The following is a 70,090-nucleotide window of genomic DNA, read 5'->3' as shown; positions in this document are numbered from 1 at the left end:
TTTTCTGGGAGACCTCCCTACTGCTCTGCCCACAGGCCTGGGAGATTCATGATACCTCTGTCCTCTGCACAGCACCCTCAGGTGTCCATGTTCAGAAGGACATGCACATGGCTTCTCCCAAATGGGTGAAAACTCAGCACAGAACAGCTATCTAGGGAACCAAATGAGCACAGGCATGAAGAGCTGGGAGATGGCCAAGGGTGAAAGGAAGCCAGGTAACAAATGACAGACATGAAGGGGGCACCATGCAGAGCCCTTCTGGCAGGACCTTTCTCTCCCCATAGGAGCTGTTGGGCCCTGCCCCTGGAGCTCAGCCCAGAGACAGGGAAGAGGAAGGAAGTAGAAATGGGCCCTGCCATTGTTGGTGTCCCTGGTGATGCTCCCCATTCTCATGCTGGGCAGGAAAAGACTATTAGATTGTCCCCCAAGCCAGTGTTTCTCTGAGGAAGAGGGTTCGTGGAGAGGCATGAGGAGAAGAGTATGCAGACGCTAGGCAGGGAAATCTGGAGGAAGAGGTGCAGACTGCGGCATTGTGCCACCCACTTGCATGCCAGACAGCGTCTGCCTTGCCCAACTGCTAGAGCATGAGCTGGAGAACCCATGAGCAGGCCTATGCCTCCCACTCCATGAAGGATTTCTCGGCTTCTGTCCCTGCTGGACCATGGAAACATACCTGGGCGTCAGCTCCCCTGGGGACTTTCAGTCTCTTCTGGTAGTCAGAAGGATGGCATGAGAGACAAAGATGAGGAGACGATTCAGAGCACCTCGGCTTTGTCCTAGACCTTTTCTTCATCCTCTCCCTCCTGCCATTCACTGCCCCTTTCTTCGGCTACATCAGTCATCGGCATCCCCTTGTTCCTGCCCTGTGCCCTGCCACCACCATCCTCTCCCTCCTCCCCCTATGAAGAAGCAGAGGGCCATGGGCTTGCCCTGGATTTAACTGTGGTCAGCTGCATGGTGTGCTTTGTGCCCTGCAACATCTCCCACTTGGTTAGGTTCATGCTGACATGGAGCACATCTGGCAGGTTTCCGTCCTGTGCTTTGCCCCTTTCAAGGCCTCCTTTTACCCCATCATCCTCTGCTTCTTCTCCAGCATCATCCAGAAAGCCTTGGACAGCTGCATTCCCATGCTGCAGAGCAAGTTCTAGGCCCTACATCCCGAGTGTTTCCCGGCCTGCATTCTCCATGCTGGCAGAAGTGATGAGGATAATGTGTCTTCAGTTTGATCTGCCTTGACCCTTTCCTCCATGTTCCAGGTGGTGACTTTCCTGAGACTTCAGGCATCTCCTCTTCCCCTGCTGCCCTTCTCCCAAGTCTCCTGGCACCTCCCGAATTGGGGAACAAGCCCATCCAGCCAGCAAGGGACTTCTTTGACAGCATTTTTAGCCCTCCCCCCCCCCCCCGCCCCAACAAGGGTTTAGCCCCCTGGGAGTTCCTATGCCACAAGACTCCATGCTTATTTCAAAGTCCTCAGCTTCCATGTTTCACATTCGTGGCAGAAGGGCGTGGGTTGGTGGGCCTGCTCAGGCCTGCCTTGGTGGAGAAGGCTGTGTCCCCACCTTCAGGGAACTTACACACACACACCTTGGGCAACTTCCACAGGGCTTTGCACAGCTCTGGGTCCAGTGTGCATGAATGTCCAAGCGGCTTTGGGTTCGACCTTCAGGAAGGTCAGCCAACTCTGAGTCTCAGCCCTTGGTCCAACCTCCAGTGAGGCTGCAGCCAGCATAGAGCCACAGTTTTGGGTTAAAGCTCCAGCCAACTTTGGGTCCAACTTTAAAGATACTCCAAGCAGCTCTTACCAGAAATTTCAGCCGACTTTGGGTTCCAGATTTGGGTCCAACTGCCACAAGACGCCAGCCAGTTTTCAAACCTGACTCTGGAGTCGCCCTGCCTGGGGATGTGCTTAAATCTGTGCCCAGCTTCCACGGGGCTCTGGCTAACCTGGGCTTACGTTCTTGGGATGAGGCTCCAACCAAATCAGTGTCCCACCTCTAGGTCCCACTTGGCCCCACGTGGCTCCAGACAACTCTTGGGTTGCCTCCTCCTCCAAGTTTGTGCCATCAGTGAGTCTGCATCCCAGATACCTGCACTGTGCTTTGCAAGGTTGTCACTCCCACAACGTTCCCAACCAGTTCAAACACAGAAATTGCAGAGCCGGTCTCCTCACCTCCTCCAGGCTGGCATGTTCTCTCTGGGCGCTATTTGTGGCTTTCATTTCCCGTCAGTGGTTCTCTGCAAACCCAGAGCCACATGGCTCCAGGCTGAAGCTAGTGGAGTGCTCCACATGTGCAGAGGAGGAGGAGGCCTGACTGTGCCGCAGGGAATGAGAACTGGGGAGGGACAGGCAGAGATGGGAAGTGTGCTGAGGAGCAAGAGTCCCTGCTTGAGCCATGGCTGTTTCAGGAGTGCGAAGGAAGACAACTCAGATGTGGATTACATCCACCCCGTCTTTGCACAGTGCCTGGCAGAAGTGCCGCCCCCCCCGCCCCCCCCGTCCTCCAGGCTTGAGATGTCTGCTTTGGATTGTGGTCAAGCAGTTATTCTTCTCCTTTTCTCAGAAGATTGTGTGGACTGGTGGGTGGGAAGGGCAGGCGTGATGCTGGGATTCTTGCCCTAGCTCTGGGAGGGCAGGGGGTCTGTGGATCAGAGCGAGGGGTAGCAGCCTGGACAGCTTGTTTTCGTTGGAGGGCAGTGTGCTTGCAGAATTAGAGCAGGGCATGCCTGGATGTCTGGGTTGCCTGAGGAGGAGGGACAAGGCTTGCTGGAGGCAAGCTATGGCCTCCAGCAAGGTGGAGCAGCCTAGATGCTTAGGTTTTCTATGCAGACCTGGAAATCTGAGGGAGCCTAGAGGAAGCAACTGAAGGGCCTGCATGTCTGGGGGTCCTTCTCTGAGAGCCAGCTGAGGGAAAGGCCATTTTGGGGAAAGGGCTAGGTGGCTTTTGATTAACCACTGGTGCGGAGGTGGCAGGTGAACAAACAGCCCCCTGGGCTGAGGGGGTTATGTCAGGGGGAGTGTTGGGAACCAAGGGGGTAATAGGTAACCAGGGACAACTGCTGGAGAATGGCGTGGGGGAGGGCCATCGAACGTGGAGGGATTTCGGAGCATCCCAGTGGGGTGCCAGATGCCCCACAGCTGGGACTGCAATCCCCCCTCCTCACACTGCGGGGGAGCTGGGTGCAGATCCGAGATGTGAGGGGACTTGCGACACGGACACAGAATGGGGGAGAGTGGTGTTCTTGCCCCAAGTTCCATTCAGCAGTTCTGAGTGCCGCCTCGTGGCCGAAATCTTCATTGCACCGACTCAGTGGTGCATTCCCCCTTCGCAGGGTTTATCTGTGGGGCTGCACTCTCCTCCTGGCGCGTTACATGGGGATGCTGTCCACAGCCCGCCTCGAGTCAGGTGCATCTCTTCTCCCTAGGCAAAGGCGTATGGGGCTGGGCACGGAGGAAACAGCGTCTGCAACATCCAGATTCCCTCTGGCTCTGGGCATGGCGCAGACACTCTTGCAATACAGAAAGGGAGGGGGAACGCTGAGAAGCCAGATGCCTGGGACCTGTTCTTGGCTTGAATGCCAAGGAGGGATGCCATTCTTGGCTGTTCCTGACTCTCTCTTGTCCTTGGCACTACAGCTGATGGAGGGGGGTGACGGCCACCTGCAGGGGGCTCTGCCCGAGTGGGCATCTTGGAGGTCCTCAAAACACCCTGCACGCTTAGAAGACAGACATTACCACAGAAACAAGCCCTTTATTTTCTAACACATGGGGCTTTGGTCCCTCCCTCAGGACCCGGGCATCTGGGCTGCTCCCCCATTCCCTCACTTCAGTTCTGCTAAGGGCTGGGATCTCCCGAGTGGGAAGAGGACCCCAGCATTCAGGCATTCACTCCCCTCTGTACCCACAATGTCCCCCCCGCCCCTTCTCCCCCTCCCCCCGCCAGCCTGTTGGGTGTGCATCACACCCCAGACGCTGCCAGGCCTGGGACACATGCTCTCCCTATCCAGAGCTAGGCATGTTCTCCTCTGCCCGCCCCTAGTGAGGATGTTCCCAGTGAGAACGATTCTCTCGCCCTGTCCTTCCCCGCTGTCCCTTAGCTGGGGCCTCTGTGATTCCTGGTTTCCAGAAAAACGAATCTCGGTCCAAGCTGTTGCTGGTCTTTGGGTGCCCCGATGCACCCCCTGATGCAGACTCACCTGGGGGAAACAGTTTCAGGAAAATGGGGAGCAGGAGGCATGGACTATTCGACACATGCAGATGCACACACACACACGTGTATGCACACGCATTGCTGCACACATACACGCACAAACACCATTGCATTCACATCATTCTCAGTATTGCACACCCAGTTCTATGCGTACACCCACAAACGCCATTGCATACTCTTCCCATTGGCACTCTCTCCATTGTGCTTACACACACAATTGCTCACATGCACAACCCGCTGTGCACGTACTGCTGTGTGCACATATACACACACTCTCACACCACTTCTCTCACAGACACACACACAGAAATAGCCACACAACCCCATGCTCCCACACACACACATGCACACGCATGCATAGACCTTCTTGCTCACATGCACCCTCACCCCCACGCCTGCTGAGCCAATGCCAAGTGCCCTGAAAATCAGGCAAGGGCCTTGCTCAGGTCAGGCTGCTGCCTGTGGGCGGAGAGGAGGGGCCCAGCACAGCCACATGTCCAAAGCTGCACTTCCCATCAGCCCCACACTGAGCCAGCCATGGAGGGGAGACTCTGGGTCGTGTGCCTGCTCTTCCTCTACCTCCTCCTCCTCTTCTGGTCAGAGGGGACATCTCCTGATGTGGTAAGGGAACATGGGAGCCCCTGAGAATGATAGTGTGGACATGGGCAAGCCTCTGTCCCACTGGGTGGCCTCATGGGCTGCGGATCAAGTCATGGCCCTATGGGCATCTGGCCTCCTATTCCCACTCCACCTGCAACCAGCAGCAGGGGTGAGAACACAGGCACTCTGGCTCCCAGTCTCAGCCCAGCTCCCACTACTGTTCTCCCACCTTGGAGGGTCACCAGCATCTCCCTTTCACCTGCAGGGAGCCTGGAGGAGGCTCAGGAGCCGTCGGTTCTGCTGTTTCTGCTGCAAGAAGCACCGCTGGGGCTGTGGGCTCTGCTGTGAGAAGGGGGCCGCCTCCAATGCTTCACCATAGTTCCCCATCTGACATCCCCCCTATTCCCCCCCCCCCCCACCCATGGCTCTGGCCCAGATATGGTCCTGCCCTGGGAATCACAAGGGGGATTGAAGGTTTCTTCTCAGGACAATAAAGCTGACATTCTTACTAAGCTCCCAGGAGGGTGAATTTGTGGCTGGCTCTAACCACTAGCCCCTGCTGTCAAGGGGAGGGTCAGAATACCTGGATTCTCTCTCCAGGCTTGTGGAACTGGAAAGGTGCTGTGAGTTAAACCAGAGGAGGCTGGAGTGGCTGGTTTCTCTGCCACATCTGGGAGGAGAGGCGGTGGGTTTGGGAGCCTGGACAGCTGGGACAAGGTAGGGCTCAGCACTCTCACAGCTTCCCTAGCCCCATGCCTGACTGCCTGGGTGACTTCCATTTGGCTCTGGGATGGGGCAGTCCTCAGCATGGAACAGAAAGTCCTTCATGCTCTGGTGCTCCTTGGTTCATGGCTTGGCCAGGATCCCAGCAGCTCTATCCATGCCTGGCAGGGGCTGTAGCCCAGTACTACCAGGCCCTACACCCTGTCCTTTGGGAAGACCTTGCTCTGGTCTCACAAAGTTTCCCCATGTGCACAGGTTGGGACAGCAGAAATAGGAGAGAAATTCTTCCCAGGGGGACCCAGAGCAGGCCTCCTGGAGGAGCCTCACTGGAGAATGTGGAAGAAAAGGAAACAAGGTTGGGGCAAAAGGGAGCGGTGGAGAGAGATTAGGAGGCAGTGATAAGCCAAGGCGGGGACTGGCAGTACCAAGAAACCATGGACCTGGTAGGGATATGAGGGCTTGGCTTGGGTAGGGCTGAGGTGGCAGGATCTGGCAGTGCCCTATAAATCCATTGCCAAGCTCAGCAACCTGCACAGCCCCAGCCTGAAGGACAGAAGTACCCCAGTGTAAAGGGAGAGCAATGGAGGGACAGATCTGCATTACATTCCTGGCTGCTTGCCTCCTGGTGCTGGGATGCATCGCGGCACCCCCTCAGGTAAGAGAAGCTTTTCCTTAGGGCACCACAGAGCCTGGGCAGAGACACAGGGCAGGGAAGCGAGGAGGAGAGGGACGACTGGAGGCGGTGGCAGAGGCTGTCTCACACAATGTCTAAGCAGTGGGGAATGGGTTTTGAGGGAGACTCAGCCAAGGACTCTGGGGGACTGAGCCAAATGTGTCCTTTCACAATGCTGGCAGCTTTGACAACAGTGGTGCGGACCATGACAGCTTCAACAGCAATAGGGTGAGTAGCAGTGGGCTCCCTGCAGACATGGCTTCCAATAGCCTTGGCTCAAGGGGAAAGGAGGTCCCTGAAAAAAGGGGAAGCAGCGATTTCAGGGAGGGGAGGCTATAAGGGTAGGATGGGACCACTGGTGGGAACTTGAGAAGGTTCCCATTGGTGGAGGCAAATGTCACAGCTCCACAGCCATCAGGGAACTGAGCAAAAACCTGTGCCAAAAGAGATCAAAATCTACCTGAAAGCACTCTCGGACCAAGGCAGTTATGTGGGGAGACTGGAGCTATGAGTATCTCCTGGCTTTTCTGTGCCCTTTTGCAGAACAAGCTGCATAGCAGAGGGGGAAGTGCCAGCTCTTTTGTGCTCCAGGAGAGGCTGGCATCGGAGTAGTAGCATGTTGCTCAGGTCCTGGGCCAGGGCAGCTTGGAAAGTGTACCCGGATGCAGAACTGCCCCCTGGTCCCAGGCCCTGTCCCAGGGCTGCCTCACGCCTCTGGAAAAGGGTTTGTGCCCCTGCCCCAGCAGGATTTCCCCATCTCAACTTCTGCCCATCGCCTTTCAGTCCTCTTCTGGGCACTTCTGACAAGAGTCTGCCTCTAACCTCTCTCCAGCTCCCTTTGGGGAGGGGGAGGCTGCAGCTGACCCTCCTTTGCCTTCTTGTCTCCTGACTGGACAAGACCAGGACCCGCCACCGCTACCCACCTGCCCCATGCTCCAGCCCCCTGCATCTCCAAGGCCTCTGCTGGACATCTCCCTCTTCCTGGGGGCACCAACTGGCTCCAGTGCGCAGATGAGGCCTCCCCAGTGTAGGAATTGGTTGCATTGTCTGGTGCGTGCTGGAGGCAGGTCCCTTGTTTGCCTGGAGAAGTTTGTGCCATGCTGCTCCAGCTGTTGAGTCACTGTGTATCTTGCTTAGCACAGAAATATGTGCCTGAGTCATTGAACAGTGCATGATCTGTCTGCATAGATAAGCGGCTGCCTTTGGTTCCATTGCTCTGGAAGTGGTTTCCAAATGCCTTCTCAAACTCTGCCTTGCCACCTTCTATGGAATATACAACCAGCTGCAGCCCGGTATCCTTCTCCACAGGCAGCTTGTACCAGTACATGCTGGTGTATGAAGTCCCCTCTTGGGTACAGTTCAGAGTCAGAGAGTCCCCCACTCTGACAACCGCATCTGTGGACTGTTTAAGGGCCCATCCTAAAAGCAAGGAGGAGAAGATGTGAGAAGGGTGAAATGAAATGGTGTGACAGTATGGAGAAACATACTTGAAAAGTGGGAAAGAAGGGGATGGGATGATAGGACAGTCATCAAAAAAAAAAAAAAAGAAAAGAAAAAAAGAAAGAAAGGAAACACTCCTGTGTCTCTGAGAGAGACAATAAGAAAAAAGAAATCATATTTGAATGATGCAGTTGGTGCAAGTTGCAGAGAGCTCACTTACCCAGAGGGGCCAGGATGGCCACAAGGACCCAGTGAGGAAGCATGAGGAAAAGGCTGTGGCCTTCCAGGGACCTGCCTGTGGAAGCCTCACAAAGACTGCCAGGTTGCAGCTGAAGCTGCACCCTGAGTCCCTGGTGCAAGAGGGATGTGAGTGAGGATGGGAGTGTGAGAGAGGGAGAGAAAGGTGTCCTGTGGGGGTGGGGAGAGCAGCGGGGAGCATGAAGGAGGAGGAGGAGCGATTGGCTGGAGGGCAATGAGTGGAAAGTGACAGCGATGGGCAGTTGCAGAGGACATGATCCCGGTATGATGGCCCGTGCGTGCGGCTCTGTGTGTGTGTGTGTGTGTGTGTGTGTGTGTGAGTGTGCATGTGTGTGTGTGTGTGTGTGTGTGTGTGTGTGTGTGTGTGTTGCAGAGAGGCTGCCTGTCTGCAGCAGAGGGGAGAAGAGGCTCAGGCAAAGGTTCCTCTTCCCTGTCTTTGCTCCCACCCTCCCTTGCTCAGCATGGCAAGTCTTTGGATGGGCAAAAGGAGACAGGAGGCTGGCTGAGCCCAGATGCGAAGGGCAGCTTTGGTCATGGGGAAGAGAGAAGAGGAGGAGTTGTGTCTGGGGCAGGGTGCCATGGAGCCTGCAGCCCTGGGACACCCCTGCTCTCCAGGGGTAGGGAATGATGGTGGGAGAGAGGGAAGGAATGAGGGAGGGAGGGAGGAATGAAAGCAGGGAGAGAGGGATTATTTTGATGGGAGGGCAGAGGGAGGCTGTGGCAGCACTTTGAGGCAGGGACTTTGGATCTGCCATGTGGAGAGCTAGTCCTTGCCTGGAGACTGAACGGGATGTCATGTGTGCTGTGGCTGGGCCAGCTTTGTCAGGTGGGAATGCTGAAGGAGGACGAGACTCATCATGCTAGGGCAGTGAGAGAGAGCCCAAACGTGAGAAGGCAGTTGCCTGCCTGGGATCCAAGGCCCATTTGGAGTTAAATCTGGCAAGAGATGTCACGGAGAGCAAGCGGGTCTTCTTTAACAACATTAGCAACAGAAGGAAGACTAGGGAAAATGTGGGCCTGCTGCTGAAAGGGGAAAGGGCTCCTCGTGACAAAAGATACCAAAAAGGAAGAGATACTGCATGCCTTCTTTGTTTCAGTCTTTACTGCTAAGACCGGCCCTCAGGAATCTCAGACCCTGGAGACCAGGAAGTCTGGAGAAAGGAGGACTTTCCCTTGGTCGAGGAGGATCGGGCTAGAGATCATTTAGGGAAACCTGACACCCACAGATCCATGGGCCCTGATGGGGTGCACCCACGAGCACTGAGGGAGCCGGCCGATGTCATTGCTAGGCCACTCTCAGTCATCTTTGAAAGGTCATGGTGAACAAAAGAGGACTGGAAGAAAGCCATTGTCACTCCAGTCTTCAGAAAGGGCAAGAAGGAGGACCCAGGGAACTACGGGCCAGTCAGCCTCACCTTGAGCCCTGGAAAGGTGATGGAGCAGCTCATCCTGGGTGCCATCTCCAAGCATGTGAAAGATAAGGAGGTGATCAGGAGTAGTCAGCATGGATTCACCAGGGGGATATCATGCTCAACCAACCTGAGCGCCTTCTGTGCTGGAATGACTGGCTGGGAGACGAGAGCAGTGGATGTTGTCTACCTTGACTTCTGTAAGGCTTGCGGCACTGTTTCCCATAACATCCTCATAGGCAAGCTCAGGAAGTGTGGGCTAAATGAGCAGACAGTGAGGTGGACTGAAAGCTGGCTGAATGGCAGAGCTCAGAGGGTTGCGATCAGTGGTGCAAAGTCCAGTTGGAGGCCTGCAGCTAGCAGTGTGCCCCAGGAGTCAATACTGGGTCCAGTATTGTTCAGCTTATTCATCAGTGACCTGGATGAAGGGGCAGAGTGCACCCCCAGCAAGTTTGCTGATGATACAAAACTGGGAGGAATGGCTGATACACCAGAGGGCTGTGCTGCCATTCAGAGGGACCTCAACAGGCTGGAGAGATGGGCAGAGGGGAACCTCATGAAGTCCAATAAAGGCAAATGCAGCGTGCTGCACCTCGGGAGGAATAACCCCATGCACCAGTACAGGCTGGGGGCTGAGGTGCCGGAAAGCAGCTCTGCAGAGAAGGACCTGGGAGTCCTGGTGGACAACGAGTTGACCATGAGACAGCAATGTGCCCTCGTAGCCAAGAAGGCCAATGGTATCCTGCACTGCATTAGGAAGAGTGTTGCCAGCAGGTCGAGGGAGGTGATCCTCCCCCTCTCCTCAGCCCTGGGGAGGCTGCATCTGGAGTACCGCGTCCAGTTCTGGGCTCCCTAATACGAGAGAGATATGGAGCTACTGGAGCGAGTCCAGCAGAGGGCTGCTAAGATGATTAAGGGACTGGAGCATCTCTCATATGAGGAAAGGCTGAGGGAGCTAGAACTCTTCAGCCTGGAGAAGAGAAGACTGAGGGGGGATCTTATCAATGTATGTAAGTATCTGAAGGGAGGATGTAAAGAGGATGGAGCCAGACTCTTTTCAGTGGTGCCCAGTGATAGGACAAGAGGCAACGAGCACAAACTGAAACACAGGAAGTTCTGGCTGGGCTGTGAGGGTAACAGAGCACTGGAACAGGTTGTCCAGAGAGGCTGTGGAGTCTCCACCCCAAAGATACTCAAAAGCCATGATCCTGGGCAACATGCTGTAGGTGACCCTGCTTGAGCAGGGGGGTTGGACTAGATGATCTCCAGAGGTCCCTTGTAGCCTCAACCATTCTGCGATTCTGTTTCTGTGGACATTGCGGAATGACACCTGTGTGCAGGGTGACAGTTCCCCTTCTCCCTTCCATGTCTCTTGAGTGCTGAAGGAGAGAGGCACCAGCAGAAGGAAGGAGATATAGTGCTCTGGAATGCATTTTTGCCCCTCTGCTTCACGGCTGAGTCTCCTCTCCAGACACTCTTACACCCATAGGCTCGCAACCCTGCAAGTTGCAGTGTGGGGTCTCCTCTGCTCAGCCCAGTGCCGCCCATCATGTTGCCTGCTGACAAGCAATCCTGGTGTCCACTGTAGAGTGACAGAGAGGATTTTGGTAAATGTTACTGTCTCCTCCAAAGACAGATCTCAAGGAGAGAAAAAGCTGCCTGTGGCTCTGCAGTGGGATTGCATCCTGGGAGGCTGCGCCGTGGAGCAATTTCTGAGGCCGGTATTCACCATGGGATGTATCAGGACAGAATTACCTTCTCCATGCCAGAGAAGAGGGTTGAAGCTGATCCTCTCCTTTTTGTAGGGTCCTGCAAAGGAGCAGCAGGAGGTGGGTGGACAGAGCTGGAGAAAAAAATCTGTCTCCCTCTCTGCACGAGGCACGGCCTTGTTCACAAAGCCAGGGCTGTGGGAAATCACTGTGGGCAGGAAATGGGTCTCCCAGTTTGTGTGCATTGACACACTCCCTGCCCACGCCCTGAAGTCCCTGAGGAGAGAGACACCATCTCAGTCATCCCTGAGAGAGAAAGGAAGAGTGACAGATCACAGCGCACGGCACTGCAGCCTCGGATCTGTAGGACACAGGCACATTCCACTTGCCTGCACCCTCCCTGTCAGACTCTGACCTGGAGCAAATGGTGCCCAGAGCGTGGCTCCTTCCCCCACCTTGCTGGGTTTTCGCCGGCTCTGCCAGGCCTCTGTGCCTCTGTGCGGTGTGGTGGGCCCAGCAATGCATGGCAGTGGGAGGCAGGTCTGCAAAAGAGACCAAGGGCACAGGTGTTCTGTCCGCTCAAGGCTGCCATGGGCTTTGGAGTGGAGATGTTCTCCTGTGCTTTTAGCAGAAGAGCAGCACAGTGTCCCCTCCTCCACACCCCTCTGCTGCAGGTACAAGTGTATCCCATTGCTTTCATCTCCCCCTACATCTCCCCAGGAGATGAATCCCCCAGAAATGATCCTGGGTCCCTCAGAGGGGCTCGGGACACAGAGCAGGCCAGGTTTCCCCTTTTCAACAACAGGTGTCCCCTGCTCCGCCTCATGTGAAAAGTCTCCCTGGATTTCTCTGCCTGGAACCACAGATATCCTCTCAAGCAGAGAGGCCAAGCTGAACGCTCACGCCTTTCAGCACTGCCTGCCAGACCCTCAGCATCCTAAAAACAGAGTCTGCCAAGGGTTCCAGGCAGGATCCTCTTGAAAAATGCCTTCACTGGAATGTCAACTTCCCTTGGTTCCCAGAGAAGCTCTCCACCTCTGTGTGTGGGACCTCTGTTGTAGGGTGTCCCACAAAAAGACATTGGTGAGAGTTGTCCCAAACCTACCCGTGTTGAGCATGCTACTAGAGCCCTGGCCTGGACTGGCAGCTCTCTAGGCCTCAATGTTTAGGTGTGCTGAAGTTGCCTCTAATCTCTTCTCTTTCAAAAGTGTGTTCCTTGCAGAGAAAAGGATTTGCTGGCAGTGGTAGAGGTGAGAAATGCCTGGAGAAGGCCAGGATAACACTAAGGCCCGAGATTCTTTGGAAATACAGTGGTGCAGTAGAGTAAGAGCAGGATGTTCTCCGTGGGAGCAGCGGGGCATGCTCGGTAAGGCCAGCGGAGATTTCACGCCATATCGGAGCCCCCTTGAGGGAAGACAGGAGAGCTCTGGCCCCATCTCAGTCCCTCTGAACTCCCAGGAATTGTCTTGGGAAGGAGGGACAGGACAGCAGGGAGTTGGGTGGAGAGCACCAGGTGACAAGTGCAGGGCTCCTTGTGTCTCGTGTGTGTGCTTAGAAACAAAACCCAAGAACTAGTGAGGGAGCAGGGGGGAGCCGTTGTGCTCAGCCAGGAAGGCAAAGCAGGGCAGACACCACAGCCGGCAGCTGCCAGGCAACTGCCAGGCAGCTGCCCTGCATCTGTGAGAACTGCTGCCACGGAACTGCAAGAGTGAGCTTTGCGGTGCCATCCTCATGCTTTTGGTGGAGCCCACACGCGAGGTCTCAGGGGTGCAAACTGTGCTTTGCACCAGAGCTGTTTGTGTTCCCATTGCTACTGTGCCATGCCACCTGCTTCGGCTGGGATGTGCTTCTGCTCCCTCACCAAAGGCGTAGGCTATGAATGTGCCTTCGGGAGTGAGAGGCTCCCAAAGAGGAGAGGCTATGAACCTGCCTTCAGGAGTGATGAGGTGGTGAGAGTGCCCACTCCAGAGATGCACTCCAGGCTCTCTTCTTGTGGGACTGCGCTTTAGCCTAGAGGAAGACATCCTTTGTGGAGAGGGCCGCCTTCTCCCCTGGATCCTTTCCTTCCATGATGGCTGCTGCAATAGATTGTGGTCCATGCTCCTGTGGGGAGATGTTGCTGCAGTGGGGTGGGATGGCTGTGAGTGAGGGGTGAATGTCACTGTGTTCAGACAGGAAGAACAGGCTCTTCCGCACATGCTCCCCAGAGGCACTGCTGGTCATACTTGTCAGGAGCTCCCTGGATGGCTGACAGCAAACAGGTGAGCTGGAGGAAAGCACTGCTCTCACTGCTCACCTCCTTTGTCTCTGCTGGCAGAGCAAATGAGCCAAGGTGTAGGAAGCTTGGGAGCCCACGCACCTCCTGGCAGCCCACGCACCTCCTGGCAGAAAGCTGTGTCTTCACTGAACAGTGTCCCTGCCCCCTAGGCTCTATAAGTCCGTCTTGTTCCCTGCAGGATCTGTAGTATTCTGCAGCAAGAGTCAGTACGTTTGGAGGTAAGTGGTGTAGGAGGGGGTGGGAGAGGAGCGTGGTGAGAAGAGGAAAGAGCAAGGTTGGAGGCTTGTGTGAGATAGGTAGACAACAGTGCTGCAAGAAAGGCTGGAGAAGTGGAGTAAGAGGAATGGGAGAGAAGAACTTGGGTGGTGGTGGGAGCAATGAAAGGGACAAAAACAGGCATGGAGGAAGGATTAGGAAGAAAAAGGCAACGTGGCCATAAGGGGAAAGGATGTGTGAGACCGAGGGAAGGAAGAGAAGGGTCCAGAGTTGCAAACTCACAAAGAGGAAGGATGAGAGCAAGGCAAGGGGAGCTAGGGAGCGAATGAGAAGAGGGAGGTTTCCCTGCCTGCCTGCAGGCCTGGCTCGGAGGAGGTCAGTAGGTTCCCAATGGGAATGGGAAGACTGGTTTTGTGCTTGGTACTCTCAGCAGTTCAGTCACTGTGTATCTTGCTCAGCACAGTAGTAATTGAGTCATTGAGCAAGGCAGCATCTATTGACAGAGACAGACCCTCAGCTGGTATCCCACTGCTCTTGAAGCAGCCATCGCTGAAATTCTTCTCAAACTCCTCTTTGCCCATTTTCAATGCATAAACCACCAGTTGCAGCCTGCTGTCTGTCCCCTCTGCCTGCTTATACCAGTACATCGAGTAGTGATCCGTCTTCATGTGGGAACAGCTCAGGGTGACAGACTGCCCCACTCTGATGATTGTGCCAGGGCACTGTTTCAGGGTGCACCCTGGAAAGCAAAAGCAGAAGCGGTGAGGAGATGGTGGGAAAGGGGTTAAAGAGGGAGCTGAGGAAGCATACTTCCCAGCCTCATTCACGTCTGCCCAGGAAGGCTTGGGGAATGCAGCAGTGCCCACAGCTGGGTATGCAGCTGGTGCAGCTGCAGTGGAACTGCTCAAGGGGGAGGGAGGCTCACTTACCCAGGGGGGCCAGGATGGCCACAAGGACCCCGTGGGGAAGCATGAGGAAAAGGCTGTGGCCTTCCAGGGACCTGCCTGTGGAAGCCTCACAAAGACTGCCAGGTTGCAGTTGAAGCTGCACCCTGAGTCCCTGGTGCAAGAGGGATGTGAGTGAGGATGGGAGTGTGAGAGAGGGAGAGAAAGGTGTCCTGTGGGGGTGGGGAGAGCAGCGGGGAGTGTGAAAGGGGAGGAGAGTTCGGCTGGCTTGTCCTGTTAGCAGAAGAGCACCACAATGCCCCCTGCTCCGTGCCCCTCTGCTGCAGGTACAAGTGTATCCCATTGCTTTCCCAGGAGATGTAGGCATGATTCTGGATCCCTCAGAGGAAAAGGGGCAAAAGAGCAAAGAGGAGAGCCCCAACTGTGCCAGAAAGGGGAAGAACCCTCCTACCTCTGTTTCCCTACCAAGAGTGGGGTTGGGGCTCTCCTGTCCGATACCATCTCCCTCCCCTTCCTATCTCACAGCCCATGCTTGTGACCCCGGGGGACCAGGACACAGAGCCAGCCATGGTTCCCCGTTTTGGCAGGTGTCCCCTGCTCTGTCCAGTGCACATGGACTGCAGGCATGGGAAGTGCTCAGACAGAGCGCTGGTGGCTGGGGAGCAGGGCTCTTATGCAGCTAGGCTGGGCAATGCACGTTGCAGCTGAGAAGGGGCTGGGTTTGCCGTGGCCATTGAAAGGGTTCCCATCTCCCAGGATTTCCTTGGTGTGTGCAGGTGGCAGGGCAGTGTGGTGCCACTGTGCGCTTTGGGAGGGAGACTATGAAGCAGGTGAGTGAATCCTCAGTCTTTCCCCACTCCCGCCCAGGTGGTCACATGGTTCCCTGCAGGAAACGTCCCAGACCAGTGGAGTGGTCACTGCAGGAGAGTACTGTAGGGTGAGATATGCATGGCAGTATATGTGCACGGAGCTCCCTCCAGCCCTCAAGCAGTTGAGCTGGTGAGAGGTGCTGGAGTCCGCAAGAGGAAATGCCTAGAGAAGAGACCAAGTGCAGTCTGTGACCAACTTCCCGCTTCCACGGAAATGTCTGCACATGTATCTTCTGGATGCAAAGCACCATCTGGGTCAGCACATAGGATCTTGGTCTGTGGGTGTTGCTGTGCTGTGTGCCCATCACATCCTGCTGTTGTAGTTCAGCTGCTTCCCAGATCCCCCAGCATCACCTGTGAGCCACTCAGACACTTGGGATCAAGCTCCGGCTGCTTTAGCCATGAATACTGGGTCCCAACTTCAGGGCACCCTGAATGCTCTCCATGCTTAGTGAACCATTTTGAGTGCTGCCACAGGGCTCTAAGATAGCGGTCCGGTCTTGCTGCCACATGCTTTTTGGTGGCGCCAGTGCAGCACGGACCAGAGTGGGGAGCTGTAGCTGTGGAGGAGACTTCTGTGGCTGTGGAGGAGACGTCCTCTGTGGGGGAAAGACAGGAGTAGGCTGGGGCACGCAGGAGGGGCAGGGCTGTGTGGCCAAACTCCCAGACCCAAATGCCCCCTTTCTCTAGGGAGAGTATGGAGTGAATTAGGCCAGAAGGCAAAAGGTATGGGAAGGGAGGTGGCAAATACGGCAGGGAAGGTAGGGAGGGCTGGTGAAAGAAAGTCAAGAAAGAGGCTGGGAAAGCAAGAGGGATTGGAGTTAAGTGAGAGGACGTGTGTGGAGAAGCTGGAGGAGAGACAGAAGGAAAAAGGGGGAGGAGGAAGGGAGGCAGAGAGGTGGGGAAGGGTTGAGGAAAGGGAATATGATGTGACTGCGAGTAAAAGAAGAAGGAGGCAAGGAACAATGGCAAGGGAAGGAGAGAGGCTGGACATGTCAACTTGGAGAGACTGAGAAGAGGAGGAAGGGAAGGCTAGGAAGCAGAGGAGGTAACGAGTAGAAAGGGCCTGTCCTGCCTTGTGCAGTGTGGATGAGGAGAAAGACAGGAGCCTTCTGTGCAGAGAGAGGTTTGTGCTCAGCTCCCTCAGCAGCCTAGTCACTGTGTTTCACTCTCAGCACAATAATATGTGCCTGAGTCATTGAGAAAGGCATGATCTATCAAGAGGGTCAGCCTGTCTCCTTGTATCGCACTGCTCTTGAAATGGTTTTGGAGTTCCTCCTCAATAGTTGCTTTACTACCTACAACTGCAGAAACCACTAGGATCAGCCCGGAATCCTTCCCCGAAGGCAGCTTGTACCAGTACATTGCTGTGTTGGAGGATTTCTTCTCAGAGCAGCTCAGATTCACGGCTTGTCCTTGTCGTATGACAGTGTGTGGGGACTGTTGCAGAGCCCACCCTGGAAGGGAAAAGGAGAAGCGCTGAGGAGAAGGGGGAGAAATGTCTTGATGAGGAAACATACTCAAGCAGAAAGTGGAACAGGGCATGAGTTGGGACAAAATGGAAAAGCAAGGAGGAGACAGAGTGGGGTAGTAGGGAAGAGGGTGAGAAGGAACAAGGCAAGCTAGGCAGCACCAGAAGGGCTAGAAAGAGCTCTTCAGATCCGTCCATGACTATGCCACCTCTCTTTGACAGGCAAGACACATTCCTGGGCAGTTTGTGTCCTTTAAGGAAAGACTTCTGTGCTGTGCACGTGAGAAAAAAATCAACAGCCACTGCAGGCAACTGAGGGATTCCTGCCCACTTTGTTCATTGCCCATCCTCACACCAGAAAGCCTTGGGGAATGGAGCGCTGTCAACAACTGGGCATGCAGTTGGGACAGCAGCAGTGGAAATGATGCAGGAGCCGAGAGGCGCGTTGAGTTCACTTACCCACGGGGGCCAGCAAGGCCACAAAGAACCAGCAGGGAACCATGGGAAAAAAGACCTGTCCTTTCGGGGCCCTGCCTTCAGGAGCTGCACAGGCAGCTTAGGCACCCAGATACGTGAAAAAGAAATGCTGAGGGAGGAAGAGACACTCTGGGGATGGGCAGGGCAGTCAGGGAGCATGAAATGTGAGAACAGGTTGGCTGGCTGTGAACACTGGGGAACGACACACACAGTCACGGGAAGTAAATCCTGCACAGATGTGGGGGTGGAGGTTGCACGCACCGGAATATGCTGAGGTTGCACAGGAGCCTGAGTGTGTGCGAGGTGGAGGAATGCTGAGGGTTGCCCTTCTCTTTTCCAAATCTCTTGAGAGCTAGAGGAATGAGGAACTGTTACAAAGGACACACACAGGTCCCTTGCATTTTCCCATGCATTTTCCCTCTCTGTGCCACGGCTGTCTCCTTAGGTTTTTTCTGGCTGTGTAAGGTCTGCAGAGCAGAACAGCGCCTACAGCGTCCAGATGGTCTGCTGCAGGGAACAGTGAATCCCATTGCAGTTAGTTTCTCTCACTCTCTGCAGCAGAGTTAGGAGCATTCCTGAACCCCACAAAGAAAAGCAAGGCAGAGTCCAGACTGAGCCGTTTCTCTGAAGAGAGCGGGAGGGGCTCTGCCCTGCCCCACACTATCCCTGCCCATACCACCTCTCATCCTGTGACCAGGAGGGGTAGGATGCACAGCAGGCCAGGACCCCCTTTCCTGGCTCGTGTCCCCTGCCATGTCTGCTCTGCAGAGGTTGCAGGGACAGGAGATGCTCAGAGTCCTGAGCCTTTGCCCACTGCAGCAGGACTGGTCCCACTTTTGAGGGTTGGGAATGCTCCAGGCTGCTGCAGTGATCACTGTGATGGTGGGGAGGGCTGGGGAGGAGGGTACATGATGTGTTAGTGTGTGTGCACAGGGCTGCCTCCAGCCCTGGGTGGTGGGAGTGGTGGGTAATGCCTGTGGGAGAGGAGGGTAAATGCCTATGGAGAGGCCCAGGACAGCCTGTGTGCTGGCAGGGGAACGAAGGAAGGAAGACTCAAGAGCATGGACCAAGGGGGCAGGCATGAGGGAGAGGAGGTGTTGGGGGTCAAGGCCCAGCTGTCTCCTCCCTCTGCCTTTCTGCTGGCAGGCAGTAGCCCAGTTCCTTTAGAGATGTCTCCTCCCTGGGGCCTGGTGCTTTCCTGGGGGACCCTGGCTGTCTCAGCCTGGTGGTGCCTCTGGGCAAGGTCTTTTCCCAGGGACTAAGACCATCTGTGGTCTCATTGCTGCCTCTGCCCTGTGAAACCCCCCATCCAAGGTGGGTTTCCTTTCTGGCAGGACAGGGCCTGGCTGTCAGGGGGAAGAGCTGGGATGGAGCCTGTGAGACCATGGGGGTCTGAAAGCAGCTCTATGGTATAGTCCCTCCTGTTTTTCTGGGAGACCTCCCTACTGCTCTGCCCACAGGCCTGGGAGATTCATGATACCTCTGTCCTCTGCACAGCACCCTCAGGTGTCCATGTTCAGAAGGACATGCACATGGCTTCTCCCAAATGGGTGAAAACTCAGCACAGAACAGCTATCTAGGGAACCAAATGAGCACAGGCATGAAGAGCTGGGAGATGGCCAAGGGTGAAAGGAAGCCAGGTAACAAATGACAGACATGAAGGGGGCACCATGCAGAGCCCTTCTGGCAGGACCTTTCTCTCCCCATAGGAGCTGTTGGGCCCTGCCCCTGGAGCTCAGCCCAGAGACAGGGAAGAGGAAGGAAGTAGAAATGGGCCCTGCCATTGTTGGTGTCCCTGGTGATGCTCCCCATTCTCATGCTGGGCAGGAAAAGACTATTAGATTGTCCCCCAAGCCAGTGTTTCTCTGAGGAAGAGGGTTCGTGGAGAGGCATGAGGAGAAGAGTATGCAGACGCTAGGCAGGGAAATCTGGAGGAAGAGGTGCAGACTGCGGCATTGTGCCACCCACTTGCATGCCAGACAGCGTCTGCCTTGCCCAACTGCTAGAGCATGAGCTGGAGAACCCATGAGCAGGCCTATGCCTCCCACTCCATGAAGGATTTCTCGGCTTCTGTCCCTGCTGGACCATGGAAACATACCTGGGCGTCAGCTCCCCTGGGGACTTTCAGTCTCTTCTGGTAGTCAGAAGGATGGCATGAGAGACAAAGATGAGGAGACGATTCAGAGCACCTCGGCTTTGTCCTAGACCTTTTCTTCATCCTCTCCCTCCTGCCATTCACTGCCCCTTTCTTCGGCTACATCAGTCATCGGCATCCCCTTGTTCCTGCCCTGTGCCCTGCCACCACCATCCTCTCCCTCCTCCCCCTATGAAGAAGCAGAGGGCCATGGGCTTGCCCTGGATTTAACTGTGGTCAGCTGCATGGTGTGCTTTGTGCCCTGCAACATCTCCCACTTGGTTAGGTTCATGCTGACATGGAGCACATCTGGCAGGTTTCCGTCCTGTGCTTTGCCCCTTTCAAGGCCTCCTTTTACCCCATCATCCTCTGCTTCTTCTCCAGCATCATCCAGAAAGCCTTGGACAGCTGCATTCCCATGCTGCAGAGCAAGTTCTAGGCCCTACATCCCGAGTGTTTCCCGGCCTGCATTCTCCATGCTGGCAGAAGTGATGAGGATAATGTGTCTTCAGTTTGATCTGCCTTGACCCTTTCCTCCATGTTCCAGGTGGTGACTTTCCTGAGACTTCAGGCATCTCCTCTTCCCCTGCTGCCCTTCTCCCAAGTCTCCTGGCACCTCCCGAATTGGGGAACAAGCCCATCCAGCCAGCAAGGGACTTCTTTGACAGCATTTTTAGCCCTCCCCCCCCCCCCCGCCCCAACAAGGGTTTAGCCCCCTGGGAGTTCCTATGCCACAAGACTCCATGCTTATTTCAAAGTCCTCAGCTTCCATGTTTCACATTCGTGGCAGAAGGGCGTGGGTTGGTGGGCCTGCTCAGGCCTGCCTTGGTGGAGAAGGCTGTGTCCCCACCTTCAGGGAACTTACACACACACACCTTGGGCAACTTCCACAGGGCTTTGCACAGCTCTGGGTCCAGTGTGCATGAATGTCCAAGCGGCTTTGGGTTCGACCTTCAGGAAGGTCAGCCAACTCTGAGTCTCAGCCCTTGGTCCAACCTCCAGTGAGGCTGCAGCCAGCATAGAGCCACAGTTTTGGGTTAAAGCTCCAGCCAACTTTGGGTCCAACTTTAAAGATACTCCAAGCAGCTCTTACCAGAAATTTCAGCCGACTTTGGGTTCCAGATTTGGGTCCAACTGCCACAAGACGCCAGCCAGTTTTCAAACCTGACTCTGGAGTCGCCCTGCCTGGGGATGTGCTTAAATCTGTGCCCAGCTTCCACGGGGCTCTGGCTAACCTGGGCTTACGTTCTTGGGATGAGGCTCCAACCAAATCAGTGTCCCACCTCTAGGTCCCACTTGGCCCCACGTGGCTCCAGACAACTCTTGGGTTGCCTCCTCCTCCAAGTTTGTGCCATCAGTGAGTCTGCATCCCAGATACCTGCACTGTGCTTTGCAAGGTTGTCACTCCCACAACGTTCCCAACCAGTTCAAACACAGAAATTGCAGAGCCGGTCTCCTCACCTCCTCCAGGCTGGCATGTTCTCTCTGGGCGCTATTTGTGGCTTTCATTTCCCGTCAGTGGTTCTCTGCAAACCCAGAGCCACATGGCTCCAGGCTGAAGCTAGTGGAGTGCTCCACATGTGCAGAGGAGGAGGAGGCCTGACTGTGCCGCAGGGAATGAGAACTGGGGAGGGACAGGCAGAGATGGGAAGTGTGCTGAGGAGCAAGAGTCCCTGCTTGAGCCATGGCTGTTTCAGGAGTGCGAAGGAAGACAACTCAGATGTGGATTACATCCACCCCGTCTTTGCACAGTGCCTGGCAGAAGTGCCGCCCCCCCCGCCCCCCCCGTCCTCCAGGCTTGAGATGTCTGCTTTGGATTGTGGTCAAGCAGTTATTCTTCTCCTTTTCTCAGAAGATTGTGTGGACTGGTGGGTGGGAAGGGCAGGCGTGATGCTGGGATTCTTGCCCTAGCTCTGGGAGGGCAGGGGGTCTGTGGATCAGAGCGAGGGGTAGCAGCCTGGACAGCTTGTTTTCGTTGGAGGGCAGTGTGCTTGCAGAATTAGAGCAGGGCATGCCTGGATGTCTGGGTTGCCTGAGGAGGAGGGACAAGGCTTGCTGGAGGCAAGCTATGGCCTCCAGCAAGGTGGAGCAGCCTAGATGCTTAGGTTTTCTATGCAGACCTGGAAATCTGAGGGAGCCTAGAGGAAGCAACTGAAGGGCCTGCATGTCTGGGGGTCCTTCTCTGAGAGCCAGCTGAGGGAAAGGCCATTTTGGGGAAAGGGCTAGGTGGCTTTTGATTAACCACTGGTGCGGAGGTGGCAGGTGAACAAACAGCCCCCTGGGCTGAGGGGGTTATGTCAGGGGGAGTGTTGGGAACCAAGGGGGTAATAGGTAACCAGGGACAACTGCTGGAGAATGGCGTGGGGGAGGGCCATCGAACGTGGAGGGATTTCGGAGCATCCCAGTGGGGTGCCAGATGCCCCACAGCTGGGACTGCAATCCCCCCTCCTCACACTGCGGGGGAGCTGGGTGCAGATCCGAGATGTGAGGGGACTTGCGACACGGACACAGAATGGGGGAGAGTGGTGTTCTTGCCCCAAGTTCCATTCAGCAGTTCTGAGTGCCGCCTCGTGGCCGAAATCTTCATTGCACCGACTCAGTGGTGCATTCCCCCTTCGCAGGGTTTATCTGTGGGGCTGCACTCTCCTCCTGGCGCGTTACATGGGGATGCTGTCCACAGCCCGCCTCGAGTCAGGTGCATCTCTTCTCCCTAGGCAAAGGCGTATGGGGCTGGGCACGGAGGAAACAGCGTCTGCAACATCCAGATTCCCTCTGGCTCTGGGCATGGCGCAGACACTCTTGCAATACAGAAAGGGAGGGGGAACGCTGAGAAGCCAGATGCCTGGGACCTGTTCTTGGCTTGAATGCCAAGGAGGGATGCCATTCTTGGCTGTTCCTGACTCTCTCTTGTCCTTGGCACTACAGCTGATGGAGGGGGGTGACGGCCACCTGCAGGGGGCTCTGCCCGAGTGGGCATCTTGGAGGTCCTCAAAACACCCTGCACGCTTAGAAGACAGACATTACCACAGAAACAAGCCCTTTATTTTCTAACACATGGGGCTTTGGTCCCTCCCTCAGGACCCGGGCATCTGGGCTGCTCCCCCATTCCCTCACTTCAGTTCTGCTAAGGGCTGGGATCTCCCGAGTGGGAAGAGGACCCCAGCATTCAGGCATTCACTCCCCTCTGTACCCACAATGTCCCCCCCGCCCCTTCTCCCCCTCCCCCCGCCAGCCTGTTGGGTGTGCATCACACCCCAGACGCTGCCAGGCCTGGGACACATGCTCTCCCTATCCAGAGCTAGGCATGTTCTCCTCTGCCCGCCCCTAGTGAGGATGTTCCCAGTGAGAACGATTCTCTCGCCCTGTCCTTCCCCGCTGTCCCTTAGCTGGGGCCTCTGTGATTCCTGGTTTCCAGAAAAACGAATCTCGGTCCAAGCTGTTGCTGGTCTTTGGGTGCCCCGATGCACCCCCTGATGCAGACTCACCTGGGGGAAACAGTTTCAGGAAAATGGGGAGCAGGAGGCATGGACTATTCGACACATGCAGATGCACACACACACACGTGTATGCACACGCATTGCTGCACACATACACGCACAAACACCATTGCATTCACATCATTCTCAGTATTGCACACCCAGTTCTATGCGTACACCCACAAACGCCATTGCATACTCTTCCCATTGGCACTCTCTCCATTGTGCTTACACACACAATTGCTCACATGCACAACCCGCTGTGCACGTACTGCTGTGTGCACATATACACACACTCTCACACCACTTCTCTCACAGACACACACACAGAAATAGCCACACAACCCCATGCTCCCACACACACACATGCACACGCATGCATAGACCTTCTTGCTCACATGCACCCTCACCCCCACGCCTGCTGAGCCAATGCCAAGTGCCCTGAAAATCAGGCAAGGGTCTTGCTCAGGTCAGGCTGCTGCCTGTGGGCGGAGAGGAGGGGCCCAGCACAGCCACATGTCCAAAGCTGCACTTCCCATCAGCCCCACACTGAGCCAGCCATGGAGGGGAGACTCTGGGTCGTGTGCCTGCTCTTCCTCTACCTCCTCCTCCTCTTCTGGTCAGAGGGGACATCTCCTGATGTGGTAAGGGAACATGGGAGCCCCTGAGAATGATAGTGTGGACATGGGCAAGCCTCTGTCCCACTGGGTGGCCTCATGGGCTGCGGATCAAGTCATGGCCCTATGGGCATCTGGCCTCCTATTCCCACTCCACCTGCAACCAGCAGCAGGGGTGAGAACACAGGCACTCTGGCTCCCAGTCTCAGCCCAGCTCCCACTACTGTTCTCCCACCTTGGAGGGTCACCAGCATCTCCCTTTCACCTGCAGGGAGCCTGGAGGAGGCTCAGGAGCCGTCGGTTCTGCTGTTTCTGCTGCAAGAAGCACCGCTGGGGCTGTGGGCTCTGCTGTGAGAAGGGGGCCGCCTCCAATGCTTCACCATAGTTCCCCATCTGACATCCCCCCTATTCCCCCCCCCCCCCACCCATGGCTCTGGCCCAGATATGGTCCTGCCCTGGGAATCACAAGGGGGATTGAAGGTTTCTTCTCAGGACAATAAAGCTGACATTCTTACTAAGCTCCCAGGAGGGTGAATTTGTGGCTGGCTCTAACCACTAGCCCCTGCTGTCAAGGGGAGGGTCAGAATACCTGGATTCTCTCTCCAGGCTTGTGGAACTGGAAAGGTGCTGTGAGTTAAACCAGAGGAGGCTGGAGTGGCTGGTTTCTCTGCCACATCTGGGAGGAGAGGCGGTGGGTTTGGGAGCCTGGACAGCTGGGACAAGGTAGGGCTCAGCACTCTCACAGCTTCCCTAGCCCCATGCCTGACTGCCTGGGTGACTTCCATTTGGCTCTGGGATGGGGCAGTCCTCAGCATGGAACAGAAAGTCCTTCATGCTCTGGTGCTCCTTGGTTCATGGCTTGGCCAGGATCCCAGCAGCTCTATCCATGCCTGGCAGGGGCTGTAGCCCAGTACTACCAGGCCCTACACCCTGTCCTTTGGGAAGACCTTGCTCTGGTCTCACAAAGTTTCCCCATGTGCACAGGTTGGGACAGCAGAAATAGGAGAGAAATTCTTCCCAGGGGGACCCAGAGCAGGCCTCCTGGAGGAGCCTCACTGGAGAATGTGGAAGAAAAGGAAACAAGGTTGGGGCAAAAGGGAGCGGTGGAGAGAGATTAGGAGGCAGTGATAAGCCAAGGCGGGGACTGGCAGTACCAAGAAACCATGGACCTGGTAGGGATATGAGGGCTTGGCTTGGGTAGGGCTGAGGTGGCAGGATCTGGCAGTGCCCTATAAATCCATTGCCAAGCTCAGCAACCTGCACAGCCCCAGCCTGAAGGACAGAAGTACCCCAGTGTAAAGGGAGAGCAATGGAGGGACAGATCTGCATTACATTCCTGGCTGCTTGCCTCCTGGTGCTGGGATGCATCGCGGCACCCCCTCAGGTAAGAGAAGCTTTTCCTTAGGGCACCACAGAGCCTGGGCAGAGACACAGGGCAGGGAAGCGAGGAGGAGAGGGACGACTGGAGGCGGTGGCAGAGGCTGTCTCACACAATGTCTAAGCAGTGGGGAATGGGTTTTGAGGGAGACTCAGCCAAGGACTCTGGGGGACTGAGCCAAATGTGTCCTTTCACAATGCTGGCAGCTTTGACAACAGTGGTGCGGACCATGACAGCTTCAACAGCAATAGGGTGAGTAGCAGTGGGCTCCCTGCAGACATGGCTTCCAATAGCCTTGGCTCAAGGGGAAAGGAGGTCCCTGAAAAAAGGGGAAGCAGCGATTTCAGGGAGGGGAGGCTATAAGGGTAGGATGGGACCACTGGTGGGAACTTGAGAAGGTTCCCATTGGTGGAGGCAAATGTCACAGCTCCACAGCCATCAGGGAACTGAGCAAAAACCTGTGCCAAAAGAGATCAAAATCTACCTGAAAGCACTCTCGGACCAAGGCAGTTATGTGGGGAGACTGGAGCTATGAGTATCTCCTGGCTTTTCTGTGCCCTTTTGCAGAACAAGCTGCATAGCAGAGGGGGAAGTGCCAGCTCTTTTGTGCTCCAGGAGAGGCTGGCATCGGAGTAGTAGCATGTTGCTCAGGTCCTGGGCCAGGGCAGCTTGGAAAGTGTACCCGGATGCAGAACTGCCCCCTGGTCCCAGGCCCTGTCCCAGGGCTGCCTCACGCCTCTGGAAAAGGGTTTGTGCCCCTGCCCCAGCAGGATTTCCCCATCTCAACTTCTGCCCATCGCCTTTCAGTCCTCTTCTGGGCACTTCTGACAAGAGTCTGCCTCTAACCTCTCTCCAGCTCCCTTTGGGGAGGGGGAGGCTGCAGCTGACCCTCCTTTGCCTTCTTGTCTCCTGACTGGACAAGACCAGGACCCGCCACCGCTACCCACCTGCCCCATGCTCCAGCCCCCTGCATCTCCAAGGCCTCTGCTGGACATCTCCCTCTTCCTGGGGGCACCAACTGGCTCCAGTGCACAGACGTGGCCTCCCCAGTGTGGAGTAGGGGAAGAGTAATCCTTCTCCTGGCCATGGCAGATCCATTCTCTCTGGCAGGGCCCAAGTATAGGGTCATTGCTGCAGGGCACTTTGCTGACTTGGGGGGTAGCATGTTGCCCCCTGGACTCCTGTGTCCTTCTTTCCTGAGCTGGTCCCTGATTTACTCATTCTAGGCTTATCCGGTATGTGAGTTGGGTCCATCTGGTCCATTGGCCCTCTCGGGAGCAGATGGGGGCAGATCTTCCCCACCAGATTTAATGCTTCCTGGAGATTTTTGTTCCCCCCCTCCCAGCCTTATATTCTCCCCAGCAGGATGTCAATAGGTTCGATGTCAACATCTGGATCACTGGCATTTTCAACAGCAATAGCATTAGTTCAAACTGAGATTCTTTGTGAGTTGATACTAGCCAGAACCAGTACCTGTTTAGACTGTTCCCAAATGCAGAACCAAGCCCAGAAGTGTCCAAGCAGTGGGGAAGAATGCAGCATAGCTGGATCAAGTCAGCTCCAAAATGTCCGTCTCCCCAGTTCAAAGTCTCATGTAAATATTCCAGAGAATGATGGGAGGATGCAGCTGACTCCTGGGTATGGTGTGTGCTGTATCTTCTTGGAAAAAAAAATAGCCCCTGGAGTTGTTCTGTGAAGAACCTTGCCTGTTGGAAAGGGATGGGGTACATGGGACTCAGGGACAGGGAACCTGGGAGACACAATACTATAGGACAGGGGACTCTAGGGACATAAGGCTCATGGAGAAGGGACACAGAAACCAGAGAAAAAGGACATTGAATCCAGTTACCTGAAAACAGGAAATCTATGGATTGGCGACCTGGGTCCACATCATTCTCAAAAAAGTGGCCTAATAATCCCCATGATTTTTCATTCTCTCTATCCCATGGGCTCAGTACAGTAACACATCTTTCCTTTCCCTGGAATGGGTATTGAGAAGCCCAGTTGTCTGTGAGTTCCAGAGACCATCTGTCCTTCCATTGGGTTTCAGCCACTTCCATTCCCCCAGGAGTGGCTGGAGACCCCACCTCTGGCACTGAGAAAGAGCTGGGGGCTTACTGGATTCTGTTGGGGAGGGACTCTTGGTAGGTCTCAGTTTCAGAGTGTATCCCTGTTCTTTTTTTTCCAACCTTGTTCACGTGACATCCTACTTTTGCCTGGTGCCCCTTGCTCCATCAACCGGAATAACTCAGCTCACGTCTCCTGAGTCTTGGCTCCCCTTGGCCCCTCTGGGCTATGGTGACCCACCTCAACTTCCCCAAGCTCTTCCTGGAGACTGTTCTCAACCAACTCAAAACCTCCACCTCGCCCCTTTCTGTATTGTCCAGCCCCTCTCTGCCAACACTGGACAGGGTATCTTAGGTACCACAGCCTCCCCCAGCTGTGCTCCTCTCTAGATACCTGGTCTCTGTGCCTTGGACAAGAAAAAAATGTGGTCAGTAAAAAAAAAATCTATCAAGGCAATGGGAAAATTTCCAGGACCCAGTGAAGTTTCACTCAAAGACTGGAGAAGGAAATGTGCATCACAATTGGGTGCTCCCTGGATCAGAATTGGAGGGCTGTGATTTATCCAAGCAATATGGGGACCAGCTATAGAGGGAGGAAGGCAGAGATGTCCCTGTCCCTGGGGATCCCAGTCTTTGAACACAAGGGAAGTCACCTGGAGAGACATGTTCTGAGGAGCTTCTATGTTGCCCAGGAAAGCTGGGTATTTTTCTCCCCAGTGAATATATTTTCTTGTCCCTTCCATAACTAGGAACCATCATGACAAATGTCCCCATGATACAAACTCCATCCCCTCTCCCATCCCAGCCTGAACAAAAGTAATCCAGCAGAACTGTCAAATAAACCCACCTTCTCACATACATCTTTGTCTGGTGTTTTCATTCCTTTTCTCTCAGTGGCTATCAAAGCCTTGGAGTGTTGATCCTTGGATACCGGGACACACTAGACCCTGTGGGGCTGGGGGTACCCCACAGCCAGGATTGAGGCCCTGCAAAATGGGAGCTGCACAGCATTTTGGGAAACTGAGGGAAGGGGACTGAAATACTTGGACTCACATCATACACTAGATCAGACACAGGACTTGTCCTAGAGCCCTGGCCCTGACCTGGCCCCTCCCCTCCTGCTCAAAGGGGGCAGAGCAGTCCCCAGAACACTCCCTACTGCAGCAAATGAAGGGAATGTGGTTGGGTAACTCTCTGATCTTTCTTGCAGGACTTCGGCAGCCCTGACTATCCCTCTCTGGGTGATGGGAGACACCCCAGCAAACGGGTGAGAGTCTGGAGGGCTCTGTGCTTCTCTTTGGTCTCTTTTTGGGATATAGTAGCAGTGAACTGATGAATATTAGGCAGTTACTGGGAACAAAGGAGGATTTTTTTCACCGCTGGACCTAGACAAATGTCTCTCTCCTTCTCTAGCTGCCTGTGTGTGACTCCAACACATGCATAAAGGTGGCCTGTAGCCCACCAGGAGAGTTACCAAATATCAAAGTGACTTAGAACCTTGTGACTCAGTCCTGTGCCTGCAGGACATTTAAAGATTTCCCCCCCACACCCCAAGCAACAATCTGCCCCTTTCAGTGTGTGCTGCTGAGCCCAAAGTCCTTTTTAAAGTGATTTAGGAGTTTCCTCATTGATTTGGGAGCCTAAGGCTCAGGTCAAAACATCTCATGCTCCCAGGAAGTCACTTGGGAGGGGAGAGCTACCAGCCTGCACCCTAACAGAGGCTTCTCTGCTATTCAGAGATTTATCCAGTGAGCATCTGAGAACTGTACCACAGGAGGTGTCTGGCATCCCTACTGACCTCTAGAGTCCCTGGAGAGGGGTCCGGGGAGGCCTCACACACAGCATGAGGACACCAAGTCCTGGGGACAGTCAGGTCCTATCATCATGTGTCCCTGCAGACTGACTCTGTAATCTGGTGCATATCATGTGGACAGTGGGTCTGAGCAAAGGTCAAGATCCCCAAAGCCCAAAGGAGCATTGAACATCCCCCATTACCCTTTTCCTTGCAGGACAACAGCTTCATTGGGAATCATGGTGCATCAGACAGCTTTCAGAACAATGGAAGGACTGGAAAGGTGACTGGTCAGACAGAATGCATTTGTGGGGCCTTTCCTCTCCTTGGGTTGGTGGGTGCTTCTTTGCTCCCCTTGCTCTCTGTGTTCCTCTTCAGAGTTGCTGTGGGATTTGAACCCACATTGCACATTTTCTTCATGCTGATAAGCATACTTATCCCTTCATCCTACCAGGCCCAGAGGTCTGGAAAGGGGCATGAAGTGAAGCCCGTGCCTTTCCACCAAGCCCAGGTAAAAACACACATAGCCCAGGTCAGTGGTGGGGCAGGCTGGAGTGGGTGTCTCTGGGAAATGTTCAAAGAGTAATGAAGCTGTGCTGGAATACAGACCATAGACACAGACCAACCTGGGAGTTTGAGAGGAAGATCTCCACGTGGATCCCAGTCTTCTCTCTGCTTACCGCAAGGCTTGGCCAAAGCTGGGGACATGAGCTGAGACACGCAAAAAAATTCTAAATAGTATATCCTGATTCCAGAAATATCCAGTAAGCCAAATAAAAAGGCTATGCTCTGGGTCTGTGAGGGTGTCTGGGTGTGGAGATGTAGGGCATGAATGGGTGTGGGGGTGGTGACAGGAAGGGGTGAGGATACCCATACTGCTTCAAAACCACTAGTGCTCTTGGCTAGCTCCATACTGAGCCCACTCGGAACACCTCAGATGGGAGCCAAGGCATTTGGTGTCCATCTGGTCTGGCCTGTGGTCTAGGAGTCTGGATACCTGGGTTTCCTGAGAGGTGTCCTGTGTTTTAACTGGGGATGTGGGCAGAAAATCTTACCATTTGTATCTGCTGTGCAGAATTGCACAAAAAGGCTCAGGCATCCTGAAGCACTCCACAGGCAGCCCCGGTTATTTCCACAGAGAAAAATGTGGATGGTCTTCATCCTGGGATTATTTTCAGATCTCTTGGATTATTGTCTCTGGATTCTTTTCAGCTCCCTACCAAAAGAGGATTATGGGATTGTTCCCCACTGATATTATGGGATAAATAGAATTTGGATTATAGGTTTAATCCTATTGCCATTACCAGGTCAATTCCTATTGTAGTTTGGGGTTAATCCCAAATGATATTTCAAAATGCATCCCAAATTGTATTCTAGGATTAATCCTCACTGAGTTTATGGAAAAAAACCCAGGATGATTATGGTATTAATCCTCAAAGGGATTATATAATTATTCTCATCGGCATAATGGGATTGCTTCCAGAAGAATTATGGGATGATTCCCCAGAAGGATTATGGGATTAATCCCCAAGGGATTATGACCGCCCTCTCTCTGGTGGAAGCTCTCTGGGCTTTACAACCTAGAACAGTCAGTTCCCAGGCTGGACTTTTGTGGACAGAGGTTTGGCCTGATAGCTGAACATTTGCAGGGATAGAGAGTGTCCACTGCCTCACCCTGGGTGAGGGGTGACATCAGTTTGTCTTCCCAGGTCAAAAGCAGATTCAATGGCAGGATCGTGGGTAACAACGCTTTGAATGGCCAAGATGTAAGTGGCATTTTGGGGAGACTCAAGATCTTTGTTCCACCTCCTGACCCAAAGAAACCGAAAGGGCACATATCTCATCCTGATCCAGGGCCTATGGGAAGGAGAGGGGGAAGGCAGGCTGGGCTGATCTGTGCCTGAGTGCGGCTCCAATGGCTGAAAGGGACCTGAGCTCTTCTGTGAGATAAAGTAGGGAGCATTGGACACAAGACCAGGCTTGGGGATATTTAGATTGTACAAAGGGCCCTGAGCTGAGCCTGTGATTAGTCCCCACTAGCGTCTCTTTGAACTCACAGGTTTTTTTAAGAACCACAGAATTTGTTTCAGCAAGACTGAAATAACACCTGAGCCATGAAATGGTCTGACTAGGGAAAAGGGATAGAGAGTACCTTCTTTCCACAGACAGAGACTTTTTTTTCCCCTTTCCTCCCACCACCAGACATAATTAACACATCTTGGTCTTTCTTGGCAGAACTATAATGGATATGCAGCAGTCTATGTAAGTACCACAAAGAATTTCTCATCCAAACATCCCCCATTTTTCTTGAGTTGTTCTGCACTGCGAATAGTCTACAGACTCACAGAGACATTTGGAAAGAAGGACACTGAAGCATTTCCAGTCTTCCCTCAGCCCAGGGTAGGGCTGGATACAAAGCTGGAGCATGTTGCTCAGGTCCTGGGCCAGGGCAGCTTGGAAAGTGTACCCGGATGCAGAACTGCCCCCTGGTCCCAGGCCCTGTCCCAGGGCTGCCTCACGCCTCTGGAAAAGGGTTTGTGCCCCTGCCCCAGCAGGATTTCCCCATCTCAACTTCTGCCCATCGCCTTTCAGTCCTCTTCTGGGCACTTCCGACAAGAGTCTGCCTCTAACCTCTCTCCAGCTCCCTTTGGGGAGGGGGAGGCTGCAGCTGACCCTCCTTTGCCTTCTTGTCTCCTGACTGGACAAGACCAGGACCCGCCACCGCTACCCACCTGCCCCGTGCTCCAGCCCCCTGCATCTCCAAGGCCTCTGCTGGACATCTCCCTCTTCCTGGGGGCACCAACTGGCTCCAGTGCACAGACGTGGCCTCCCCAGTGTGGAGTAGGGGAAGAGTAATCCTTCTCCTGGCCATGGCAGATCCATTCTCTCTGGCAGGGCCCAAGTATAGGGTCATTGCTGCAGGGCACTTTGCTGACTTGGGGTAGCCTGTTGCCCCCTGGACACCTGTGTCCTTCTTCTGAGAAGCTCCCTGGAATGCTGGTCTTAGCCTGGCACAGTGCAGAGGATGGTGGGATAGAAAGCTGCAAACTTCTGAAACCAACTGACCCACTGCAGAAATGTTTCTATCACCACAAGGCCTCTAGACCATTCTGGGTGCAGTCTGCTCCCTGAATAGGCATCTTGTTCTGTGAAAGTTGGAAAATATTTATCAGAGAGATTTTTTTCTGCAAATATTTGCCAATCGTGGATGGGAGGAGGCCATGGGGCAGCCCCTGCTCCAGTTAACTGCCCAGGAACAATTGCCAGGTTCATTTTGTTATATCTGAGCTTCCTGCTCAGAAAGGTCAGGGAAAGACAGAACTGGCAATAACCTTTGCCAGAACCAAGGTTGTTTGAAAGTCATTCTCTGGCTTCCTCCCAGAAGAAGGATCCTTGGGAGACATATGGCACCAAGAAGACATTTCCCAGATGTGGAGGAAAGGGCTGAAGCTGGATGTGTGTGTTCATCTTAAGCCTGGGAAGAATTACTGAAACCAAGCAACCAGGGAACACTCCTGCAGACAGGTTCCAGGTGTCTGAGGGGCAACACACTACCCCAAGTCAGCAAAGTGCCCTGCAGCAATGACCCACCATACCTTGGGCTCTGCTAGACAGAATGGAGCTGGCAGGGCTGGGATAAGGATTATTCCTCTCTCGCAGTTCTGCATCTGGGGACACTTTCCAAACTGTCCTGGCCCAGAGCTTGAGCAAAGTGGTTTAATATTGAAGATAGATCTAAGATGGAAGTTTGACAGGAAACTCCTGAGGTCCCTCCCCAAAAACCAAAATGTAGCTCTGATCCCACAAAAGGGAGTGGTGGAGATAGATTAAGTTGCAGTGATAAGCCAAGGCGGAGACTTATGATACCAGAAAAGCCATGGGCCGGGTCAGGATATCAGGGTTGGCTCAGGCAGGGCTGATGTGGCAAAATCTGGCTGTGCCCTATAAATCCAGCCCCAGTCTTAGCATCGTGCGCAGCCCCAGTCCGAAGGACAGAGTACCCTGTTGCAAAGAAGAAGCCATGGAGAGACGGATCTGTGTTGCATTCCTGGCCATTTGTCTCTTGCTGCTGGGAGGCACTAAGGCAGCTCCCCTGGTAGGACAAATTGGAGGGTATGGGTGATTTAGGATGTACGGGGATCTTTAGTGTCCCTGCAAAGGGACCATGAGAGAGAAATGTGGACAGAGGAGTGGGACTATCCTGCATACAGCTGCTGCAGAGGGCCCCAGGACTAGGGGCACCAGAAGGACCCTCTTTTTCCTGCTACCAGCTTAGTGCCAGGTGGAGGGCAAATGGTGAACTGACACTCTTTCCCAGATATGTCTACCTCCCTCCCCCCACCCTCAGTCATGGCAAGTCTACAGTAAAAGTCTGTGTATGTTTTTTGCAGAACTCACACAGCTTTGATGGGAATATAGCCGGGGATGGCAGCTTCAACAACAATGGGGTGAGTCTGGATGGATCTGGGCCAGAATACAAAGGGCAGACAGGGCTTGTATCAGAGACCAGGGTGGATGAGGCAGGTAAGGTGGGGGGGTAAAAGGGTGGCTGAGCGGAGAAAACTTTGGGAGGAGGCAGGTTCCAAAAATATCCGCCGTCATGGACTCAGGAGGCTCTAAGGAAACGCTCTAAGCACTTACATGCCTCTCTCTCTCTCTCTCTCTCTCTCTCTCTCTCTCCCCCCCCCCCCCCCCCGCCCCGCAGAATGGCCTTGAGCCCCCAGTCATCTCTGTGAGTATTGCAAGAGACCTGCACCTCCATCACAACAGGAGCTAAGAGGCAGTCCCCCTTTCCCTGGGCTCCCAAGCAGGAAGAAAATCAGGAGCCATCCTTTCCCTGAGGAACCAGCCCTAGGCTTGAGCCATATCTGCTGCCTGGGCTGGAGAGGGTGTGGGAAAAGTGTGTGTGTGTGTGTGTGTGTGTGTGGCAGGGAGAGGGTGTGGGAAAAGTGTGTGTGTGTGTGTGTGTGTGTGTGTGTGTGTGTGTGTGTGTGTGTGGCAGGGAGAGGGTGTGGGAAAAGTGTGTGTGTGTGTGTGTGTGTGTGTGTGTGTGTGTGGCAGGGGGTGTCTCAGGAATATCCGTCTCTGTCCTGCTCCAGCCCTTGTCCCCAGGGTGTATCCTCTTCCTCCTCAAAATGGCTCCACCTGGAGATGAAACCTCACATGACCTGGGCTCCTTCCTCTGCTGCAAACTCAGGGCCCTGGACAATCTGGGAGAGGTTGAGGTGTAGTGGGGGGAAGATGTTGTGGTGAGAGCAGGGCAGGACCCTGGTAACCCTCATTCTCTCTGTTTTTCAGGACCCTCTGGGTGCCTCAGGGGTGAGTATTTCCACTCTTAAGCAGCCCTTCTCCCCTTCCCACTCCACACAGGGCTCCTGGGGTGCCCCCTCCATGTATCACTCAGAACCTCAGGACAAGGGGCACCAGGAGCCCCTAGGCAGCCCCGCTATAACAGCACTTTCATTGCAGAACCATGAGAGCTTTGACGGGAACACGGTCGGCCGGCACGGCTTCAATGACAATGGGGTAAGGATTGAGGCCCTCCCTGAGGTAACTGGGGAGGGGTTGGTGGGGGGAAGGGACCTCCCACCCCCCAGAATACCCAGTCTCCTCTCTGTTCAGGACAGGGCTTGCCCCAAACCTAGAGCAGGTTGCTCAGGGCCTGGGGCCAGGGCAGTTTGTAAAGTCTTGCTGGACTGAAAAAAACATATTCCCTGGACCCTGTGCTAGGTCTGCCCCACTCCACAGCTAAGGATTTGGCCTTCTTTCAGAGGGGGGTTTCCCTCACCCCCACCCCCACCCCCATCCCAGCTTATGCCTGTTGCCTGTTGGTGCTTTACTGAGCACTTCCAAGAATATGCTGTCTCTGTGCCCTCCTCAGTCCCCTCTGGGGACTGGAATGCTGAGATTGACCCCACTCCCCTTTCACCTTGAGGACTCCGAGGACACTGGAAATTGGGATGAAGCAGGAGTTAGGTGGAACTGAGAGGCAACAGGCAATCCCATGGATGTCCAAGGTGTGGGTACTCCTGGGTTCAGTGAAAGATGGGGTATCCAGGAGATGGGAAACACCATGAGATGCCAGGAGTTTGTTGGTGGTATGAGATGCAGGACATTGGAGTCCAAGACATGGAGAACACTGGAGACTTAAGGGGGCATTGGGAATTGGAAGGCAGTGGGATATGGGGGACACTGAGGAACACTGGGAAATGGGGAATCAGGATATGAGTACCGTGGGAAACTAGGAATTAGTGGGCAAGTGAAGGTGGGAGAAGTAGACAAGCTAAAATTGGGGGCAGCACGACAACTTCAAAATTGGAGAGCACAGGACTAAAGAGGTAGGAAACATGAAAAAAAGGAGGTCATTGTGGAGAAATTGACAGAAGGAGATGGGAGGCAGTATAGGTGATGGGATGTTGTGGAACACTGGGTAGCACTAGGGCATGGGGGAGGGGGATGCAGCTTTGGGAGGACTTTGTGAGTCAGGTCTTGGATCAAGACCCCACTGCATCCATGCCAGACTGGTGACAACCCCCTTGTCCTGCAAGCCCAGACTGGTCACGGTCTCAAGCTCCAACCTCCTCAGCACTGAACAGAGGGGAACAATCTTTTCCCTAGCCCCATCAACTCTACTCCTGCTGATGCAGCCCACAGTGGAGTGGGTCACTGCTGCAGGGGACACTGCTGCCTGCAAGAGTGTTGAGGTTCTGGAAAGGGCCTCATCTGCCTTGGCTTGGGGCTGGGTATTACTCACTGCATGGCTGGACCCCCGTGCTTCCAGGGGTTCCTGCCCCCTCTGAGATCTCCAAGCACTCATACACCTCTCTCTCCCCCACAGAATGGCCTTGAGCCCCCAGTCATCTTTGTGAGTATTGCAAGAGACCTGCACCTCCATCACAACAGGAGCTAAGAGGCAGTCCCCCTCTCCCCGGGCTCCCAAGCAGGAAGAAAATCAGGAGCCATCCTTTCCCTGAGGAACCAGCCCTAGGCTTGAGCCATATCTGCTGCCTGGGCTGGAGAGGGTGTGGGAAAAGTGTGTGTGTGTGTGTGTGTGTGTGTGTCTGTGTGTGTGTCTGTGTGTGTGTGTGTGTGTGTGTGTGTGTGCGTGTGTGTGTGGCAGGGGGTGTCTCAGGAATATCCGTCTCTGTCCTGCTCCAGCCCTTGTCCCCAGGGTGTATCCTCTTCCTCCTCAAAATGGCTCCACCTGGAGATGAAACCCCACATGACCTGGGCTCCTTCCTCTGCTGCAAACTCAGGGCCCTGGACAATCTGGGAGAGGTTGAGGTGTAGTGGGGGGAAGATGTGGTGGGAGCAGGGCAGGACCCTGGTAACCCTCATTCTCTCTGTTTTTCAGGACCCTCTGGGTGCCTCAGGGGTGAGTATTTCCACTCTTAAGCAGCCCTTCTCCCCTTCCCACTCCACACAGGGCTCCTGGGGTGCCCCCTCCATGTATCACTCAGAACCTCAGGACAAGGGGCACCAGGAGCCCCTAGGCAGCCCCGCTATAACAGCACTTTCATTGCAGAACCATGAGAGCTTTGACGGGAACACGGTCGGCCGGCACGGCTTCAATGACAATGGGGTAAGGATTGAGGCCCTCCCTGAGGTAACTGGGGAGGGGTTGGTGGGGGGAAGGGACCTCCCACCCCCCAGAATACCCAGTCTCCTCTCTGTTCAGGACAGGGCTTGCCCCAAACCTAGAGCAGGTTGCTCAGGGCCTGGGGCCAGGGCAGTTTGTAAAGTCTTGCTGGACTGAAAAAAACATATTCCCTGGACCCTGTGCTAGGTCTGCCCCACTCCACAGCTAAGGATTTGGCCTTCTTTCAGAGGGGGGTTTCCCTCACCCCCACCCCCACCCCCATCCCAGCTTATGCCTGTTGCCTGTTGGTGCTTTACTGAGCACTTCCAAGAATATGCTGTCTCTGTGCCCTCCTCAGTCCCCTCTGGGGACTGGAATGCTGAGATTGACCCCACTCCCCTTTCACCTTGAGGACTCCGAGGACACTGGAAATTGGGATGAAGCAGGAGTTAGGTGGAACTGAGAGGCAACAGGCAATCCCATGGATGTCCAAGGTGTGGGTACTCCTGGGTTCAGTGAAAGATGGGGTATCCAGGAGATGGGAAACACCATGAGATGCCAGGAGTTTGTTGGTGGTATGAGATGCAGGACATTGGAGTCCAAGACATGGAGAACACTGGAGACTTAAGGGGGCATTGGGAATTGGAAGGCAGTGGGATATGGGGGACACTGAGGAACACTGGGAAATGGGGAATCAGGATATGAGTACCGTGGGAAACTAGGAATTAGTGGGCAAGTGAAGGTGGGAGAAGTAGACAAGCTAAAATTGGGGGCAGCACGACAACTTCAAAATTGGAGAGCACAGGACTAAAGAGGTAGGAAACATGAAAAAAAGGAGGTCATTGTGGAGAAATTGACAGAAGGAGATGGGAGGCAGTATAGGTGATGGGATGTTGTGGAACACTGGGTAGCACTAGGGCATGGGGGAGGGGGATGCAGCTTTGGGAGGACTTTGTGAGTCTTAGGTCTTGGATCAAGACCCCACTGCATCCATGCCAGACTGGTGACAACCCCCTTGTCCTGCAAGCCCAGACTGGTCACGGTCTCAAGCTCCAACCTCCTCAGCACTGAACAGAGGGGAACAATCTTTTCCCTAGCCCCATCAACTCTACTCCTGCTGATGCAGCCCACAGTGGAGTGGGTCACTGCTGCAGGGGACACTGCTGCCTGCAAGAGTGTTGAGGTTCTGGAAAGGGCCTCATCTGCCTTGGCTTGGGGCTGGGTATTACTCACTGCATGGCTGGACCCCCGTGCTTCCAGGGGTTCCTGCCCCCTCTGAGATCTCCAAGCACTCATACACCTCTCTCTCCCCTACAGAATGGCCTTGAGCCCCCAGTCATCTTTGTGAGTATTGCAAGAGACCTGCACCTCCATCACAACAGGAGCTAAGAGGCAGTCCCCCTTTCCCTGGGCTCCCAAGCAGGAAGAAAATCAGGAGCCATCCTTTCCCTGAGGAACCAGCCCTAGGCTTGAGCCATATCTGCTGCCTGGGCTGGAGAGGGTGTGGGAAAAGTGTGTGTGTGTGTGTGTGTGTGTGGCAGGGAGAGGGTGTGGGAAAAGTGTGTGTGTGTGTGTGTGTGTGTGTGTGTGCGTGTGTGTGTGGCAGGGGGTGTCTCAGGAATATCCGTCTCTGTCCTGCTCCAGCCCTTGTCCCCAGGGTGTATCCTCTTCCTCCTCAAAATGGCTCCACCTGGAGATGAAACCCCACATGACCTGGGCTCCTTCCTCTGCTGCAAACTCAGGGCCCTGGACAATCTGGGAGAGGTTGAGGTGTAGTGGGGGGAAGATGTGGTGGGAGCAGGGCAGGACCCTGGTAACCCTCATTCTCTCTGTTTTTCAGGACCCTCTGGGTGCCTCAGGGGTGAGTATTTCCACTCTTAAGCAGCCCTTCTCCCCTTCCCACTCCACACAGGGCTCCTGGAGTGCCCCCTCCATGTATCACTCAGAACCTCAGGACAAGGGGCACCAGGAGCCCCTAGGCAGCCCCGCTATAACAGCACTTTCATTGCAGAACCATGAGAGCTTTGACGGGAACACGGTCGGCCGGCACAGCTTCAATGACAATGGGGTAAGGATTGAGGCCCTCCCTGAGGTAACTGGGGAGGGGTTGGTGGGGGGAAGGGACCTCCCACCCCCCAGAATACCCAGTCTCCTCTCTGTTCAGGACAGGGCTTGCCCCAAACCTAGAGCAGGTTGCTCAGGGCCTGGGGCCAGGGCAGTTTGTAAAGTCTTGCTGGACTGAAAAAAACATATTCCCTGGACCCTGTGCTAGGTCTGCCCCACTCCACAGCTAAGGATTTGGCCTTCTTTCAGAGGGGGGTTTCCCTCACCCCCACCCCCATCCCAGCTTATGCCTGTTGCCTGTTGGTGCTTTACTGAGCACTTCCAAGAATATGCTGTCTCTGTGCCCTCCTCAGTCCCCTCTGGGGACTGGAATGCTGAGATTGACCCCACTCCCCTTTCACCTTGAGGACTCCGAGGACACTGGAAATTGGGATGAAGCAGGAGTTAGGTGGAACTGAGAGGCAACAGGCAATCCCATGGATGTCCAAGGTGTGGGTACTCCTGGGTTCAGTGAAAGATGGGGTATCCAGGAGATGGGAAACACCATGAGATGCCAGGAGTTTGTTGGTGGTATGAGATGCAGGACATTGGAGTCCAAGACATGGAGAACACTGGAGACTTAAGGGGGCATTGGGAATTGGAAGGCAGTGGGATATGGGGGACACTGAGGAACACTGGGAAATGGGGAATCAGGATATGAGTACCGTGGGAAACTAGGAATTAGTGGGCAAGTGAAGGTGGGAGAAGTAGACAAGCTAAAATTGGGGGCAGCACGACAACTTCAAAATTGGAGAGCACAGGACTAAAGAGGTAGGAAACATGAAAAAAAGGAGGTCATTGTGGAGAAATTGACAGAAGGAGATGGGAGGCAGTATAGGTGATGGGATGTTGTGGAACACTGGGTAGCACTAGGGCATGGGGGAGGGGGATGCAGCTTTGGGAGGACTTTGTGAGTCTTAGGTCTTGGATCAAGACCCCACTGCATCCATGCCAGACTGGTGACAACCCCCTTGTCCTGCAAGCCCAGACTGGTCACGGTCTCAAGCTCCAACCTCCTCAGCACTGAACAGAGGGGAACAATCTTTTCCCTAGCCCCATCAACTCTACTCCTGCTGATGCAGCCCACAGTGGAGTGGGTCACTGCTGCAGGGGACACTGCTGCCTGCAAGAGTGTTGAGGTTCTGGAAAGGGCCTCATCTGCCTTGGCTTGGGGCTGGGTATTACTCACTGCATGGCTGGACCCCCGTGCTTCCAGGGGTTCCTGCCCCCTCTGAGATCTCCAAGCACTCATACACCTCTCTCTCCCCTACAGAATGGCCTTGAGCCCCCAGTCATCTTTGTGAGTATTGCAAGAGACCTGCACCTCCATCACAACAGGAGCTAAGAGGCAGTCCCCCTCTCCCCGGGCTCCCAAGCAGGAAGAAAATCAGGAGCCATCCTTTCCCTGAGGAACCAGCCCTAGGCTTGAGCCATATCTGCTGCCTGGGCTGGAGAGGGTGTGGGAAAAGTGTGTGTGTGTGTGTGTGTGTGTGTGTGTGTGTGTGTGTGTGTGTGTGTGGCAGGGGGTGTCTCAGGAATATCCGTCTCTGTCCTGCTCCAGCCCTTGTCCCCAGGGTGTATCCTCTCCCTCCTCAAAATGGCTCCACCTGGAGATGAAACCCCACATGACCTGGGCTCCTTCCTCTGCTGCAAACTCAGGGCCCTGGACAATCTGGGAGAGGTTGAGGTGTAGTGGGGGGAAGATGTTGTGGTGGGAGCAGGGCAGGACCCTGGTAACCCTCATTCTCTCTGTTTTTCAGGACCCTCTGGGTGCCTCAGGGGTGAGTATTTCCACTCTTAAGCAGCCCTTCTCCCCTTCCCACTCCACACAGGGCTCCTGGGGTGCCCCCTCCATGTATCACTCAGAACCTCAGGACAAGGGGCACCAGGAGCCCCTAGGCAGCCCCGCTATAACAGCACTTTCATTGCAGAACCATGAGAGCTTTGACGGGAACACGGTCGGCCGGCACGGCTTCAATGACAATGGGGTAAGGATTGAGGCCCTCCCTGAGGTAACTGGGGAGGGGTTGGTGGGGGGAAGGGACCTCCCACCCCCCAGAATACCCAGTCTCCTCTCTGTTCAGGACAGGGCTTGCCCCAAACCTAGAGCAGGTTGCTCAGGGCCTGGGGCCAGGGCAGTTTGTAAAGTCTTGCTGGACTGAAAAAAACATATTCCCTGGACCCTGTGCTAGGTCTGCCCCACTCCACAGCTAAGGATTTGGCCTTCTTTCACAGTATAATTTGCCCTGCATCCCAGTCTTTTCCTGTTGGTGCTTTACTGAGCACCTCCTGTGTTTTTTCTCTTTCCTGTCCCCTTTGGGGATTTGGGGAATGGGGGTGACCTCATTCATTACCAGGTAACTGACCTCATTCACCTTGAGGGCTCTGAGGACACTGGGAACTGGGAGGCAATTTGCAATGAAGGCAGGAGTTCAGAGATGCACGACATCAAAATCTTGGAGAACTGGTAATAATGTGGCCAGTTGGGATTAGGTGTAATGTGAGGTATTCCATACCAAGAGTACAGGAAAAAAAGGTGGCCAGGTAAAGGTAGCACTTTAAAATGAGGTGATGTGGCTTTAGGGGATATTTGTTAGGCTGGGGAGAGTGAAGGGTCCCAACCCTAGGCTCATGACTCCACCATTTCCATGGCCTCTGCTAGGCTTTCCTTAGTTTGGTGACATCTTCCTTGTCCTGGGGACTCAGGGTTATCACAGGCTCTAACTATTGCTTCTCTAGTGAAGAGGGAAATAATCCCTCCCTTGGCCCTGTCAGCTCTGCTCTTGCTAATGAAGCTGTTGTTGTAGAGTGCCCGGAGGTTCTGGAAAGGACATCATCTCTCTGGGCTCAGGGAGGGGTGAGGAGAGTTATTTCTGCCACAGTCAGACAGGATTTGCCCTGAAGACTTCCCCTCACCCAGTGTTTTCAACACTTACACATTTTTCTCTCCCCTGCAGAATGGCTTCTAGTCATCTATGTGAGTATTACAACAGGTCAGCAGCTCCATTACAATGGGAGCTGAGAGGCTATTGACCCCTTCCTGGGATCCCAGGGTGGGGAGAAAAGCAAGAGCTGTCCAAGCCCTAGGCCTGAGCTGTCTCTATTGCCTGGTGCAGGGGAGGGTTTGGGAGAAGGGGAGTCCTCATGTATCACTATTCTTTTTTTCCTCCTCCTCCCTCATTAATAGGACTCTTGATAAGTTTCACACCTGCTGATTTCCCCCATCATCCTGAATCTGCCCGGTCATTGAAGAATTTTGCTTAAAGCACGCAAAGACCCCATGTCTTCTCCCTGGTGCACTGCATATAAACCTGGATCTTACACCACTGTGTCCTGTTTTTCCTGTGGCTTTTGAAGACATATATCCTCCCACAGTGTCCCCAATGTCATCTCTTCTTGGGGCAGGCTGGTCTCAAACTATTGCAGGTCACTCAGGTGCCTGGGCCTGGTCAGTTTGTAAATTCACATCAGTTGGGGACTGTGGCATATGACGACATGGACCTGAGGTAGGTAGTGCAAAGATCCTTTATTGAAAACACAATGGCTGGTTATTTAGCAATCAAGCCCAGCCACTCCTCCAAGTATCTCCTAAGCATTGTGGCATCTTGTGATAGGTAGGAAGACATTTCCTGATCCCTGGCAGGCAGGCAGGCAGGCCAGCAGGACAGGTCCCCCGTAGCTGCTGACACATAGGCAGGAAGGCACACCATGACTGCTGGTACGCAGGGAAGAAGGCACATCATGGCTGCTGGTACATAGGGAGGAAGGCACATCATGATCACTGGCAACTCACATGCACACATTCTGGCCACAAATCATAGTTACCACATCATTACTTTCTGCTTTAAAGATTCTCTGCTGTCTTGCACAGCGTCATTCTATCTTGGTCCCCAGCAGGGGACCACCACACAATCACACAAAATGTCCTAGGGCTGCTCTGCTTCTCTGAGTAAGGATTTCGCTCTCTGCCCTGGCTGGATTTCCCATGTCACAGCTTGTGCCTTTTATCCATGCCGGGGGGGGGGGGGGTGGATTGGTAACAAGTAGGAGGGGTGGGTCTCCACCAAGCCTTACGCTCTCCTGAGGATCTCAGGACAAGGATACACCCTGCCTGCCCCAGCCTTGCAAACTCTAGAGTTAAATGAACATCCTCATGTAGAGCACAGCTTTGTGCCTTATTGTCTTGTGCCAGATGACTGGTGCACCAGTAGGAGACCCAATGCCATGGGAAATGGCTCCAGGGATCTCCAGCCCAAGCAGGGTGATCAGAGATTTCCCATGCGTGGTTTAAAATAGTGACCCCCAGCCCCAAGGATGTGGGGAGGGAGAGGAGGAGTAACTTGTGCTTGCTCTTTTCACTCCAGTCTGATGACATCTCCCTTGTCATGGACAAAGTGGTTCTAGTCTCTAGTTACACCCTTCTCAGTGCTGAACAGAAGGGAATAATCCCTCACTTGACACTACCGGCTCCATTCTAAATAATGCAGCCTCAGGTGTGGTACTGACTCAAGGACACTGTGTCCTCCCCATGCTGCCCCCTCCCCCCAGAACCCCAATATCTGGATCCTTTTCTGAAGACATGCTCCCTGGTCAATTGGTCATAGAATCCCAGAAATGTTGAGACTACAAGGAACATCTGGAGATCATCAAGTTCAAATCCCCTGCTCAAGTAGGGTCACCTAGAGCGCATTGCATAGGATCGTGTCCAGATAGATTTTGAATATCTTCAGGGCTGGAGACTCCACAGCTTCCCTGGGCAATCTGTCCCAGTGTCCAGAGTTTGGCCACACAGCCCTGCCCCTCCTGCGTGCCCCAGCCTACTCCTGTCTTTCCCCCACAGAGGACGTCTCCTCCACAGCCACAGAAGTCTCCTCCACAGCTACAGCTCCCCACTCTGGTCCGTGCTGCACTGGCGCCACCAAAAAGCATGTGGCAGCAAGACCGGACCTCTATCTTAGAGCCCTGTGGCAGCACTCAAAATGGTTCACTAAGCATGGAGAGCATTCAGGGTGCCCTGAAGTTGGGACCCAGTATTCATGGCTAAAGCAGCCGGAGCTTGATCCCAAGTGTCTGAGTGGCTCACAGGTGATGCTGGGGGATCTGGGAAGCAGCTGAACTACAACAGCAGGATGTGATGGGCACACAGCACAGCAACACCCACAGACCAAGATCCTATGTGCTGACCCAGATGGTGCTTTGCATCCAGAAGATACATGTGCAGACATTTCCGTGGAAGCGGGAAGTTGGTCACAGACTGCACTTGGTCTCTTCTCTAGGCATTTCCTCTTGCGGACTCCAGCACCTCTCACCAGCTCAACTGCTTGAGGGCTGGAGGGAGCTCCGTGCACATATACTGCCATGCATATCTCACCCTACAGTACTCTCCTGCAGTGACCACTCCACTGGTCTGGGACGTTTCCTGCAGGGAACCATGTGACCACCTGGGCGGGAGTGGGGAAAGACTGAGGATTCACTCACCTGCTTCATAGTCTCCCTCCCAAAGCGCACAGTGGCACCACACTGCCCTGCCACCTGCACACACCAAGGAAATCCTGGGAGATGGGAACCCTTTCAATGGCCACGGCAAACCCAGCCCCTTCTCAGCTGCAACGTGCATTGCCCAGCCTAGCTGCATAAGAGCCCTGCTCCCCAGCCACCAGCGCTCTGTCTGAGCACTTCCCATGCCTGCAGTCCATGTGCACTGGACAGAGCAGGGGACACCTGCCAAAACGGGGAACCATGGCTGGCTCTGTGTCCTGGTCCCCCGGGGTCACAAGCATGGGCTGTGAGATAGGAAGGGGAGGGAGATGGTATCGGACAGGAGAGCCCCAACCCCACTCTTGGTAGGGAAACAGAGGTAGGAGGGTTCTTCCCCTTTCTGGCACAGTTGGGGCTCTCCTCTTTGCTCTTTTGCCCCTTTTCCTCTGAGGGATCCAGAATCATGCCTACATCTCCTGGGAAAGCAATGGGATACACTTGTACCTGCAGCAGAGGGGCACGGAGCAGGGGGCATTGTGGTGCTCTTCTGCTAACAGGACAAGCCAGCCGAACTCTCCTCCCCTTTCACACTCCCCGCTGCTCTCCCCACCCCCACAGGACACCTTTCTCTCCCTCTCTCACACTCCCATCCTCACTCACATCCCTCTTGCACCAGGGACTCAGGGTGCAGCTTCAACTGCAACCTGGCAGTCTTTGTGAGGCTTCCACAGGCAGGTCCCTGGAAGGCCACAGCCTTTTCCTCATGCTTCCCCACGGGGTCCTTGTGGCCATCCTGGCCCCCCTGGGTAAGTGAGCCTCCCTCCCCCTTGAGCAGTTCCACTGCAGCTGCACCAGCTGCATACCCAGCTGTGGGCACTGCTGCATTCCCCAAGCCTTCCTGGGCAGACGTGAATGAGGCTGGGAAGTATGCTTCCTCAGCTCCCTCTTTAACCCCTTTCCCACCATCTCCTCACCGCTTCTGCTTTTGCTTTCCAGGGTGCACCCTGAAACAGTGCCCTGGCACAATCATCAGAGTGGGGCAGTCTGTCACCCTGAGCTGTTCCCACATGAAGACGGATCACTACTCGATGTACTGGTATAAGCAGGCAGAGGGGACAGACAGCAGGCTGCAACTGGTGGTTTATGCATTGAAAATGGGCAAAGAGGAGTTTGAGAAGAATTTCAGCGATGGCTGCTTCAAGAGCAGTGGGATACCAGCTGAGGGTCTGTCTCTGTCAATAGATGCTGCCTTGCTCAATGACTCAATTACTACTGTGCTGAGCAAGATACACAGTGACTGAACTGCTGAGAGTACCAAGCACAAAACCAGTCTTCCCATTCCCATTGGGAACCTACTGACCTCCTCCGAGCCAGGCCTGCAGGCAGGCAGGGAAACCTCCCTCTTCTCATTCGCTCCCTAGCTCCCCTTGCCTTGCTCTCATCCTTCCTCTTTGTGAGTTTGCAACTCTGGACCCTTCTCTTCCTTCCCTCGGTCTCACACATCCTTTCCCCTTATGGCCACGTTGCCTTTTTCTTCCTAATCCTTCCTCCATGCCTGTTTTTGTCCCTTTCATTGCTCCCACCACCACCCAAGTTCTTCTCTCCCATTCCTCTTACTCCACTTCTCCAGCCTTTCTTGCAGCACTGTTGTCTACCTATCTCACACAAGCCTCCAACCTTGCTCTTTCCTCTTCTCACCACGCTCCTCTCCCACCCCCTCCTACACCACTTACCTCCAAACGTACTGACTCTTGCTGCAGAATACTACAGATCCTGCAGGGAACAAGACGGACTTATAGAGCCTAGGGGGCAGGGACACTGTTCAGTGAAGACACAGCTTTCTGCCAGGAGGTGCGTGGGCTGCCAGGAGGTGCGTGGGCTCCCAAGCTTCCTACACCTTGGCTCATTTGCTCTGCCAGCAGAGACAAAGGAGGTGAGCAGTGAGAGCAGTGCTTTCCTCCAGCTCACCTGTTTGCTGTCAGCCATCCAGGGAGCTCCTGACAAGTATGACCAGCAGTGCCTCTGGGGAGCATGTGCGGAAGAGCCTGTTCTTCCTGTCTGAACACAGTGACATTCACCCCTCACTCACAGCCATCCCACCCCACTGCAGCAACATCTCCCCACAGGAGCATGGACCACAATCTATTGCAGCAGCCATCATGGAAGGAAAGGATCCAGGGGAGAAGGCGGCCCTCTCCACAAAGGATGTCTTCCTCTAGGCTAAAGCGCAGTCCCACAAGAAGAGAGCCTGGAGTGCATCTCTGGAGTGGGCACTCTCACCACCTCATCACTCCTGAAGGCAGGTTCATAGCCTCTCCTCTTTGGGAGCCTCTCACTCCCGAAGGCACATTCATAGCCTACGCCTTTGGTGAGGGAGCAGAAGCACATCCCAGCCGAAGCAGGTGGCATGGCACAGTAGCAATGGGAACACAAACAGCTCTGGTGCAAAGCACAGTTTGCACCCCTGAGACCTCGCGTGTGGGCTCCACCAAAAGCATGAGGATGGCACCGCAAAGCTCACTCTTGCAGTTCCGTGGCAGCAGTTCTCACAGATGCAGGGCAGCTGCCTGGCAGTTGCCTGGCAGCTGCCGGCTGTGGTGTCTGCCCTGCTTTGCCTTCCTGGCTGAGCACAACGGCTCCCCCCTGCTCCCTCACTAGTTCTTGGGTTTTGTTTCTAAGCACACACACGAGACACAAGGAGCCCTGCACTTGTCACCTGGTGCTCTCCACCCAACTCCCTGCTGTCCTGTCCCTCCTTCCCAAGACAATTCCTGGGAGTTCAGAGGGACTGAGATGGGGCCAGAGCTCTCCTGTCTTCCCTCAAGGGGGCTCCGATATGGCGTGAAATCTCCGCTGGCCTTACCGAGCATGCCCCGCTGCTCCCACGGAGAACATCCTGCTCTTACTCTACTGCACCACTGTATTTCCAAAGAATCTCGGGCCTTAGTGTTATCCTGGCCTTCTCCAGGCATTTCTCACCTCTACCACTGCCAGCAAATCCTTTTCTCTGCAAGGAACACACTTTTGAAAGAGAAGAGATTAGAGGCAACTTCAGCACACCTAAACATTGAGGCCTAGAGAGCTGCCAGTCCAGGCCAGGGCTCTAGTAGCATGCTCAACACGGGTAGGTTTGGGACAACTCTCACCAATGTCTTTTTGTGGGACACCCTACAACAGAGGTCCCACACACAGAGGTGGAGAGCTTCTCTGGGAACCAAGGGAAGTTGACATTCCAGTGAAGGCATTTTTCAAGAGGATCCTGCCTGGAACCCTTGGCAGACTCTGTTTTTAGGATGCTGAGGGTCTGGCAGGCAGTGCTGAAAGGCGTGAGCGTTCAGCTTGGCCTCTCTGCTTGAGAGGATATCTGTGGTTCCAGGCAGAGAAATCCAGGGAGACTTTTCACATGAGGCGGAGCAGGGGACACCTGTTGTTGAAAAGGGGAAACCTGGCCTGCTCTGTGTCCCGAGCCCCTCTGAGGGACCCAGGATCATTTCTGGGGGATTCATCTCCTGGGGAGATGTAGGGGGAGATGAAAGCAATGGGATACACTTGTACCTGCAGCAGAGGGGTGTGGAGGAGGGGACACTGTGCTGCTCTTCTGCTAAAAGCACAGGAGAACATCTCCACTCCAAAGCCCATGGCAGCCTTGAGCGGACAGAACACCTGTGCCCTTGGTCTCTTTTGCAGACCTGCCTCCCACTGCCATGCATTGCTGGGCCCACCACACCGCACAGAGGCACAGAGGCCTGGCAGAGCCGGCGAAAACCCAGCAAGGTGGGGGAAGGAGCCACGCTCTGGGCACCATTTGCTCCAGGTCAGAGTCTGACAGGGAGGGTGCAGGCAAGTGGAATGTGCCTGTGTCCTACAGATCCGAGGCTGCAGTGCTGTGCGCTGTGATCTGTCACTCTTCCTTTCTCTCTCAGGGATGACTGAGATGGTGTCTCTCTCCTCAGGGACTTCAGGGCGTGGGCAGGGAGTGTGTCAACGCACACAAACTGGGAGACCCATTTCCTGCCCACAGTGATTTCCCACAGCCCTGGCTTTGTGAACAAGGCCGTGCCTCGTGCAGAGAGGGAGACAGATTTTTTTCTCCAGCTCTGTCCACCCACCTCCTGCTGCTCCTTTGCAGGACCCTACAAAAAGGAGAGGATCAGCTTCAACCCTCTTCTCTGGCATGGAGAAGGTAATTCTGTCCTGATACATCCCATGGTGAATACCGGCCTCAGAAATTGCTCCAAGGCCGTGCCTCGTGCAGAGAGGGAGACAGATTTTTTTCTCCAGCTCTGTCCACCCACCTCCTGCTGCTCCTTTGCAGGACCCTACAAAAAGGAGAGGATCAGCTTCAACCCTCTTCTCTGGCATGGAGAAGGTAATTCTGTCCTGATACATCCCATGGTGAATACCGGCCTCAGAAATTGCTCCACGGCGCAGCCTCCCAGGATGCAATCCCACTGCAGAGCCACAGGCAGCTTTTTCTCTCCTTGAGATCTGTCTTTGGAGGAGACAATAACATTTACCAAAATCCTCTCTGTCACTCTACAGTGGACACCAGGATTGCTTGTCAGCAGGCAACATGATGGGCGGCACTGGGCTGAGCAGAGGAGACCCCACACTGCAACTTGCAGGGTTGCGAGCCTATGGGTGTAAGAGTGTCTGGAGAGGAGACTCAGCCGTGAAGCAGAGGGGCAAAAATGCATTCCAGAGCACTATATCTCCTTCCTTCTGCTGGTGCCTCTCTCCTTCAGCACTCAAGAGACATGGAAGGGAGAAGGGGAACTGTCACCCTGCACACAGGTGTCATTCCGCAATGTCCACAGAAACAGAATCGCAGAATGGTTGAGGCTACAAGGGACCTCTGGAGATCATCTAGTCCAACCCCCCTGCTCAAGCAGGGTCACCTACAGCATGTTGCCCAGGATCATGGCTTTTGAGTATCTTTGGGGTGGAGACTCCACAGCCTCTCTGGACAACCTGTTCCAGTGCTCTGTTACCCTCACAGCCCAGCCAGAACTTCCTGTGTTTCAGTTTGTGCTCGTTGCCTCTTGTCCTATCACTGGGCACCACTGAAAAGAGTCTGGCTCCATCCTCTTTACATCCTCCCTTCAGATACTTACATACATTGATAAGATCCCCCCTCAGTCTTCTCTTCTCCAGGCTGAAGAGTTCTAGCTCCCTCAGCCTTTCCTCATATGAGAGATGCTCCAGTCCCTTAATCATCTTAGCAGCCCTCTGCTGGACTCGCTCCAGTAGCTCCATATCTCTCTCGTATTAGGGAGCCCAGAACTGGACGCGGTACTCCAGATGCAGCCTCCCCAGGGCTGAGGAGAGGGGGAGGATCACCTCCCTCGACCTGCTGGCAACACTCTTCCTAATGCAGTGCAGGATACCATTGGCCTTCTTGGCTACGAGGGCACATTGCTGTCTCATGGTCAACTCGTTGTCCACCAGGACTCCCAGGTCCTTCTCTGCAGAGCTGCTTTCCGGCACCTCAGCCCCCAGCCTGTACTGGTGCATGGGGTTATTCCTCCCGAGGTGCAGCACGCTGCATTTGCCTTTATTGGACTTCATGAGGTTCCCCTCTGCCCATCTCTCCAGCCTGTTGAGGTCCCTCTGAATGGCAGCACAGCCCTCTGGTGTATCAGCCATTCCTCCCAGTTTTGTATCATCAGCAAACTTGCTGGGGGTGCACTCTGCCCCTTCATCCAGGTCACTGATGAATAAGCTGAACAATACTGGACCCAGTATTGACTCCTGGGGCACACTGCTAGCTGCAGGCCTCCAACTGGACTTTGCACCACTGATCGCAACCCTCTGAGCTCTGCCATTCAGCCAGCTTTCAGTCCACCTCACTGTCTGCTCATTTAGCCCACACTTCCTGAGCTTGCCTATGAGGATGTTATGGGAAACAGTGCCGCAAGCCTTACAGAAGTCAAGGTAGACAACATCCACTGCTCTCGTCTCCCAGCCAGTCATTCCAGCACAGAAGGCGTTCAGGTTGGTTGAGCATGATATCCCCCTGGTGAATCCATGCTGACTACTCCTGATCACCTCCTTATCTTTCACATGCTTGGAGATGGCACCCAGGATGAGCTGCTCCATCACCTTTCCAGGGCTCAAGGTGAGGCTGACTGGCCCGTAGTTCCCTGGGTCCTCCTTCTTGCCCTTTCTGAAGACTGGAGTGACAATGGCTTTCTTCCAGTCCTCTTTTGTTCACCATGACCTTTCAAAGATGACTGAGAGTGGCCTAGCAATGACATCGGCCGGCTCCCTCAGTGCTCGTGGGTGCACCCCATCAGGGCCCATGGATCTGTGGGTGTCAGGTTTCCCTAAATGATCTCTAGCCCGATCCTCCTCGACCAAGGGAAAGTCCTCCTTTCTCCAGACTTCCTGGTCTCCAGGGTCTGAGATTCCTGAGGGCCGGTCTTAGCAGTAAAGACTGAAACAAAGAAGGCATGCAGTATCTCTTCCTTTTTGGTATCTTTTGTCACGAGGAGCCCTTTCCCCTTTCAGCAGCAGGCCCACATTTTCCCTAGTCTTCCTTCTGTTGCTAATGTTGTTAAAGAAGACCCGCTTGCTCTCCGTGACATCTCTTGCCAGATTTAACTCCAAATGGGCCTTGGATCCCAGGCAGGCAACTGCCTTCTCACGTTTGGGCTCTCTCTCACTGCCCTAGCATGATGAGTCTCGTCCTCCTTCAGCATTCCCACCTGACAAAGCTGGCCCAGCCACAGCACACATGACATCCCGTTCAGTCTCCAGGCAAGGACTAGCTCTCCACATGGCAGATCCAAAGTCCCTGCCTCAAAGTGCTGCCACAGCCTCCCTCTGCCCTCCCATCAAAATAATCCCTCTCTCCCTGCTTTCATTCCTCCCTCCCTCCCTCATTCCTTCCCTCTCTCCCACCATCATTCCCTACCCCTGGAGAGCAGGGGTGTCCCAGGGCTGCAGGCTCCATGGCACCCTGCCCCAGACACAACTCCTCCTCTTCTCTCTTCCCCATGACCAAAGCTGCCCTTCGCATCTGGGCTCAGCCAGCCTCCTGTCTCCTTTTGCCCATCCAAAGAATTGCCATGCTGAGCAAGGGAGGGTGGGAGCAAGGGCAGGGAAGAGGAACCTTTGCCTCCAGCACACACCGGACAATGCAACCAATTCCTACACTGGGGAGGCCTCATCTGCGCACTGGAGCCAGTTGGTGCCCCCAGGAAGAGGGAGATGTCCAGCAGAGGCCTTGGAGATGCAGGGGGCTGGAGCACGGGGCAGGTGGGTAGCAGTGGCGGGTCCTGGTCTTGTCCAGTCAGGAGACAAGAAGGCAAAGGAGGGTCAGCTGCAGCCTCCCCCTCCCCAAAGGGAGCTGGAGAGAGGTTAGAGGCAGACTCTTGTCAGAAGTGCCCAGAAGAGGACTGAAAGGCGATGGGCAGAAGTTGAGATGGGGAAATCCTGCTGGGGCAGGGGCACAAACCCTTTTCCAGAGGCGTGAGGCAGCCCTGGGACAGGGCCTGGGACCAGGGGGCAGTTCTGCATCTGGGCACACTTTCCAAACTGCTGGTCTTCTGAATAAAGACTGAGGCAAGGAAGGCATCTAGCTCTAGGAACTATAGCCATGACTGAAGAGCTCTCTGGGTTTCTCCTGATAGCAGGGTTTTGGGCCCTTGTTCCAGTATACCCCTTGTTCAGAATGGTGAAGTTCCCTTTTAGCCCATGCTAGGAAGGAGCTTATGTAAAAGTCAGGCCCAGAGCACAGCCAACAACGGGAGAAGTTTGAGAATATTTCTTGAGGCTCTGCTTAGACCTTCTGAAGAGATTACTGGAGATGGTTCAGAGATGCCTGGGAACCCTCTGAAGAACTAGCAGGGGCCTGCTGCTGGCAGGTAAGGAGAGGCAGGTAAGGATAGCTACAGGAGGCCTTGAATTCTCCCGAAGCTCTAGCATGTGGAACATTAAGGAGCTCTGTGGATTGCCCTGAAAGGAGGAGTTGGGGCCCTTGTTCCAGGTGACCCCTGATTAGGAAGGGTCAAGAACCATTTTAGCCCATGCTGGCGAGAGGCCTATATGAAAGTCCAGCCCAGAACTTTGCTAACAGGGCACAGCGGTTGGCACAGCAGTGTCTAAGCTGTGCTTAGACCTTCTGGGAACTTGGCTGGAGATAGCTGGAGGCTTCCTGGGAACTGTCTGAAGAAATACTAGGGGCCTGCTGCTAGCAGGTAAGGAGAGCCAGGTACGGACAGCCACAGGAGGCCTTCACTTCTCCTGGGAAACTCTAGAAAGCTCTAGCAGTTTCTAAGGAGCTCTGTGGGTTACCCCAAAGTGCAGGGTCGGGGGGGTCAGGGGGGTAGTGTGACCCATGTTCCAGCAGACTCTGATTAAGGAGTGTCCAGCACGCTTTTAGCCAGAGCTTGGGAGATGCCTATAAAAGAGCCAGGCCCTGAATGTAGCTGTCTGATGCAGAATTTTTTGCAGCAGTCTCTAGGATCTGCTTAGACCTTCTGAGGACTTTGATGGAGAATGTTGGGGGCTTCCTGGGAACCCTCTGAGGAACTAGGGGAGGCCTGTTGCTGACAGGTAAGGATGGCCAGGTCAGGACAGCCACAGGAGGTCTTGAATTCTCCTGGTAATCTCTAGCAGCTGCTAAGGAGCCCTATTGATTGCACTGAAAGGGGATGTTGGGGTCCTTGTGCCAGTTGACCTCTGATTAGGAAATGTCAGGCACCTGTTTAGGCAGTGCTAAGGCCAGGCCTATGTAAGCATCAGGCCCAGACCACAGCTTACAAAGTGTAGCACTTTGTACAGCATTCAGTTGGTTCTGCTCAGACCTTCTGAGGATATTGTTGGAGATGGTTGGATGCTTCCTGGAAACCCTCTGAAGAACTAGCAGGGATCTGCTGCTGGCAGGTAAGAAGAGCCAGAAAAGGCCTTCATGTGTCCTGGGAAGCTCTAGTAACTGCTAAGGAGCCCTGATTGTTGCCCCAAAAGGGGTTGTTGGTGCTGTTGTTCCAGATAACCCCTGATTAGGAAAGGTGAAGCACTCTTAGCCAGTGCTAGGGAGAGGCCTAGTATATAAGCTAGGCCTAGAGTGCAACAAACAGAGTGCAGCAAACAGATGGCAGTTTGTGGAACAGTCACTAGGTTTTGCTTAGATCTGGGAATGTTGAAGATGGTTGGGAGCTTCCTGGGAACCCTCTGAGGAAGTAGTGGGGGGCTTCTGATGCCAGGTAAGGAGAACCAGGTAAAGACAGCCACAGGAGGCCTTCATTTCTCTTGGAAAGCCTTAGCAAGCTCTAGTGGCTGCTAAGGAGCTTTCTGGGTTGCCCCCATCAGAGGGTATTTGGGCCTTTGTTGCTGGTGACACCTGGTTCAAGAGTCAAGCATCCTTTCAGCCAGTGCAAGGGAGAGAGGCCTATTTAAAGACAGGGCCAGAGCACAGCTAATAAAGTGCAGCCAACAGACAGAGGAGTTTGGGCAGCAGCCTCTAGGCTCTGGTCACATCTTCCAGGGACTTTGGAGATTGTTGGGGAATTTCTGAGAATCCTTGAAGGAGCTGGGGTGGAGGGGGTGTCCTGCTGACTGGTAGGGAGAATTAGGTAAAGAGAGCCACAAGAGGTCTTCACTTCTCCTGAGAAGCCATAGAAAGCTCCAGCAGCTCCTAAGAAGCTCTGCTGGTTGCCATGAAGGGGATATTGGAACAAGTCCAGTGAAGTGCCACTAAGATGATTAAGGGACTAGTGGCCCTTTGCTGCTCCTTTAGCTACATTCTGGCCCTGCCTCTTATAATAGTCCTCTCCCTAGCACAGGCTAAAAGGGTGCTTCACCTTCCTTAATCAGGGGTCAGCTGGAACAAGGGCCCCAACACCTCCATTGGTGGCAAATGAAAGAGTTCATCAATAGCTGCTAGAGGTGTCTAGTCAGTCATGGATTCCTGCAGCTGTCCTTACCTGATTCTCCTTACTTGTCAGCAGAAGGCCTCCAATAGTTCCTCAGAAAGTTCCCAGGAAGCCCCCAACAAATTCCAGCAAAGACCCTAGAAGGTCTAAGCACAGCTTAGACTGCTGTGCTAACAGCTATATCTGGTAACTACACTCTGGGGCTGACTCTCCTGTAGGTCTCTCCCTAACACTGGCTGAAAGAGTGCTTGATCCTCGCTAATACAGGGTCAGCTGGAACAGGGGCCCCAAGCCTCCCCTTTGGAGGAATGGATGGACCTCGTTAGCAGCTGCTATAACTTCCTAGGAGAAATGAAGGCTTCATCTGCCTGTCATTACCTGGCTCTATCAATGTCCATTCCTACTGCTAGTCATTGATACCTCTCGATCTCAACAGGTATCTACATGTTTTGGTTTCAGACCGATTTTGCTATGGGTAAGCATTGTTGCCTATTGACATCAATGCCTCTCAATTTTTGAGAGGCACTGATGCCTCCCAATTTCCATACCTGTCAGTAAGTATCAACAACTGTCATTATCAATGCTTATCAATATGCATCAATGCCTTTTGATCTCAAAAGAAATCTATAGCCTCCTGTCTCAGACCAATGTTGCTGTCAGTAGGTATCAGTGCTTACTGACATCAATACCTCTCAATATTGATTTCTGTTGATCCCTATTGATAGGTCTCAATCTCCATAGGTATTGGTAGCTATTGATATTTCTTGATCGTAACAGGCAGCTATGGCTTTTGGTCTCTGAATGATTTTGCTATTGGTGGATACTGATGCCTATTGAGAGCACAGCTAATGGAGGCAGCCAACAGATGCAGCAGCTTGTGCAGAAGTCCCTGGGCTCTGTGTAGATCTTTGGAGAAACAATGGTGGAGGTTGTGGAGGATTTCTGGGAACCTTCTGAAGGGAAGTATTGGCATCAGTGGGGGGGGGGTATCAGCAATAGAGAAGTATCAACATCGTGGGAGTATATCAACATTGTGGGGGTTTTGACATCAGTGGGAAGTATTGACATTGAGGGGCATCCACACTGGGGAAATGTCCACATCGGGGGGTGGGGGGGGGGGGGGGTATCAAAGCTGGAGGGTATTGACAACAGGGAAATATCAACATCAGGGGTATTGATGTTGAGGAGGTATTGATGTCAAGGAGGTACTGATGTGACAGGTGTGACAGTGTGCTTCCCCCTGCTCCCCCAACCTGACTTTTCACCAGTAACCCTGCTCCAGCCATAGCCCTCAGTAAGACCTGACCCCCTCCCCCTCCAGATGATAACCATCAATAGGTCATGATGGCTGTGTCTGGCTTCCAGCTCAAACTGGAATCTGGGTAGACAAATAACAGAGCAACAGGCAAGGGCTAATTGAGCTTGCATCAACTGAAATACAGCTGGTATGCAAATATAACTATAAGCCAATCATGTTACCCCATAAATAGGGGACAGCACAGAGCCCATTGAGCTCTCCTGCATGGCAGCAGGCTGCATGCCAGGATCTCCCCTTGAGTAGGGACACCTCAAGGTTGAGAGATTCTTTACCTTTGACAGATCCTCAGTAAGTGACTAACAGAGCGCTGAAACTTTTCAAACTTTGCTAAGTTGCATCTTGGATTGAGTGTGCACATAATCCTCTAGACATAAACTGTTGACCAAGTCTGTGACTAAGATTGGATCCAGCCGCACCCAGACTCCTCTGAGGAGTTTGAAAAGCGAGAGCATCCACTCTGAACCTCACGGTTCAACGGGAGGGTCTCCTTGATGATTTTGTCTGACCCTGTCCTCTATGCAGTAAATAACCGAGTTTGCCTTGCCATCAAATCTTGTTAAACCATTTTCAGGCAGATATCAGCATGGGGGGAATATTGGTGTTGGGGAAGTGTCAATGTCAGAGGGTATCAACAGTGGGGAGTGTCGACATGGGGGGTGTTGACGTCGGGGGTATCAAAAATGGAGAAATGTTGATGTTGGGGGGGTGTTGATGTCAGGGGGTATTGGAAAAGGGGCAGTATCAACGTTGCAGATGTATTGACCTCGAGGGTGTTGGAGGGTAAGGATGTTGCAGGGTTGTCAACCTCACGGTGGTATCAACCTCGCGATGTATCGACCGTACAGGGATATCAATGTCGGGAAGGAATCAACATTGCGAGGGAATCCATGTCGGGAAGTATCAACATCGAGATGATATCGACACTGGGGAGATATCACAGTCTGGCTTTTCATTGTTGTGGTAGTATTGACATCAGGGAGGTATCATCATTGGGAGGGAATTGATGTTACGTGGTTTTCTATATCGTGGGGTATCAATGTCGGGGAAGCATGGACATTTGGGAGTTATCAACATCGGGGACGTAATGACATTGAGGGTCTATTGACGCTGGGCAAGTATCAACACTCAGGAAATATTGATGTCAGGGAAGTACTGACGTTGGGGGGGTATCAACAAAGAGGACTTTCTACACTGGGGCCTGTTGACGTCCGGGAGTATCAACATCAGGAAGATTTCCACTTGGGGGGGTATCCATGTCAGAGGATATCAACAAGGAGGAAATGTCAACTTTGGGGGTATATTGATGTTGTGGGGATGCTGACATCACGGGGACATCGACGTTGGGGAGTTACTGACGTCACGGAAGTTTTGACACTGCAGAAGTTTCAACGTTGGAGGCTGTCAACATCAGGGGTCTGTTGATGTCGGGAGGTATGTCACAGGAGAGGTGGGGGGTATTACTAACTCTGGGCTTATTGTAGACAGATTTATTGAAGATGGCTATACAGTGTAGTCATAGCAAGTAAATCTTACTGCACATTTTTTATTACCCGAGTCTTGGCTTCTTACCACTCCAACGGTTTCTTGTCAGAAGTTATATTAACTCCTGAAGAGTAATCTTGAGAGGCATCCCAAGTCAAGGGGAGATTCACCGTCATGTAGCCTGCTGTCATGCAGGAGAGCTCAGTGGCTTCTAGGCTACAGTGTTATTTATGGGCACAGAGTTTGACTCATGGTCATACAATATTTGGTGTGGGGATATACCTTTTTTGCTGATCTCATGCTGTGTTGGGGAAAAGATACCTTTTTGCTGACCTCATGCCCGTTCCTGGCCTCACCAGTTGCAACCAGTATTGCCTAGTTTCTCCTGGTCAGCACTGAGTGCTGTCAGTTATTTGAGGTCAGCTGGGGCCTGAGATAAGGGGCAGGGGGAACAGTTGTGCTCTGCCACACTTTGGGCCCAAGATATGAGGAGTGCGGAGTAGCTGTGCTCTGCCACAGGGTATCAAAGACACAGGGATGTGGACGTCAGGGAGGTATCAATGTCAGGAGGGAATCCACGTCGTGGGGGAATTAACATTGCAGCAGAATCCACATCAGGGAGGTGTCAACATTGAAGAGTATCAACACCAGGGAGATTTCCACCTTGGGGGATATCCATTTTGGGGAGTATCAACAATGGGGAAGTATCAATGTCAGGGGTTTTTTTCCTTCCTGTGTTTCCTTACTGATTTCTACTTATCAGTGGTCTCTTTTGCCACATGGTTGTTGGCCCCCGTTGTGCTGAATACATGTTTCTGTACAATGTATGTCTGTCATTCTAAGGGCTGGATGGAAGCATGTGCATACAGGGGTGTAGTACAGTTTGCTATATTTCCCTCTTGAATCCTTGGATATGCTACACTTTCTTAGAGTGGCTGTGGTCCAGGCATGCATGTGTTACATTCTGTGTGCATCCATCTTCCTTTTCCTTTCCTTTTGACAGTGTTTTTCACATGTGCTATCTGTGTGAAGAGTTGAACTATACTGTGTGTAGCGTATATCACTCTATCCATTACATCCTTTCTGCTTACCTGTGCTACAGGTGAACACTGTCCAAATGGCATGCATTGTGTATTTGCTGTGATGCAGGCCTTGGCATAGGAAGCATATGTTTTTTTGACAGTGTATCATGGGAATGCACACGTTCATTACGGCATAGGGTATGGCTGAAAACATGCAGTGGGTGTTTGCATGGTAATTTTCATAATGGGGCCAGTGCAGCTGGTGAATATGCATGTGTATGTCATGTGGTGTAAGGCATGGCAGAAGATGTGCATGTGTATGCACAAGCATGTCTGTGGTGAGCATGGTGTGGTATTTCCAGCATAAGGTGCGGGATGTAGCGTGTGTGGGGTAATGGAGGTGTGTTCATGGGTGTGTATCCATTGTGGGAGTGATATGCAATGACTGCCTATTTGATGTGAAGAATTTGCATCTTCTTTCCTTTTTCCCATTTCCCACAACCCTGCTCACTGTATGTTTGGCAGCAAAGCCTCTTCTAACCACAGGTAATGAAGGTAGATAATGCTGCTGGATTAGAGCAATTCCCAGCCTTCTGTCACCTCCCATGAGAGAGAGGAAGGCTGGGCAAGGAATGACATCAAAGGCAAAGAAAGCACTCTCTTCCTACTAATCTTGCTGCACCCTTAGGGGAGAAAGGGCAGGTGCTACTAGAGGAATAAGAGGATGTTGGCAGAGAGAGAAGTGTTTAGTTCAAGGCGGGGAGACTATGTCTGAACAAGGATATATATCACCGAATCCTGATCTCCCTGACAAATTAGGAGACAGTCTCAAGTTCCCCTTTGTGACAGTGTGCTCTCCACCCCGCCCCTGCCCTGTGATGTGCTCTCTCCCCCTCAACCTGACTTCCTTGAAAAGAGCATGTAGGCAGGGGCTAATTGAGCATGCACCAAATAAGGCCCATCTAGCACACAAATATGACTATGAGTCAGTCATCTCCCCCTCCCATAAACTGGGGGCAGCCCAGAGCCCATTGAGCTCTCCTGCATGGCAGCGGACTGCACTGCGAAAACTCCTCTTGAGCAGAGACGCCTCTCAAGGTTACTCCTCAAGGTCGAGAGATTTCTTACCCACAGCAGATCCTCGGTAAGCGATTAATAGAGCGCTGAAACTTTGCCAACTTTGCTAGGTTGTATCTTTGATTGTGCACATAATCCTTTAGTCATAAACGGTTGACCAAGTCTGGGACCAGGACTGGATCCAGCCACACGCAGGCTCCTCTGAGGAGGAGTTTGGAGAGCAAGGGGGTCCTTTCTGAACCTTGTGACTTAACAGGAGGGTCTCCCTGACACTTTCAGTTGACCCTGTCCTCCACGCTGTAAATAACTGAGTGAACCTTGCCTTATTCATGATTGCACTTTGTTAAGTCACTATCTTACTGCAATAAAACATAGTGCTGCTTCTCTCCTATCAGTGAAGTGCATTGCTCCACTCATCCATGACAAATTGGCATAGTCGTCACGCTGGCAAGTGGTATCACCAATTATTTACAGAAGCATGGAGTCAACCCAAGTCCCAGTTTCTCAAAAGAATGAGCTTGTGACAATTGGCATAACTAGGAAGCTGTTGAAGAATACCTAAAGGTATGTAAAGGCCACACAAACGATAGAAAAGGGAAAGTAGTTATCTGCAAGATGCTAGGTGCCTGTTTAGAAGCTGCATATCAAGAAAGGGAGAATATAAATAGAAAGGAGCAGGACCTAGAGAAAGAAATAGAAGGGAGGAAACCATTAGCCCTAGGCATTCCCAGACCCCTGATTCAAAGTCAGCCTACTGGCATTATCTTGAGTCTACTTGAAACATTCCAGAGATGGGATAATGGTAAAGGAAGGGAGTGTATTTTGACTCCTCTGGTGCCAGTTCCCAGAGAGAGAGACAACCCCTTTCTCCCCCTTAGGGGGGAATTGCAGGGCACGAAGCCAAAAAACAAGTAATGCCTGAAAGGCAATTGGGCCTGCCTGTCTGGCAAGTGGAGGCTTATCAGTGGATAAGTGATAATGGCCCATATATCTTGATTCCAGCTGGTTCTCAAGGACAATTGCTGAAGTTTTTAATAGATATGGGAGCACAAATTTCAATACTAACACAATAAGATGCCGAGAAGCTGTGCAACCTGGATGGCAAAGAGCTAAAATTCCCAGTGTGAACGGAGCAAGTGTTATGTGCCAGACTGCCAAGGTCAGTTTATGGCTCCCGGACTAGAAGCATATGTTGGCTACTCGCTTTGCAATCAAACATCGTCATGAAAATATTTTAGGTTTCGATGTTTTGAACGGATAAACCTGGGACTTGTTGGATGGCAGTGTGTGGTCTTTCAGCTCAAACACTGATCCCAACCCTGGTAAGAATAGGGGGGCTACAGTGCATGTACTTCACGCAGCCCCTGTACTCCCTGATTCAAAAACTACAAAACATACCACAATATCTGATTGCTGCTGTGGCACGAAATAGAATTTCTGAAGTCATAGGTGATTTGGAGAAATGACAAATTATCTTCAGAACCCACTCCCCATATAACTCACCTGTCTGGCCAGTTCAAAAACCAGACAGGAGGTGGCATTTGACAATAGATTATCAGCGCCTGAATGCTAATACAGCCCGGCTAACAGCTGCTGTACCAAATATTGCAAATTTTACAGCTGCTCTGCAAGCAGCTGCACACCCATGGATGGCAGCACTAGATATAAAAGATATGTTCTTTATGGTTCCCTTGCAGGGATATGATAAAGAGAAGTTTGCTTCCACTTGAGAAGGAATACAATATACCTTTAACAGACTCTGTGCAGAGGTATAAACATTCACCCATGATTGCTCATGCCACACTTGCTGAACTTTTACAAACAATCTCACTCCCTCAAGATGTAAGACTATACCAATACATAGATGATATTCTTATCAGAGGAACTTCCTCTGAGAAGGTGAGGGAAGTGGCAGCAGCAATATGGCAAGCACTAAACAAAGCAGAAATAGAAATTCTGCTTTAAAAATGCCAGGGACCAAGTAAGTAAGTAAGTAAGGTTTTGGGGTACTTGGATAGATACCAGATACCTTAAGGAAAATCAATGAGCTGCAAATGCCTCAACTGAGGAAGGAGTTACAACAATCAATGGGAACTTTAGGATATTGGAGGAAACGTACCTGGATTTTCTATCATTTCCTGTCCATTATAGTCACTCTTATGGAAAGGCAAACCCTGGGAGTGGAAATTAGAACATAAAGAGGCGATCAAAACTCTAACTGAAGAATTAAAAACGTATCAGTCACTGGGACCAGTACACCCTCACAACCTTATTATAGTCGAATGGGGTTTTGCCAAACAAGCTACTTACTGTAACCTGTTCCAGACTGGCCCCAACAGACCAAATAGACCTTTATTGTTTAGCTCAACTGCATTTAAAGAAACAGAACAACGATATTCTGAATGGGAAAAAGGACTTTTATCTTTAGTCCGAGCAATTAAACAAGTTGAGAAAATACATCAAGGACAAACTGTGCAAACTAGAGGACCATTTAGTTTGCTAGAAGCAATCCTAAGGGGGATTGCTCCCCCAGAAGGAGTTGCACAAAAACCGACTATCAGAAAATGGTATGCTTATCTAACATGAGTTGCAGAAAATATGCAATTAACTGAAGGACACACTAAAGTTTCCAAATTGCAGATGCCCATAAACACAGACCCTTTAGCATAACAACAACTTTTTAAACCTTCACCAGTTCTGAATGCACCACCTCACTGAGGGTACACCAACAGAAAACATTTGATTTACTGATGCTTTAGCAAAAAGCGTAAACGGTAGATGGCAATATAAGGCAGTTGCACTAGATATTACCACTGGCAAACAAATCAGAAGGTGAAAGAAGTGCACAAGTAGGAGAGTTAAGAGCAATTAATTTAGCAGCGCAGAATGGAGCAAGAGTCATATATGCAGACTCTTACACTGTATGGGCCGGTGCCACACAGTGGCTCTGTCAGTGGGAAACCTTGAATTGGGAAATAAATAAATCCTCAGTCTGGAGAAACCAAGATTGGCAATTATTACTAGATATAGCCAGGAAAACACCTTTCAAAATGGAATGGGTAAAAGCTCATGCCACGGATAATCAACCAGCCACAGAGTGGAATCAAAAAGTAGATGGGTTAACTAAAATTAGAGAGATCACCTTAGATCCTGAGTAGTATTGGTTGGAAGAATGATTACATTAAAACCTAGGTCACACAGGTAAGGAAGCACTTTGCTGCACAAAGTAAGGGGTGGCCCATAAACAGGAAAACTTGTGAAACTATTCTTACAGAATGTCCTCAGTGTAGATTGAAATTACAAACAGATCATCTTGCTAAAGCACCACCTCTACATATCAATGAAGGGAAAACTTCATGGTCTACATGGCAAATTAATTATATCGAACCATTCAAACCCTCTGTGGAATATCGATACATTCTCACCGGGGTGGAAGTAGTTTCCAGCTTGCTTATGGCGACTAACTGTCAGAAAGTCGATAGGCAAAATACAGTTCAAGGGCTATTGCTTTGGTTCTCAAATCTACCTACTCCTGATGTTATGCAAAGTGATAATGGCTCATATTTCTCGTGTAAGGAAGTGCAAGACTGGGCAAAACAAGAAGGAATTCAATGGATATTTCACACCCCACACTATCCTCAGTCAAATGGGGTGGTAGAAAATGCTAACAGCTTATTGAAAGAGAGTCTCAAGCCACATGAGGCTCAATGGGATACACAACTTCCCAAAGTACTCCACCAATTAAACAATTGATACTGGCGCACTGAAAGCCCTGTAAGCCAAGCATTCTCTGTAAGAACTGAGCTTAAGGCTCCACCTACTGGGAAAGAAAATGTCCGACAACATTACAGCCGGGACAGCCTGTGACGATCAATTTACCATCCATCCATACTGTGCCTATGACTTTAACTAAACCTTGTGGCCTGCTTGCCTGGGAAGCTACCGATAACAGTGGTGCAAAACACAGAATTAGGGCACGATGGATTTTTCCTTCTTTTTAATGTAAGCTGTCCGGACGACCCCGCTGAGACGATTTTTTTCTACTTTTGTTTTGCAGCATCCAGAAAGGTGAAAAAAGGATACATAAATCTACTGCTGTTGGAAGTTTTGATGATACTAATCAACTTAGCTATCAACAAAGAAATCACAGATTGGCCTTGGTCTCATGCTCATGTAAAATACACAGGAAGCATGGGACTGAATTCTAACAAAGGACTAATCTTGGCAACAGTAGTTATGCATGGGACCGAAGTTTACTTGGAAAATGAATGGAACTGGGATAGCGCAAACAGACTTCCTCAACTGCTGGGAAAGGTAGGACAAGAAATAAAAGTAGTATGCAGAGTAATCAATGGATCCACTCATGGGCAGGTAATTGAAATCTCTGAACTGAAGCAAAAACAGGGACAAAGCAGAGAAAAAACTGTGCCACAGAAAAATTGGACTGCTAGGACAACTTTGCACTAGTCCAACCTGTTTTTGTGGTCTGTCTCTGGGTCTTTGGGCCCATCACAAGGTGGGGCTATCACTTAAATTCAAGATTAGCATTACTAAGCTTAGTACAACAACATCTGCCCCCACTGTAACTTTTTTCCCCCCATATTTCCCCCAGATAAATACCTCTATTGTTACAAAGGATAAGAAAACTCTATCCCCACAAATTTCTGAAATTGGACCATATGTAATCAAAAATCAGGCCAACAACAAGTGTTATTTAATCCATAATAATAAATAATCCATAATAATAAATTAATCCATAATGATAAATTATTTAATCCATAATAATTTTGGTCTCTTAAACGTGTAGAGCTATTGATGCAAATTAATATCTCTACAATCAAACTAACCTGTTCACTGTTTTTAAGTATGTCCTATGCATGATGGTCAGCATAGTTGCAGAGGCGAACCCTCACCTTTCCAGAACGAACAAGGAGAGATGTGACCGGTATTATAGGGACAGGATTAGGAGTCTTAAATAGTATAGATACCGAAGTGCTCGCAAATAAACTAAGCACAACAACAAGTGATTTGCATAAATTAGAACATCCACTGTAGTCTTCTCTATTAGTATTGGGAACTAACATGTAAGTTAGCGTAGGGGCAGACAGCGAGGGATCGGACAAGATAGAGTTAAGGAGCCGAAGGCCATGGGCTGAATAGATAGCAGTATGGGAACATAGGGAGTAACCGCACAGAGTAAGGGAGTGATGATGGGAACATGACCTTTGGGAAGGTATAACGTGGCGCTTGCAAGGAGAATAGAAAGTACTGTAAATCACTGTAGGAAAGTGCCTATCCAGGCTAGAGCTTATATATAGGGCTTGCTTGCTTGAATAAAGTTGATTCTGATCCAGCACATCGGAGTCCGTGAATCAGACCGCCACAAGTTAGTACATAATTGATATGCTAAAACTATTCACTTGCTGTACATCTGTTAGTGCATCAATTATCAATATCCTATTTATGGCATAGAGGCAAGAGGTGACCATATCACCAGTCTGTGAATGGTGAGGATGAGATGGATTGACTACAGTCACAAGGTGGAGTGTGACAGTGTGCTCCTTCCCCACTGCGACGTGCTCTCTCCCCCTCAACCTGACTTCCTTGAAAACAGCATGTAGGCAGGGGCTAATTGAGCATGCACCAAATAAGGCCCATCTAGCACACAAATATGACTATGAGTCAGTCATCTCCCCCTCCCATAAACTGGGGGCAGCCCAGAGCCCATTGAGCTCTCCTGCATGGCAGCAGACTGCACTGCGAAAACTCCTCTTGAGCAGAGACGCCTCTCAAGGTTACTCCTCAAGGTCGAGAGATTTCTTATCCACAACAGATCCTCGGTAAGCGATTAATAGAGCGCTGAAACTTTGCCAACTTTGCTAGGTTGTATCTTTGATTGATTGTGCACATAATCCTTTAGTCATAAACCGTTGACCAAGTCTGGGACCAGGACTGGATCCAGCCACACGCAGGCTCCTCTGAGGAGGAGTTTGGAGAGCAAGGGGGTCCTTTCTGAACCTCGTGACTTAACAGGAGGGTCTCCCTGACACTTCCAGTTGACCCTGTCCTCCACACAGTAAATAACTGAGTGAACCGTGCCCTCAAACCTTGTTAAGTCATTGCCTTATTTACAATTGCACTTTGTTAAGTCACTGTCTTACCGCAATAAAACAGTGCTGCTTCTCCAACGAGTGAAGTTGCTCCACTCATCCCTGACACCCTTTCAGTTGTCACCCACCTACAGACCTTCTGCACTTCTAGATAGCTCCCTTGGTCAGTCCTTCATGAACAGTATCCATAGCACTGAGCAATGGAGGAAGAGATCTTATCTGAGAGAGCAAAGCCAGGTTTCCAGTAGGAAGGAAAAAGACTGCAGATTTGATGGCAGTTGCGATATGCCATGTAAGGGGCTGTATGTGCTGGGATTAATGAACGGGGATGCTTTTGCCCCAACGTATAACAAAAAACTTTGATGTCCTCTGAAAACACCAGAAATTTACATCCATTGACCTAAAGGGATGCTGCTACATGAAAGACGATTTCGAAGGAGCCAAGTAGCAGGCTAGCAAAGGGGAAGAGGAATACTGACCAAAATGGCTGTATGAATTAGCTCAAGGATGGTAAGGTACAGCATGAGCCAGGAGAATGTCTTGCTACTGGTAACAGGGACTGCTTCCTCCTGGAAGCTCTCCAGGTTCCTGAAGGGTATGTGAACACTACAAGAGATTGCTCAGAAGAGCAGAGAGGATTTGTGGCAAAACAACAAAATAGGGTCCCAGCTCTGACGAAGAAGGCTCTAAGCTGTGCAAAAGTAAAAATAAGAAGTAGACAGGAGGTGGATCAGATCAATTTTTTCCTTCAGCCAATAATCCAACACATTCAGTCATGTGCAGTTCTAGCAATGCTCTCATTTGAAAACGGGATTTTAATATTCTGCTGCTGCTACAACATATCATTATGTACGCCATTTGTTAACAGTCTTTTAATTCCCAAAGAACAGTACAATATTCAGATGACAATGACTGGCCAGAGTGCAAGATCAGGGAGAATCAGACCCTTATTTTACGCAGATGCTGCAAGATCCATCTTTTCCAGGAAAATATTAACCAATTCCTGTAACACATGTGTTTCCAGGCATGAGCTGTGCTTTGAGACTCATGCAAGCTTCCAAATGAAGTGTCAAGCCCACTGGAGAAAGGGCTGTGTTTGTTTAAATGCATCTTAGACTTTCACATCTCATTCTTTAGGGAGCTGGAAAGCATGTTCTTTAGATGGGAAACGGATACGCTGGTGTCAGGGCCCTGAGTGCATTGAACCCTAATGGCTCTGCCCAGCCTTCTCTGGGGCCTCCCCCAACACATCTGCCCCTTGGCCCTGGAGGAAGGCCTGTCCAGGGCCTTACAATGGCAGAAAATACTTCAGTGCATCTACTACTCTGTTCGAGACCTTCCCTTATCACTCAGGTACAATTAAAGCTCACATGCATGTCATGGCAAGATATGGAAGGGTGTATGCACGTGACAATACAACCAGAAAAAGAGATGCAACACATGATACACAGCACAGAAGAAATCCAGAGTTCCTGCAAAAAGTAGCAATGAGAAGTTCCGATAAAGCTGCCCCTCTTGGACAGGCCCCCTACTTACAACTGTGTATGTGGGAGAGCAACATTACAGTCACCCATTTTGGATCAAGCCTTTGATTTCCAAATCTGTCTTTATTGATTGGTTGATTTAGCTCAAGTAATATGAACTTTATTTTACAAGAAGCTAACCAACAGAAAAAAAATTATCACAATTACTTTGTACAATATTGGACTAGCACAAAAATAGAAGTAAATGCCATAACCTAGTCAAAAGAAATGTAAAATAATTAATCAGGAAACCCTACATGTAACAAACAGCTTAGATTAGTCCGACACCACTTATAAACCCAGCAGTAGGAGGGAAGGGGAGGTCTGAACACAAAGTCAAGCATTTCACCTTCCCTTGAGTGTGCCCAAGCATGAGTTATTTTGAGACAACACATAACCATGTGCTTAGTAGTATGTGTGTGAGCATGTGGGACAGTGACAGAGATGCATGCCATTCCGTCCTGCCCCACATTGTCTTTTACCCTAAAAAGTCTTCTGGATCTGTTTTCTGTTTCAGAACTTCCTAAAACAAGAGACTGATGTGTATTTGCATGCAAAGGATGTGAAAACAGCCTGATCAGACCCTAATCAGAGGAGAGTGGGTCAGAAAGAGAGTACTGTACACTGTAAGCAGAACTGATTTAAATTAGGCAGTAGGTATAATTCATCCCAACATGTTTACTCTAGATGAGCACGACTAAGCAGCAAAACCAGAGCTCAGAATGAAAAACTGGGGATACTAAGACATACATTTCTTCTTTTGTTTCCCCATTTTCTATCTGCTCATTATGATTACCCTAACTACACCCTTTGCACACCTTCCCTTCTCTCTCATTCCAGTCTACTACTTTCCATACCACACAGGCAATGATCCTCCTGCCCTATGGCCCCCCTGAGCTTCACACAACTCTGCCAATGACTCTTGCTCCACATTCCCAGAATGCTCTTCTTGCCTTATACACTTTAGTGGAACAGCAGTCTGAAAAGGCTGAAATCTGATTTTCTATCTCCCACAATCAGAGGAGCACTCATCTTGATTTCTCATTCCTGAGGAGCTGAGATCTAATTTCTTCATGTAAACACAGTAAACACCCTCAACTTACATTGGGATCTGCCTCTCTTCTTCATCCTTCTTGTCTTTTCCTCCTTCTTGGTCCCTCTCCTCTATGTAGGAATGTTTATAGTAATTCAGTTCAGTTCTCTAATTTTTAGATAAAAACACTAACCTAGAATTTTCCTGGAAGTCAGCTCACTCCCCAAAGCCCAACTCCTTCATCAGAGTAATGGCAGTTATGGGAAAATCTGCTGTTTGTGCCACCAGGAAGAAACTGCTTTAGTATGACAGCATAAGGCTTGCACAGGACAGAATCTGTCCGGTACCTTTCTAAGAACAGTACTGGCTTAAAAGGGGTGGGGTGGGGGGTTGAGGGAGTAATCTACAGAGAATCTGCCCTGAAGAGATTTAGTCCCCATCCCCCTCATGCCTAAAAGCACTTCTCTGGAGGCAATCACAGAAAGCCAGGAAAATGTGTTTGTGAGGGACTGATTTCCTCTGCTTGTGATTGTGGTGCAAGATCTGTACAGGAATGAGACATGGAAGGGGAGGTTAAACCCACAGAATTTCTGCCATCTTCAAACTTGCATAAGATTGTTACAAAGACAACACAAATAGATTATTCTCCATGTTCACCAATATCAAGACCGTTAGTAGTTAGTTGCCTCAATACACAGCAAGGGAGACTGAAGCTAGATATCACAAAAAGCTTTCTCGCTTGTAGGCTAGCTAGGAAATGGCAAAGGCTATCACAGCAGCCTACAGGATTGGCATCAGTGAAGCTCACTAAGAACGAGTTAGATGAACAGCCATGGAAATTTTTGGTATACTCAGTCCTGTCTCAGAATCTGAGTGGGTTAGACGTTCTCTCGATGTCCTTTCTAGCCCTACACTTATGAGTCTATCAGTTGGCTTCACTGAAGAGAACAAAAGGGTCGGTCTCAAACTTTTGCCCAGAACTTGCAATTAAAGCAACACAGAAAAAAAATCCTTCCTTTTTTTCCCCTCCTCCTCAACCTTTACGTGTCATGACTGAGGTGTTCCCAGCCCTCAGAGGTAGCCCTTTTAATAGTGATGTGATGGGAAATGTAATAGTCTTGCAATGCTTCACAGGCAGCAGCTGGAGTGAGGACTGTCAGCACAGGACAGCCTTGTACGGGCAGAACAAAGTATTGCACTGCTCACTGAATGCTCACAGGAGCACAACCCAAGCCATGGGCAAGGTGTGACAAGGTCAGTGTACAATACATGCTACAGACGTGCCTGCCTCATCCATGAAAGGGTTACATATGAATACCCATTTCTTTCCTGCCCAGTCACTCCGCAGGAGGTCCACAACACTGGCTTGTCTAGCAGCCTCCAGTACTGGCTAACAAATTCCAGCTGTGGCAAGACATGAACTATGAAAAATGGAGTATCCCCATCCCTCAGCACAGAATCCCTTGTTAGCCTGTCAGTTCACCCTTTCACACCATTTCTTCTTACCCTCCCTCCCCTCAATTTAAAAATAAAGATTATAGTTAATGCATGAAGGCGATGGCATTGTGCATGTGATTCACTTCCAGTTGTCTTTCCCTCTTCTCAAGAGTTCTCCTTCCTCCTCTCCAACATACTCCCACCCCTCAAAATCAGTTCCATCTGTCCATCTCGCCTGCACGACTGGTGGCTGGTGCTCACTTGCCATAGACGCTCTCATCACTGTAGGCCACATAGAGAAAATAGTCCTCCTCGTGGTTATCCTGGGAGGAGAGAGGGAAAAAGCAACAAACCTGTAACTCATCATTTGTGAAAATGCCGAAACAAGAGATCCCTGTAACAGCAAGAGGGTATAACATTTCTTTCACTGTTTCTTTCTCTCCATGGAAGGTTTCACTTCCTTACACCACAGGGCCCTTTAGCTGGCTGAGCATAGAGCAACTCTCTCTCTGGCCACAACTCTGCTATTAAATTGAAGAATGTCACATTTTGGGGCACACTGAATTTACTAGTACAGCCACAGCCAGGGCATTCTAGAAACATGCAAGCACTGTGGAAAAGAGACAACTCTGTTTGTTGCAGGCTGTGTAGCAGAATCTCAGCACTGATATAGCCTTAAGATTGGGAGGAGAGACTTGGAAGGCTCTAACAAGTCAAAAACCCTCTTTAGATACTTTGATACCTGACAAACATTTATAACTGCTATTTTTCAGAACACCTTGACAAGTATTTCTAGCCCTGTTTTACAGATGGTCTACAAAGCTGAGATGTTAAGTGATTACATTGACACAAAAAGTCTGCAGAATGCTAGGAACAGAGCCCAGATCTCAGTTCTAGACAGTTAGTCAGTCTACCTTCCTCTGATGTGTTCAGATTTGCAAAAGTGCCTGCATATGTTCATTTTATATTGCCTTCATTAGCCTACACACACACTGTACAGTTACTGTCAAAAATGATGGGACAAACAGAGTTCACAGCAACATACCAGAGTCTCTTATTAAAACACAGTAGCACAGCAAGAGGGAGGTTTTTGATTGAAATCAATCCAGGCTGTAAACTAGTCATGATATAATGCCAATATAATTAAGGAACATTACTTTGATGGCCAAAGAATATGCCTTCAAAGTTGATCAAATAGTACTTCTCAGTAGAAATAGTGGGAAACAATGTTCACATTGTCTTAAGAGGTACTTGCATATACAGTACAGGTTACAAAAAACTAATACAAAACAAAGAATAAGCATTCTCTGAAAAAGCACTTGTAGGCAGTTTGTTGTCAAGTGATACTGTG

The 70,090-nt window shown here is 52.0% G+C and overlaps 2 protein-coding genes across 15 annotated transcripts in view; one reads left to right on the top strand and one right to left on the bottom strand.

Moving 5' to 3' along the window:
• The first annotated feature begins 24,710 nt into the window (after positions 1-24,710).
• Positions 24,711-41,708, top strand: LOC135329646 (N66 matrix protein-like). 14 transcript variants are annotated; one of them, XM_064518698.1, is made up of 21 exons: positions 24,711-24,847; positions 28,118-28,174; positions 28,917-28,982; positions 29,154-29,210; positions 30,409-30,465; positions 30,935-30,961; positions 33,091-33,147; positions 33,405-33,431; positions 33,998-34,018; positions 34,169-34,225; positions 35,538-35,564; positions 36,054-36,074; positions 36,225-36,281; positions 37,596-37,622; positions 38,119-38,139; positions 38,290-38,346; positions 39,655-39,681; positions 40,142-40,162; positions 40,313-40,369; positions 41,339-41,358; positions 41,569-41,708. In XM_064518698.1, the coding sequence occupies exons 1-20, from the start codon at positions 24,773-24,775 to the stop codon at positions 41,348-41,350; spliced, it is 828 nt and encodes a 275-aa protein (XP_064374768.1). In that variant the 5' UTR covers positions 24,711-24,772; the 3' UTR covers positions 41,351-41,358; positions 41,569-41,708. The 14 variants fall into 14 exon arrangements, with proteins under 14 accessions (XP_064374768.1, XP_064374794.1, XP_064374800.1 ...); XM_064518724.1 differs by lacking the exon at positions 29,154-29,210; XM_064518730.1 differs by lacking the exon at positions 30,409-30,465.
• Positions 41,709-66,333: 24,625 nt separating this feature from the next.
• GABARAPL1 (GABA type A receptor associated protein like 1) overlaps positions 66,334-70,090 on the bottom strand; it is an 8,829-nt gene continuing 5,072 nt past the window's right edge. The window contains exon 4 of the mRNA XM_026119231.2: positions 66,334-69,062. Within this exon, the coding sequence (XP_025975016.1) occupies positions 68,997-69,062 (66 nt within the window). The 3' untranslated portion in view covers positions 66,334-68,996. The remainder of the gene's footprint in view (positions 69,063-70,090) is intronic.

The sequence above is a fragment of the Dromaius novaehollandiae genome, chromosome 1, assembly GCF_036370855.1.
Source record: "Dromaius novaehollandiae isolate bDroNov1 chromosome 1, bDroNov1.hap1, whole genome shotgun sequence".
NCBI lineage: Eukaryota > Metazoa > Chordata > Aves > Casuariiformes > Dromaiidae > Dromaius > Dromaius novaehollandiae.
The sequence above is the reverse complement of the archived record's forward strand: the minus strand, read 5'-3'. Positions and strand labels throughout refer to the sequence as shown.

Bases quoted from the DNA above. Each gene is read 5' to 3' on its own strand.
- LOC135329646 (XM_064518698.1), top strand. From the start codon at position 24,773: ATGGAGGGACAGATCTGCATTACATTCCTGGCTGCTTGCCTCCTGGTG. The intron at 33,432-33,997 runs GTGAGTATTGCA...TCTGTTTTTCAG, and splicing joins TTGAGCCCCCAGTCATCTCT to GACCCTCTGGGTGCCTCAGG. The intron at 36,282-37,595 runs GTAAGGATTGAG...TCTCCCCTACAG, and splicing joins ACGGCTTCAATGACAATGGG to AATGGCCTTGAGCCCCCAGT.